We start from the raw sequence: 72,089 nt of genomic DNA, 5'->3' as shown, positions 1-72,089 counted from the left end.
ATTGCCTGGATAATTGTTAGTCTGAATTCCTTTTCTGACATATTGTCTATGTCGATAGCCATTAGCTCTGTTGCAGAAGGCCCATCCTCTGTATTTTTCTTCTGTTGGGTATTCCTCCTCCTAGTCATTTTGGTAAGAGATGACTAAACAGATGCAGCTGGACTTATCGATTGTGGTGCAGTCAATGTGCACCCTGGAACGCTTCTGTGCAATCAGGATTCCCCACCCAAATGAGAGAAAAAAGAAAAGAAAAAGAAATAGAGAAGAAAAAAGAAAAAAAAAAGGGGAAAGAAAAAAGGAAAAAAAAAAAGAGAGAGAGATAGGAAAAAAAGGGAAGATAAAAGAGAAGGCTCAGTCCAAATGGGCCACAAGGTAAGATTTGTGGAGTATACAAACAAAAACAGACAGACAAAAAGAGTGATAAAAGTATATGACAAGAGAAAAAAATATGTATATATAAGCAAAAAAAAGGGAAGAACCTCATCAGAAAGAACCCCAAGTATAAGGTTTATATATTACCAGGACAAACACAAATTCACGGAAACACTGACAGAAGGAAAAATTGGGAGAATGGTTATAGATTCTCAGTGTGGGTGAGGAAGGTTATTTTGATTCTTCCTGAAGGTATCTTGATGTTTTTGTTAAGGGACTCAACTTTCCTAAGTTACAGGGGGATTAGAAACTGGTTTGCCTATAGGGGTAGCATTGATTGGGGAAAGGGGATTACCTTGAAGTTTAACTCTATATGTATAGTAGAAAATAAAAATTAAGAAAGAATAAACTAGACTAAACTAAGTTAAAATTAAAAAAGAATTTAAAAAATAGAAAAACAAAAGAAAAACACGGGTGTATGTATCAAAAAGTTCAGGTTAGAAGGTTATTAAAGAATTTGATGTACTGGACATCTCAGTGTGATGGTAAATAGGTTAAAAAATTATCTGTATGTATTAAAAAAACCAGAATATTGGTAAAGAGTTAAAAATAAAAGTTGTATTTATGAAGTAGTGGTGATTGTTCTCTTGTAGTCTTTTTTTTTTTTTTCTTCCTTCCTGGTTGGTTTTCTGGGGGAGGGGCCTGCCACGTGGGTTTTCAGACAATGATGTTCCCTGAGTTAGGTCCTCCCGCTCCCCTCAAGGGGGTGAGCTCTTTTTTTTTTTTTTTTTTCAGGAAACTGTTTTTTTCAGCCTTTTGTTCTCTGGGGGTTTTTATGTTCTTTCATCTGCTTTCTCTCGCCTTGACAGCTTTTGAAGGTTTTTGGAGGTTTAGAGGAGAGCAAACAGCACCCCAACCTCCCTCTCAGAGAGAAGCCTCAGACTGTTTTGCAAAAGCTGCTGGCAGAGTCGGTTCTGAGTCACTATCCCTGGGGATGCAGGAACTCCTCGTTGTACCCAAAACCAGGGCAGCGGTGGCTGTCTAGGCAGCTCCAGACCGCCAGAGAGGTTCCAAGCAGAGATCGCACACTGAGATTTTCCCGCTGTCCCGGGCTGGGAATGTCTGGTTTTTCCGGCTGCCAGAGCTCCAGGCTAGCGCCTATGAGCACCTGCCACTGGCGTCTTCTGCTCCTTTAGAGATCCAGACGTGTTTAATTCTGATCTCAGGCTGATTTCATGGGTGGTCGGAGTTCTTTGGTAGGTAATCAGCTCACTTTAGGGTACAGGTTGAAATGGTGCCTCCTCCTACTTCCCCGCCATCTTGACTCCTGAAACTGGTGTTTTGAAGTGTATGCAAATTATGGAGCTACTGTCAGTTTCAGGTTTTATATCTACATGTTGGAAGAAATGTCAGAAGAAACATTAAGGTATCACAGTATACATTTGTATCTAACATTAAATCAGATTTACACAAAACTATTTTGTGTGAAGAGTTGTCATTTTTTTAGAAATGGTTTATCATGTCTAGACATATTAAAATTTATAGTTCAAATAATTTATCAGAAAGGCATCGTAATGTCATCGCAGACTATAAAATATTCCGAACAACTCAGGGTTTTTTTTCTTTTCCATCAGGAAAAACCTTTTCAAAATTAAAAATTATCAAATATTATTTGAGAACTTGTATTTGCCAAAAGACAGTGTTATTTGCAATTATATATGGAAACTGAGTTTGCTAAAAGTACAAATTTAGATGCCATAATAAATGAAATTGCAGAAAAGCAATCCAGAAATATCTTATACTCAGTCAAAATATCAAATTCATAAAGTCTTACCATCTATTATACATATTTATTGTATTATTTAAAATTAATATACACAAATATTATTCTTTTAAGTTCATCTGTCTGGAAGTTTATCACAAGCTTATGGTAATATTTGCAAGTTTATTGCCAGTATTATTTTGCAGTTCGAACACGGAAGTATTTTTTCTGCAGATATTTATTTGTCTCTATTTGCTCTAGCCCTGCGGGTCCAAGAACTTCGGCTCTACTGGCCAACAGAGCCAGGTGGTCAAGGGGTTCCGGGGCACCAGACAAGTGCACAAGCTCTTTCCAGGGAGACACCAGGGACCTGGAGCTGGGCAGAGAGAGAATGCAGAGTGCAAACACGGGCTTCCCTGATTTCCAGGGAGGAGTGCAGTCAGCCCACAGATGTGCTCTGAATTGGAAGCCTAACTGTCAGGCAGCAGCTTTAAAGATCTGAAAATAGGCTTCTTTGAGGATAAGACGGGGAGGTGGAAGGTTCCCTCTGCTCCCTGTTTCTTTGTTTACTATTGTCTTGGGGCATCTCTGTGCAAGCCCCACTGGCTTCCAGATGGAGGTGTTTTGCGTCCGGTTCCTCAGGTGGAAGTTTTGCAAGTTGGGGCACTAGAAGTTCGGTCCAAACCCTTTGCTCTTCAGGGAGAAGCCGAGAGTTACAAGATCCCTTCCAATGGTATATGGTTCTGTTGAAAGTGGACTTTATGGCAAGAATGTGTCCCAGCTTTGTGCACGTGTTTCTATGTGGGTGTCACCTCTTTTTTTTTTTATTTTAAAGATTTATTTATTGATTTATTTATTTGACAGAGAGAAATCACAAGTAGGCAGAGAGGCAGGCAGAGAGAGAGAGAGGGAAGCAGGCTCCCTGCTGAGCAGAGAGCCCGACACAGGACTCGATCCCAGGACCCTGAGATCATGACCTGAGCCGAAGGCAGCGGCTTAACCCACTGAGCCACCCAGGCGCCCTGGGTGTCACCTCTTAAACCCAATGTGTAGGAGTCCCTTGGCTAGTCTGGTTGTCCCACAGTGGGTGTTGTCCCATGTGTAACTGTAGATTCCACGTGCCCATGGGAGGAGATGAATTCAGAACCCTCCTGGAACACCGACCCTGAACCAGAACTTCTTTTTCTTTAGATTCCTATGAAAGATATTTGGATCATAGATTTTAAATATTTCCTCTTTTTTTTTTTTTAATTTAAGCATTGTCGACACACAGGGCTATCCTATTTCAGCTGTATAACATAGTGATTCAACAAGTTTATACATTAATTTATGGCCACATCTGTCACCTTACAGTACTATTACAATATCATTGACTCGATTCCTTATGCTGTAAAAATATTGAATAAATAAATAAATAAATATTTATTCTTTCTGAACTTTCATTATTCTGGAGAGCTGGTTGTCCAACATTGACTAGCACAATAATGGTGCAATGTAGGCTATGACTGTTTTTTCATGGTTCCCTTTTTTCTATTTCTACCACAACTTTATTTCTATCAAAAAGCTTTTTAATCCTGATCAAGTCCCAATAGTTCATTTTTTTGCCTTTGTTTCTCTGACGTTTGGAGACACATCTAACAAGAAGTTGCTGTGGCCAAAGTCACAGAGGTTGCTGGCTGTGTTCTTCTCTAGGATTTTGATGGATTCCTGTCTAACATTGAGGTTTTTCATCCATTTTTGAGTCGATTTTTGTGTTCAGGCTTAGAAACTGGTCTTGTTTCATTCTTCTGCATGTGGCTGTCCAATTTTCCCAATACCATTTGTTAAAGAGATTTTCATTTTTTCCACTGGGTTCTTTCTTGCTTTTTCAAAGATTAGTTGACCATAGAGTCGAGGCTCCATTTCTGGTTTCTCTATTCTCTTCCATGGATCTATGTGTCTGTTTTTGTGCCAGTACCATACTGTATTGATGATGACAGCTTTGTAATAGAGCCTGAATTCTGGAATTGTGATGCTGCCAGCTTTGGTTTTCTTTTTCAACATTGCTTTGGCTATTGGGGATCTTTTCTGGTTCCATATAAATTTTAGGATTATTTGTTCCAGAGGAAGATACAAATCAGCAGGGTGTGAGTGAGGAGGTCCTGGTTTATAAGTCCCTGTGGTCCTTCTATTTGAATAAGGTAGGCGGGCATAGGAGAGGGAAGGTTCTCAGTGCTTTTGTGAGGCATGTGTACATCTGGTCCAGGGCATTATTAATGGGTTCCTGTCCAGACAGGCTTAATTCAATCCCATTAGCAAATAAAGCCTTACAGAGCAGTGCAAAAGTAACTTTGTTATAAGGATGACCTAAGTGGAGGGTGGGCTCCTGGGTGGCTCAGTCAGTTGAGTGTCCGCTTTCAGCTCAGTTCATGATCCCAGGGTCGTAGGATCGAGCTCCATGTCCAGCTGTCTGCTTAGCGGGGACCCTGCTTCTCCCTCTGCCTGCCCCTCTGCCTACTTGTGCTCTCTCTCTGACAGATAAATAAATAAAAATCTTAAACAAACAAATCTTAAACAAACAAACAAAAACAAAACAAGAGTAATGCTCTGGAGGAATGGCTTCACACCTGCACCTTTCCCTTCACGACACAGACTGCCACCAAAACAGAGCCCATTGAGAACTGACTCTTTCCCCAGACCCTGTTCCTCCTCTTCCCTCTGAAAGCCAAGCGTCTTCAATAGTCAGTGAAGCCCAAGCACCATGGAGGCCAGCAGCTGCCTGGGGAGGATTCTGTTTACACCCAGAGCACCATGGGAGGTGTCTCCTTGCTCTGCTGGCAGTAATAACAGGCAGCATCGCCATCCTCCGTGGGATCAATCATGAGACTGAATTCAATCCCAGACCCACCACCACTGAACTGGGCTGGGACCACAGACATTCGACTGGATGCTTTATAAATCAGGATTCTTGGACTCTGTCCTGAGTTTTGTTGTTACCATATAATAAAGTGGGTAATGCCTAAAATGTCACCAACTTTCTGACTGGTCTTGCAAAAGATGGTGACCCTGTGCCCTGGAGAGGCAAAGAGGCTGCTGACTGGGTCAGCACAGTGTCCCCAGTGCGGCCTGGAATAAGAAACACAACAAATTTGCAGAAGTACTGAGAGCATCCCAGTAGAGACCCACAGCACAGATGACCTTGTAGTCAAAGTCATGGACAACACCCTGAGGAACCAGAAAACGAAACGTAACTGGGAAAATGGAACCCCACACCAAATGTTTGAATTCCAGCCACCAAGAACCCAGAAACACCGAAATCACGGTGGCCTCAGTGAGTTTGCCCATCATTTCTCCGTGTGCTCCCCTCTCACCTGGAACCCAGAGCATCAGGATCCACAGCAGGGGAGCCCTGGACCCGATCTCTGAGAGCTGGACCAGAGGCTGCTCCTCAAAGGCCCTGACCAGCTGCCTTTAAGACTGTTGAGAGCAGGGGCGCCTGGGTGGCTCAGTGGGTTAAAGCCTCTGCCTTCGGCTCAGGTCATGATCCCAGGGTCCTGGAATCAAGCCCCGCATTGGGTTCTCTGCTCCGCGGGGAGCCTGCTTCCTCCTCTCTCTCTGCCTGCCTCTCTGCCTAGTTGTGATTTCTCTCTGTCAAATAAATAAAATATTTAAAAAAAAAATGTTGAGAGCAGCCTAAGGTTTTGTCTAACACAACATGCAAATCAGCCCAAAAGAGCTTGAGGTTGTAGCCAAAGGAGACACCTGCTCTCAGAACACCCTGTGGGACTTGGAGTGGCCAGAAATTTCCAAGTGTATCTCAAGCATGTGCCAAGGGATTTGGGGACCAGTTTCTTAACTCTTTGCCTTCTAGTCTGAGATGTCGCGTGGGGGAGTGCCCTGGGCTCTCTTACTATGAGTTTATAGGTTATTACAGGAAAACTCTTAATCCCTAGAATTACCACAATAGTGTATTTCAAGTTGTGATTATTGTCTGGAACAGAAAACCATGGGGTTATAAAAGCGTGAACCAGGGTGGCCTGGTTCCGATGGGGGGAGGAAGTCAGCCCCACTGAGTAAAAGAACTTCAAATGAAGTCCGACATGTCGTCAGGACCTCAAAAGGGTGAGGGGGCTGAGCATGAAACCTTGGTGAAGGCTGGGAACAGACGCTAATCAAGGAACTTGCCTCGGTGTGGATAAGCCCAGGACTCTCCATCAGCTCAGTCCTAGAAACCAATGTCCTGTCTTCCTGAAGCCCTCCCAGGCAGATCAGTCACTCCTGCTCAGAGTGGAGAATCCCCTGTGCCCAACTTCACATTCACCCTACCTCTAGCATTGATGTGTGGTGTGCAGGTACCGTGACAAAGCCCAGAAGACAAACCCGTGTGAATCCCAGCTCGCAGGGCAAGAGCACATCCTCTATCACCTCAACACTTTCTCATGAACTGATTCTTCGTCTTCTACAAAATGCCCTACCAAGTGATTCCCAGTGACTTTTCCCAGACAGGAGCAGCCTGAGCCACATGTGACTTACCATCGCCTAACCGATCATTCTAGTTGTTTGTCATCTGTCAGGGGGAGGGCCAGGAATGGGCAGGTGGCTCAGGGGAGTGGCCGGCAGACACCATCACCAGGTGCCACCAGGGCCTTGGACTCTTCCAGCTCTGCCTTCGTCCTCCATGGACATTTGCATCAACCTCCCACCCCTATTGCACCGCCACAGGCCTGATGCTGCTCCCTGGTTCTTTTCCACGGAGAGGGTGTGAGCAGCTTTGGGAGGGCGAGAGGCAGCCTGATGGTGCCAGACCCTCAGGCTCCTGCTCTTAGGGTCCAGCTGAGAGAATGTCCCAGGTTGAGAGTTCCTTCAGGGGCAACCCTCGTGCTCCCTGAGAAGAGTGGTATTGGGAGGGGACAGGAAATGAATGCCACCAACTGCACAAGCTTGCTTAGGGCCTGAACTCATGTTGGGAGGCCCACTCTGGCTCTAACAGAAACAAAGTATCTCTGCATCAGCCCAATGTGCCTCTGATGGTAGTTTCCGGTGGGCACATGACACTCTCCCATGCTCTGGCGTCCCTGGCCATTCCCCAGGAGAGAGTCTCCACCAGCTGCAGAGCTAGTGAGAGCCCCCTCCACACGGGCAGGAAGCACTGCTTACCTGCACCTGCATGCGCCCAAGGCCCTCATATACTTCCTTCCACCTGAGTTAATGGGGTGCCCGTCCGTTCAGAGGCAGCGGTTCTAGGACAGACTTGACTCATACCATCCGCAGCCTGCAAGCTAATGACAATATGGATGACTTCGGTCTTACAACATCAGGATGTACTGTCATAATGACGGGACCCCATATCAGACTTCAGCCCTCTCTGGGTCTCCTGCTAGTCATGACAGCCCCAGTCTGGCCCCCTCCACTCTGGTCCCTACCACGCTTCCCATTGCCTCCAACAGCCGTCCCCACACAGAACCTCCTCTCTACTGGAAGTTTATAGTCTCTGTCTGCTGACATTCCTATATCCTGACTTTGCTATTTAAACTTTAATCCAGAAAAAACATCTCACAAAGGAGAAAACACTAGATCTCGGTCTATCCTTGTTCTAGAACCAATGCACATTATTCTTTTCCCAATATATTTTTAACATTAAAAAAAAGTCTTCTGTGCAAAAACAGGAGCAAAGAGCAGGCTTTTTTTCTCACTAGAAAACATTTTAAATTTGGAAAGAAGAGCAAAGCAGATTATACGAGGGTGGCAAACAAAAAATATGGAAGACGGGACAGATAAAGGACTCACCACCAGAACAACTTCCCGGGCACTCCTCACTGAATTGCTGACATGCACAGTAGCCCACATCTCTTCTAAAAGTGCCCTGAACTTTTGTGTATCCTCAGCAGCCTGCTCACCGAGCTTCTGTCGCCCCTTCAGCCACTTCTAGACTTCTAGGCCTGCCTAGAAAGTGGAAGATCAATGTTTGTTTGAAATCAGGATAGGTAGACTACGCCACTCTAGGATCACTCCTTATGGCAAACTAACACCAGCCCCAAAGTCTCTCCTGGCTTCCGGAATATTTTAGTTCCCGCCTTCTAGAGCCTCTCACAGTCTGTCACAATTCCTGATGGTTTCAGTGTACTCAGTATATGACCTTCCATTACCTGCTCTCTCAGTTGTTTGGCTGACCCTCCTCCAATTGTCTCTTCCCCACCCAATCTTGATCAGTCACTCTCGTGGCCATGCCTTAGGTGTGCCATCAGCAAATAATGACAAGTTCTTCATCATTACAATGCTGAGCATCTCAGGGGTACCTGGGTGGCTCAGTCGTTTGAGCCTCTGCCTCAGGTCAGGCCATGGTCCTGGTCCCAAATGCCCAAGGGATGACTTTAAAGGAAAAGGTGACAAGTGGTGAAAAAAGGTGCTGAGGCACAGTGTCCCGTGTTCCTAAAGTGACAGGGTTAAAATGAGTAAGGGAGGGGCGCCTGGGTGGCTCAGTGTTTTAAGCCTCTGCCTTTGGCTCAGGTCATGATCTCAGGATCCTGGGATCGAGCTGTGCATCGGTCTCTCTGCTCAGCAGGGAGCCTGCTTCCTCCTCTCTCTCTGCCTGCCTCTCTGCCTGCTTGTGATCTTTGTCTGTCAAATAAATAAATAAAATCTTTTAAAAAAAATGAGTAAGGGAATCAGAGCACCTGCATGGCTCAGTCTTTTGAGCTTCCAACTCTTGGTTTCTGCTCAGGTTATGATCTCAGGCGTGTGAGACAGAGCCGGTGTCAGGTCCCCACTCAACAGGGTGTCTGCGTGAGAGTCTCCCCATCTCCCTTGGCCCCTCCCCACCAGGAATAAATAGATAGATAAAATCTTGCGGAAAAAAAAAAGAACGAGAGAATCACCTTTGTGAGAGTGAGTACGCCTGGGAGAAATGGAGAAGAGAGAGAAGGGAGGTAGGAAAGGAGCTGGAGCAGAAATGAATGTGCAGGACACTGCCAGGAAGGCTGGGAAACAGGACCATGGAAGGAAAAAGCAAGAGGGACACTACCTTCCACGTGGGAGATTCTGAATAGGAGCGCTCAAACCTTTCACCCTGGAAAGGTTCAGAGTGGGAGGGTGATGGAGGGTGAAGAAAAGAGAATAAGGAAATAAAAGAGAAATGTCCCAGAGTCCAAGAGGAGCAGGAACGGAGAACTGATCTGCAGGTTGTAACGTTCACGGCCCTTTGTCAGAGGCTAAAGACAGACCTTCCTGGCTCACTCCTGCTGTGAGACCCTGGGAAACACTTAGCTTCGTGGGGCACAATAAATCCCAACAGTATCCCTAAGACATCTTCACAGCATTTGTCTTCATTAACCTCCCACAAAAAGGGATGCAGGAGGGATGCCTGGGTGGCTCAGTCAGTAAAATGGCTGCCTTCAGCTCAGGTCATAATCCCAGCATCCTGGGATGGAGTCCAGCATAGGGCTCCCTGCTCAGAAGGGAGCCTGCTTCACCCTTTGCCTCCTACTCCCACTGCTTGTTCTCTCCCTGTCTCTGGCAAATGAGTTGTGTTTTTTTGTTGCTGTTTTTTGGGTTTTTTTTTTTTTTGGTGTTTTTTTTTGTTTTGTTTGGTTTTTTTATTCCCATTTTATTTATTTTTTCAGCGTAACAGTATTCATTGCTTTTGCACAACACCCAGTGCTCCATGCAAAACGTGCCCTCCCCATTACCCACCACCTGTTCCCCCAACCTCCCACCCCTGACCCTTCAAAATCCTCAGGTTGTTTTCCAGAGTTCATAGTCTCTTATGGTTCGCCTCCCCTTCCAAATTTTTTTTTAATAAATATATAGTGTATTTTTATCCCCAGGAGTACAGGTCTGTGAATCGCCAGGTTTACACACTTCACAGCACTCACAATAGCACATACCCTCCCCAATTTCCATAGCCCCCTCCCCCTCTCCCAATCCCACCTCCCCCCAGCAACCCCCAGTTTGTTTTGTGAGATTAAGAGTCATTTATGGTTTGTCTCCCTCCCAATCCCACCTTGTTTCATTTATTCTTCTCCTATCCCCCTAACCCCCCATGTTGCTTCTCCATGTCCTCATATCAGGGAGATCATATGATAGTTGTCTTTCTCCGATTGACTTATTTCACTAAGCATGATACGCTCTAGTTCCATCCACGTCGTCGCAAATGGCAAGATTTCATTTCTTTTGATGGCTGCATAGTATTCCATTGTGTATATATACCACCTCTTCTTTATCCATTCATCTGTTGATGGACATCTAGGTTCTTTCCATAGTCTGGCTATTGTAGACATTGCTGCTATAAACATTCGGGTACACGTGCCCCTTCGGATCACTATGTTTGTATCTTTAGGGTAAATACCCAGTAGTGCAATTGCTGGGTCATAGGGTAGTTCTATTTTCAACATTTTGAGGAACCTCCATGCTGTTTTCCAGAGTGGTTGCACCAGCTTGCATTCCCACCAACAGTGGAGGAGGGTTCCCCTTTCTCCGCATCCTCGCCAGCATCTGTCATTTCCTGACTTGTTAATTTTAGCCATTCTGACTGGTGTGAGGTGATATCTCATTGTGGTTTTGATTTGTATTTCCCTGATGCCGAGTGACGTGGAGCACTTTTTCATGTGTCTGTTGGCCATCTGGATGTCTTCTTTGCAGAAATGTCTGTTCATGTCCTCTGCCCATTTCTTGATTGGATTGTTTGTTCTTTGGGTGTTGAGTTTGCTAAGTTCCTTATAGATTTTGGATACTAGCCCTTTATCTGATATGTCGTTTGCAAATATCTTCTCCCATTCTGTCAGTTGTCTTTTGGTTTTGTTAACTGTTTCCTTTGCTGTGCAAAAGCTTTTGATCTTGATGAAATCCCAATAGTTCATTTTTGTCCTTGCTTCCCTTGCCTTTGCCGTTGTTCCTAGGAAGATGTTGCTGCAGCTGAGGTCGAAGAGGATGCTGCCTGCATTCTCCTCAAGGATTTTGATGGATTCCTTTCTCACATTAAGGTCCTTTTTTTTTGTTTTTTTTAAAGGTGGTGGGGAAAGATGCAGGGAAAGTCCTCTCCCTTCATTTTCTGCTGGGCCTTACAAGCCCTCCAAGGAGTAAGTCAGGAGATGTGACTTCTCAGGCAGATAGGGGAACGCACATGTTCAGGGCTAACCGAAGGGGAAGCAGCTGGTGCAGCAAGCCTCCCTGACCCATGACCCCGGGGAGCAGGTTTGTGTTCGAGACTGAAGCACTGTGGGTGGAGAGCTATCATACTGCTGGCAGTAATAGTCCCCCACATCTTCAGCCTGGAGGTTGCTGATGGTGAGGGTGTAGTCTGTCCCAGACCCACTGCCGCTGAACCGGTCTGGGATGCCCGTGGCCCTCCTGGATGCATGATAGATGAGGAGCCTGGGAGACTGCCCAGGTTTCTGCTGGTACCAGTTTACATAGCTGCTAACACTCTGACTGGCTCTGCAGTTCATGGTGACCCGTTGACCTGGAGACACAGCCAGGGAGCCTGGAGACTGAGTCATCGTGATGTCCCCATGGGCACCTGCAATCAGAAAAATGGTGATACAGACACACTGTATCCAGTCACACTGAAATATGTCATTGCAACCGTGCTTCCTAATGGTACCACATGGCAGTACATCATTGGGTCTATTTTGGAAATAACCGGTGTTTCTCATTATGTATCTTAAAAAGTTCTTTAAAATGACACTACTCCAGTAGCATTATGACACTTTTCAGCTTCTCACCTGAGACCCACAGCAACAAGGATAGGAGGACCTGCCTCTGTGACACCATCTTGCTGCCCCTGTCTGCCCCACTCAGCTCAGCTCACGCAGCACAGGCCCCTTTTATACAGCCTGAGCCACTGGTCTGGGCCTGGAGGGGTCTATGCAAAGCAGTCAGGGGGAACAGAAGCAAATCTCATAAGCAGTGGTTTGTGAAAATACCCAGTGGAAATGTAAGGAGCCAAAAATAACTGCAAAATAGAGTTGTATGACAGGAACACACAAAAGTCGACTTAGAAGCTCTGAGAACAACTTAGAAGTTCTAAGATGACAAACTGATACAAGATGGAATGAAGAGCTTCCATTTCAATTTTAAAATGTTTTTAAATGGGTTCAGTTTCCAGAAATGATGAGCTTGGCTCTTCATATCAATAACCCTGGCAAAATAACAAAATATGCTAGGAAATAAATAATGGGAGGCAGGGAGGGGCAAAAGAATTGGAAGGCATAAGAAGAAAGTGGAGAACTTTGGGCCCAGCTTTTATAAAACCTCTGACTGGACAATAACGTGCTCTGAAGCCATTTATCTCCTGCAGATGGGTAAGGACGTGGCAAACATTTGAGCTTTGGTCCCGGAGCTGTGCAAGGGCCAGAGAGATGGAAGGGATGGAAAACAGGCCCAGAATTTCCTCACTTGGGGAGACATGTGGGACCCTCACTGGACCTAGGGGAAGTCTGAATCCTGAATTTCAGTTATTTTATCTTTTCAGTTCAATATTTCTGTTTTGTGTTGAATTAACCAATGAATGAAATCTAGGTGCCTTCAAGAAAATTCAGTTCCCTGCAGGGGTTTGAGAAGTCAGCACAGGGTTGCTTGGGCACTATATAAACTTCCTGCACCTGTTCCTCATCCTGTTGTTCCTTCTTAAGCAGAGTGATGGGGCAGAGGTGGGATTCCCTTAAGAGCTGAGCATGCAGTCCCCATGAGGAGGGCAGAGGTTGTGGAGGTTTCAGGTACACTGTAAGTCCAGCTACAACACTTCCACCATCTTTCTCCTCTGAGTGGGGCACATGCCTGAGTCTTCCTCTGGCATTTGGCACCCTGGCTGGTCCTTGGGTCCCCGTGGCCCCTGCACCACTTTCTGACATGAGCCATTTCCTAAATCCAGATAGAGCCTATGTCAAGTAGACCCTACCTGGGGATCCACGCCTCACCCTCACAAAGGGTCAATTCTCCCATCACTTTGCCCCTCAGTTTGCCCCTGATGATGGTTAATTTTATGTGTCAACTTATGTAGGTTAGGGACCTAGTGGAGTGGTCAATATCAGTTTAGATGGGGGCGCCTGGGTGGCTCAGTGGATTAAGCTGCTGCCTTCGGCTCAGGTCATGATCTCAGGGTCCTGGGATCGAGCCCCGCATCGGGCTCTCTGCTCCGCAGGGAGCCTGCTTCCTCCTCTCTCTCTGCCTGCCTCTCTGCCTACTTGTGATCTCTCTCTCTCTGTCAAATAAATGAATAAAATCTTAAAAAAATATATCAGTTTAGATGTTGCTGCTAAGGTATTTTTTAGTGTGATGAACATCTACATCAGTAGTCGTTATCACAACACAGAGGCCCCACCTGTGCTCCACAAAAGATTCACCACATCCCTGTTTAAACTTCAAAAGGGAAAGAAAACTTTATTATTATTACAGAAACACTAATAGAAACAGAAGATGAAAGGAATCTATGCATACAGGAAGGGTATAGTAGGCAAGAAATGAGAATAAGGTCACTTTACCTCATATCGGGTATTTGCAACACCCCACCTCACCAGCTGGGGAAGCCCCGTGGAGACAACCAGGCTGGAGTCCTGACTGAGAGGCCTGGGTGGAGCATCCTCCCCTCAGGGAACATTTCCAATGGACCATCCCCACAAGGGCCATATATATAGGGCAAATAATAGGATTTGAAATTAAACGTTTGTTCACCTACATGCAGTTTGGAACAAGCTGCACGTCCACCTTGTCATGTTCGTGTATTTTCAAGGAGCCCGAGCTATGTGCGTCTGCCTCCCCTCCTGGATCCCATTTTGGGGGGCCAGCCCTGCCTGGAGCAGGAGGGGATGGGAGACAAGGCCGTAGCTCTTGGCGTCCAGAACAGAAGGGCCATATTCCTGATGAGTATAGATGCAAAAACCCTCCACCAAATATTAGCAAACCAAATTCAACAATACATTAAAAGGATCATACACCATGATCAAGTAGGATTTATTCCAGAGGTGTAAAGATGGTTCAATATCCATAAATCAATCAGCATGATACATCACATTAACAAAATTAAAGGGTAAAAATCATAAGATTGTCTCAACAGATACAGAAAAAGTATTTGATAAAATTCAGTATTTATTTATCAAAAAAAAATCAAGATATACCAAGGGTTATAGAGGATATGGAGAAAGAGGATATGGAGAGGATAAGGAGAAATGCCCTCAGATGTTGTTGTTGGGGTTGTAAATTGGTGCAGCCACTATGGAAAACAGTATGGAGTTTCCTCAGAAAGTTAACAACAGAACTACCCTGTGATCCAGCTATTCCACTTCTGGGTATTTGAAAATATATATGCACCACTGGGTCCATTGCAGCATTATTTAAAACAGCCATGATATGGAAACAACCTAAGTGTCCATTGATGGACAAATGGATAAAGAAGATGTGTTATACATGTGTACACACACAATAAAATACTACTCAGTCATAATAATAATTTTTATTATTAATTAATATTAATTAATTATTAATTAATTAATAATAAAACACTACTGTGTCTTGCCATTTGGAATAACATGGATGAAACTTGCAAGTAATATGCTAAGTGAAATAAGGAAGACAGAGAAAGATATTATGTATAAAATCACTTCTATGTGGAATCTAAAAAAGCCAAATACATGGAAACAGAGAGTAGATTGGTGGTTACCAGGGGCTGGGTGATGAGATAAATAGGGGAGATGTTGATCACAGGGTACAAACTTCTGCATATAAAATAAATTCTGATGGTCTCATGTACAGCATGGTTACTGTAGTTAACAGTATTATATTGTACTTGAAGGTTACTAAGAGACTAGACCATCAATGTTCTCACCACAAAAAAGTAAATAAGTACAACAAAAGGGATAATTATGTGCAGTGAAGGTTGCATTAACCGTCCTTATGTTGGTAACCATTTCACAATATAAACATAGATCAAATTATTACATTGTGTAAAACGTAACCTTACACAATGTTATATGTCAATTATATACAGAAAAAAAAAATGTTGACGTCATTTCCTTCTGGCCCCCATGGTTTCTGAATAGAAATCCTCTGTCATTCGAGGTGTTTTCCTCTCTGGGTAAGTGTGATTTTTCTCTTTCAGCCTATGATATTTTTTTCTTTTTCTTTAGTGCTCAGAAATTTTAATACACTGTGTCTTGATGTGTATTTCTTCAGATTTATGCCGTTGGGGGTCTGCTAAATGGGAAAATTTTACAGAAATTACTTGTTCAAAATATTTTTATCTCCATCCTCTCTCCCCCGTCTTTCTACGATTCCAGTGGCACACATGTGAGATCTTTAATTTGGTCCCATGTATCCCAGATACTGTGGGGGTTTATTGTTGTTGTTTTTGGTTTTGGGATTTTCTTTTGTTTTGTTTTGTTTTTAGCTTAGTTTCTCTTTTTGGTTTAGATTGGGTAATTTCTTGCTTCTGATCTTTCCTTCTTTAACCTTCCACTCTCCTCCTTCCAGACCTTTCCTAGACAGCCATTCTGTAGGGCATCCGTGTCTTTACTTCAGGCCACTTTCCCAGCCACATTAAGTCAATGACCATTTGTGCCCTTTGAGCCTCTACTAACCAAACATCTTATTTCATTATGGTATGGTATGGGAGCTGTCTAGCTTAACTTATATCAACATCTGATGCGAACCTGAGCAGAACCTGGAGTACTTTCTATGCCATAACCTGGTTGGGAGGCCCTGTGACTTTAATCAGATGTGGTAAGAAACAAAGACAGGAAAGATATTCTAATGCAGTCAGAAGTATTTATTATATGCATAGTCCCCTGGAAACAGAACACACAGCATGGCACACAAAGACACAGGCAATACCGAGGTGAGAAAATCGGACAGAGAGAAGTACAGCTGCCCTATGTTTTTTACTGTGTATTTCATGAGAAGTAATAGAGAAGCAAAGTCAACAAGCTACTTAGACATAAGATTGGAGAGTTTGAAAATTTCAGCAGGCTGCACACTATAGCTGTGCCCCTTGTCCTCTGGTACCCAGGGGAATTTGGGTAGAGGGAAATGTCACAGATCGTTGGTCTCATTGAAAGGAAGAGAGTAAGGATTTGGACTCAAGACTGCCTGGCTTGGATATCAAACATATGACCTTTGGCAAGTCTTTAACTGTCTCTAGGAATTAGCTAATTTGGGGAGAGGCAGTCCCTTTCTGACTGGAGCAGTGAGAATGCAGAAATAAGAAAATGCATTAAATATAAAGTCTCATGAGGCTGAAAATAGGAGCTTGTGCAGGGGTGTTTGGGCAAAACTGGTGAGTATTGTGGAGATCTGAAACTCTTGTCCCATAAAATAAGTGTGCCTGCTGGATCTGCCTGGGTCCATTACTATAGAAAATACTTTCTCCTTCCTGAGTTGACTGCTGCTGGGCTCTACCCAATGTTACAATCTGGTATGTTTGACATTTCTGGTTTAGGACAAACAGCACTGTCACACAGTTAACTGATGTGCCATGGGCAGGTCTACTGGGGCCTGTGCTATGCTTGGAACTACTTGTTGAAAAGTGAAAAGTTGTTTTTGAGAAGGGCCCAAAGATCCTGGAAGTACCTGGATGTCTATGCAATGTGTCTTCCTCTGGGCTTGCCAGAGTGTCCACAATGTCCTTCCTGGACACAGATGCACGTACCACCAAAGATAGGAGAGGTCATAGGCCCACAAGATAGGGCGACTTGCATCGAGACCCAAACCTGATACAGATTCCCTCCTGGCTCTGCACCTAGTCTACACTGGTGACTTCAAAATTAGCTGATAAACGGAATGGTGTAGCTTATCCAAGTGTGGAATGTGTTGTCTCAACACTCATCACTCAACAAGGTACTGTGCTTCAACCTCAGTGGTCGGAGGTATAAGAGGCAAGCACTTGGCCTTTACCTCAGAAAGGATGTGCCCACATTCCTCAGATATCTGGACCCCTGACATAGCCACCAGGGAGGAGGGTCACATGAACTTTTGTAGAGTCTGCATCCCACTGTTGGAGCACATGTATTTTTGCAAGTTAGTGAAGTCCTCACCATTTCTCACACATTGTGTTCAATTAACAGGATGAAATTGATAGAGTATGGCCTGGCGGGATGCTCTGGGGGATGTTTATAAAAGGCACTGTAGCAGAGAGCAGGGAGTTAACATAGCCCTGGGCCAAGACTGAGGATGTGACCAGGGCTTCACTGCCAGTGAAAGCAAAGTCCACCAGAGGACTGCATTACTTCATATGCCATGCCCCCTGCTGGTAGACCTTGTATTTGGCCAAGCATGGGGTAAGCCCTTTCAAAACCTCCACATGCCCAGAAGAGGGAGACTTAACACACCCAGAGAAGAATGGGGCCCAGTGGGGGGATTCTACTGACAAACTTAATTTTTGAGTATGTAAGGAATACGAATGCCCCATAATGTGCATATCTTTTTGCTCTTAGATGTGAAGTGTTTCTGCCTCTCAGAGTCTTATAACAGAGTCTCTGGGTGTGTGGCATGAACACACTGGACCCATCGAAAGCAGCAAGATGGTGACTGCATCACAGCTTCTTGGCCTTCTGCTCCTCTGGGTTCCAAGTGAGAATATTTGGACAAAGGAGGTTAAGGCGGTGTTATGATTTTCCATCTCTGATTTTCTTTTCACATTGGAAAGTCTTTCGTAGATGAATTTGGCTTATTTTAAAAATAAGTAGTATTCTCTGTCCTACCTAACTAGATACTGGTGACTTCCATGTACATATCCTGAGGCTCCGCTAATGTTTCCTGTATGTTTTCAGGCTCCCATGGTGAGATTGTGCTGACCCAGTCTCCTGCCGTCCTGTCTATGGCTCTAAAAGAAGGAGTCAGCATCACCTGCCGGGCCAGTCAGAACATTAACAAGTGGTTAGCCTGGTATCAGCAGGAGAAAGGGAGAGCTCCTAAGCTCCTGATCTATGAAGCATCCAAGTTGGAAACTGGGGTCCTGTCGCGGTTCAGCAGCAATAGGTGGGACAGACTTTAATTTCACCATCAGCAGCCTGGAGCCTGAAGATTCTGGGACCTATTACTGCCAACAATATAGTAGCTACCCACCCACAGTGTTACAGGTCAGAGCATAAAGCACCAGGGAAGCAGATGTGAGGAACTGGGCTGCCCCCACTGCTCCTCTGATGCCTGCACCTGCTCAGACTGTTTCTCAGAGGCAGCCCAACTTTGGACATCACTGGGAGCTTTGGGAGAAGGACAAGGAGCCTCTTCGGCCCCCTGACTGACTCCCTTTCCCCCAATCATTACACCTGAGGAGTGTGGGTGATGGCATCTGCCGGGGTTTGTACAGCAGAAGAGAAGCCACTCGAGGTATTCCAAGCAGCAACTGCTTCCTATCGGGAAGTAATGTCGAATGTACTGGAGATACAGGCTGCCTAACCACATGGTCATTGGGCCTGTCTAGGAGGGCCAGGGATGGACGCGCTGATGCTCTAGCCACTGCTGCCCCTCCCCAGGTGATTCTCTGGTCCCTCACTTATCACTCACCTGCCTGCAGGTGCTGACGGAAGGCATTGAATCCTCCTCTTCTGACCTCCAGATCTAGGATATGGTGCTTTGTGAGCAACTCCATAGGGAACCATAGAGGAAAGGGGTTCTGGGAAATGTGCTTCCAGAAGTGATGGTGGTGACAGGGAGCTGACAGAAGACAGCCTGGGATGGTCACTGTTTTTACATCTCTCAGAAGTTGGCCGTTAGGGGAAGGCCCCAAAATATGTTTGAGTATGCTTTTAGCTACCATCATTGGGTCTGAATTCATAACAAGGAGATTTTGTTAAGCAACTGAGGGCACAGAAGAATGAGGAAATTGGGTCATGTATACAGAAATAACCTGACAATGAAGGACTTTTGTGATAAAAAAACTAAATGTGGATGAAACATTGTTTTTTCTTAATATAAGAATACCTTGTTGCTTAAAATTCTCCATTAATAAGATCATCATCTACAACCCTGAAAGCTTGTGACGAATGTGAAATAGCTGTCTCCACCTGACACCTACTCACATGGCTCTCCATTTTACCAAGACGGCAGGAGCTGTGTGAGCTTTAAGATGCTCAGTTGTACAGCATTTTTACTTCCCCTAAACTAGTCTTTCTTTAATTTTCTATTTTCATTTAAGGTATTTCTATGGAAAGCCACCCATTGAATTAAAGCCACAGGTCGAAAACCCCTCCCATTTAACATTCTAATTCATACAAAATTAAATTACACACTTCTCTGTAGACTGCAAATATTGAAAAATATAATTATTTGGAAAAAACTTGACCACGTATCTTAAAAATTAAATAGAATAATGATTTGTAGAAATTTAAAGAATTACAAAGACCATAGTAAGAATAAATCAAAATTATATGCAATTCTGTCAGAATAACTGGACTTAGAGTTACTTGTTTTCTGGTTTCTGTACCCTCCTACAGCTTGCCATGAGAATGATGTGCCATGGGTAGTCACCACACTCTGTCTTGGTCCCAGATCAACCACAATACATAGGCTGGAGAAACATTCATCTCCCTGCAGAAGAAACACACAGCTGATCCCTGTGTGCATTACCCAAATTATTGTCAACATGAACATCCATGACTATAGAAACAGATGCTTAGTATGACAAGTGACTGAGTCTTTGACTGGTTTGTTAAAATAGTGTGTAAAATCTGAATAATGCAGTTTTTACACATCTTTACATAGAAATTGACAGCTTTTATTAAACCCAATGGCATTAAAGGAAACTTGGAAATCCATTATAAGAAGATACAAAACAAAGAAATGTTTTTAAAAATATTTGATTTAAAAGTGTAAAATTCACCCCACTGTAGAAACATCTAACTGAGATTACTTTGAGTAATGGTGACAAATTGTGTAGATCATTCAGACTTATTAAATGTGATTAAGTCTAACTTTCATTCATATACATTCATTCATATATATGTGAAAGTATGTCCATATGCATATATATGTATGATATACATACATGTAGATACAATTCTCACAAACAACTAACACCTCCATTAGGCTGACACACGCAGAATCGTCAGGTTATGTCCCAGCTTTAATGAAGGATGGTTGGTAAACTGATGCCCCAAGCAGCTCTGACCCCCCACCCTCTTCCATAGGGCTGTGGTTCACCAAAGACCCCAGGAAATGTCTGTCATAGGTATAGGTGACCGCTAGACATTCAAATGGTTACCCAGTTCTTGCTATTCTCACCTACAGAATCTCTTCTTGAACTGCACAGTCATGGCTGTGGATGCCAAGCATAAAAGCCAAGAGAGAGACACAATTTCTCACACAGAGCTAACAAGGAGCCAGAACCCCTGATAACAACTGTTTACACATCATGAGGAAGCCTCTATAGGGAAGGGGTCTTCTGAGCATCATAGGAAAAAGACAATTGAGAGGAAACATTACAAAATGAAACATTATTCTTCTGTTCCATCCTCTTAGGAAGTGCTTCTCTAAGAAATTTCTTTATTGTTATGGAGTATGTGTGTGTATCTATTCATCTAAATGTCTGTGTGTCTTTCTGGGGAGAGAGAGAGAAGTATGACCGATACTCACCAGATTGTAACAAATGGTTACCACAAATGTCATCCTCACTGTCAGAAGCATAAATTCTGTCTTTGTCCCAATATCTTCCCCAGGACTATGAGTTCTCTACTTGTGAGTGAGAGAGTCTTTCTGACCCCTGTAGGTTTTTGACATTCATCTTCGCATAGAGTATAATACAGGAGGTCTTAGGATGAGTTTAATTCATTTTAGATCATTACTGAATTGTTTTAAACCATTAACCTGAAAGCAACAAATCCCAGAGACTCCTGAACCATCTCCACTTCATCCTGGGATCTGGAGATCCTCAATCAATCAGCTGAATTGGGAGTGGGACCTGTTTCCTCCTGGTCATTAGCTGACAGGAATCCAAGCAGGATGGCCATTCACCTCCCAGAATGGACTCTGGACACTCGTGCCTGTATCATCAGGGTCTCTTGAGCTTTCTCAGAAGGCAGGTCTATGAGCACTGTGTCCTGCCACAGATCCTGATTATCGCAGGGAGATCCTGCTTCCCATGCAGGCAGTAGGGAATTTGTCTCTGTTAGACTCCCTCCAAACACAGAAGTTACTGCTCTCCCAGGAGAGGGACCTGAGCCCTGCCTTTGGCTCTTTCCTCTCTGCCACACCCACCATGGGATTTGCATATTGTCCCCTGGGGAGGACCTTGTCTTGGAAGTCTGACATAAAAGTCAGCTCTGAGCTTGTGTCTACTTACTAGGAATCATCAGTTCAGCTTCTCAAAATGAGGTTCCTTTCTCAGCTACTGGGGCTGCTGATGCTCTGAGTGGAAGGAGGATGAGGAAGGAGATTGGGGTGGGGAGGGTGAGCTGTCTGGGTGCTGTTAGTCCCTATGTGTGCTCTGTTCAGGGGTGAGATTGCTCTCAAATAGGGGAATTTAGTTTTGAGATACTGAAAGCTATGAGGAAACTAAAGGGAATGAAGGACAGTGCTTTATTGAGATACTGAAAGAAAAAAATGTGGCCACTCTGTGCCCTGAAATTCTTGGGTTATCCTTGGAATTTGGATATATTTAGAGTATAAATCAAATAACAAAATATGATTTAGCCTATCATAAATGAAATTTAAATTCTTAATAATGGCTCATAATGTTTCTCCATAACCTGTCCTTATCTCTCATTATTTTAGGATCCAGCGGGGAGGTCGTGCTGACACAGACCCCACTCTTGCTCTCCGTCACCCCCGGAGAGCCGGCCTCCATCTCCTGTAGGGCCAGTCAGAGCCTCGTACACAGTGATGGAAACACCTATTTGAGGTGGTTCTGGCAGAAGCTAGACCAGTCCCCACAGGGCCTGATGTACTTGTTTCCAACCGTTTCACTGGGGTCCCAGACAGGTTCAGTGGCAGCGAGTCAGGGACAGATTTCACCCTGAGAATCAGCAGGGTGGAGGCTGATGATGTGGGAGTTTATTACTGCGGGCAGTTTACACACGATCCTCCCACAGTGGTTCGGCCCCAACACAAACCTCTCTGTTTGGCGGTCTCCACTGGGCACGTATGTTGCCTGATCAGGGAGCAAGCACAGCAGAAGCTCTGAGCTGGCCTCAGAGGCAGGTGCTGGGGAACACAGGGCAGTAATGTGCAGCGGAGTGCTCTGGACCGAGTCCTGGGCCCTGGGAGGCAACATCCTCAGTGGGGTATAACCAGCTCTGGAACGGACATGAGCAGTCTATGGGTTGAACGGTGAGCTGCCAGGGAGAGCTGCCCTGAACTTCACCATGCCCCTCCTGGCCTGTGTGCATGTGTCAGGGACTGGTACTCAGGCTGGGCATCAGAAACCTGAGCCGTTTATGTGAAAGCACAGCTACATACATTTGGAGCTAAACACGTTTGCCATATTGTCAGTAAGAGACTATTCAGTGTTGTTCGGAATTTATTATTTTTTATTTTCCCACTTTATGAACCTCCACTTTCCCAGTTAGACTAATGGCTCTGTTACGATGTTATCTAGATAGAATTCTATACACACTATCCCTACAGGAAATATGCATGAGAAAAATTAGTAAAATTGTTTGGTGGTCAAGCACCCAAATAGAGTATTGGAGTAAATTCATAGCAAATGTAAGCTCCTCCTTCTGTTGAGAAGTAGGTGGCATATACATACATATATTGAAATACTACTCAACCAAGGAAATGGTATTTTGTTATTTGCAACAACATGGATAGACCTAGATAGTATAATGTTAAGCAAAACAGGTCAGACAGAGAAAGACAAATACCATAGGTCTTCATTTATATGTAGAATCTACAAACAAAACAAACAAATAAAAACCCCACAAACAGGGGAGGAGTCAAGATGGCGGAGAAGTAGCAGCCTGAGACTACATCAGGTAGCAGGAGATCAGCTCGATAGCTTATCTAAACATTGCAAACACCTACAAATCCAACGGGAGAGCGAAGAGAAGAAGAACAGCAACTCTAGAAACAGAAAATCAACCACTTTCTGAAAGGTAGGACTGGCGGAGAAGTGAATCTAAAACGACGGGAAGATAGACCGCGGGGGGAGGGGCCGGCTCCCGGCAAGCGGCGGAGGAACGGAGCACAAAATCAGGACTTTTAAAAGTCTGTTCCACTGAGGGACATTTCTCCAGGGGCTAAACCGGGGTGAAGCCCACGCGGGGCCAGCGTGGCCCCAGGCCCCGCAGGGTCACAGAAGGATCGGGGGTGTCGGAGTGTCGGAGAGCTTACAGGTATTAGAACGGAGAAGCCGGCTGCAGAGACAGAGCCGAGGACTGAACTCTCAGCTCGGGGTTACCTTGAACTGGTCGCTGGCTGGGTGAGCTCCGAGCGCGGCTAGAGGCTGGGGATACGGGAGTGATTGGGTGCTGTCCTCTGGGGGCGCACTGAGGAGTGGGGCCCCAGGCTCTCGGCTCCTCCGGGCCGGAGACTGGGAGGCCGCCATTTTCATTCCCGTCCTCCGGAACTCTACGGAAAGCGTTCAGGGAACAGAAGCTCCCAAAAGCGAACCCGAGCCGATTACTTAGTCCGGCCGCCGGTAAGGGCGGTGCAATCCCGCCTCGGGCAAAGACACTTGAGAGTCACTACAACAGGCCCCTCCCCCAGAAGATCAACAAAATATCCAACCAGAACGAATTTCATCTATCAAGGAGAAAGCAGATTCAATTCCTAAGACAGCAGAGCAATTCCAGAGGAGGAGAAAGCAAAGCACGGAACTCATGGCTTTCTCCCCATGATTCTTTAGTCTTGCGGCTACTTCAATTTTTTTTTCTTTTTTCAATTTTTTTTTCTTTTTTCAATTTTTTTTTCTTTTTTCTTTTTTCTTCTTCTGCTAAATTTTTTAAAACTTTTACCCTTTTCTTTTTTAACATTTTTTGACTAGTTCATCTAAATATATATATTTTTTCTTTCTTTTTTGTATTTTTTTATTTGTTTTATTTTTTAAATTTTTTCTTTCTTTTTTTTCTTTTTCTTTTTTTTTCAGAAGCTGTTTTATCCCCTTTCTCCCCCCCCACAATTTGGGGTCTCTTCTCATTTGGTTACAGCGCATTTTTCCGGGGTCTTTGCCACCCTTTTAGTAGTTTATTTGCTCCTTCATATCCTCTTATCTGGACAAAATGACAAGGCGGAAAAAATCACCACAAACAAAAGAACAAGAGACAGTACCGAAGGCTAGGGACCTAATCAACACAGACATGGGTAATATGTCAGATCAAGAGTTCAGAATGACGATTCTGAACATTCTAGCCAGGCTCGAAAAAGGCATGGAAGATATTAGAGAAACCCTCTCTGGAGATATTAAAGCCCTTTCTGGAGAAATTAAAGAACTAAAATCTAACCAAGTTGAAATCAAAAAAGCTATTAATGAGGTGCAATCAAAAATGGAGGCTCTCACTGCTAGGATCAATGAGGCAGAAGAAAGAATTAGTGATATAGAAGACCAAATGACAGAGAATAAGGAAGCCGAGCAAAAGAGGGACAAACAGCTACTGGACCATGAGGGGAGAATTCGAGAGATAAGTGACACCATAAGACGAAACAACATTAGAATAATTGGGATTCCAGAAGAAGAAGAAACAGAGAGGGGAGCAGAAGGTCTATTGGAGAGAATCATTGGAGAGAATTTCCCTAATATGGCAAAGGGAACAAGCATCAAAATCCAGGAGATGCAGAGAACCCCCCTCAAAGTCAACAAGAATAGGTCCACACCCCGTCACCTAATAGTAAAATTGACAAGTCTTAGTGACAAAGAGAAAATCCTGAAAGCAGCCCGAGAAAAGAAGTCTGTAACATACAATGGTAAAAATATTAGATTGGCGGCAGACTTATCCACAGAGACCTGGCAGGCCAGAAAGAGCTGGCATGATATATTCAGAGCACTCAACGAGAAAAACATGCAGCCAAGAATACTCTATCCAGCTAGGCTATCATTGAAAATAGAAGGAGAGATCAAAAGCTTCCAGGACAAACAAAAACTGAAAGAATTTGCAAACACCAAACCAGCTCTCCAGGAAATATTGAAAGGGGTCCTCTAAGCAAAGAGAGAGCCTAAAAGTAGTAGATCAGAAAGGTACAGAGACAATATACAGTAACAGTCACCTTATAGACTAATAATGGCACTAAATTCATATCTCTCAATAGTTACCCTGAATGTTAATGGGCTAAATGCCCCAATCAAAAGACACAGGGTATCAGAATGGATAAAAAAACAAAACCCATCAGTATGTTGCCTACAAGAAACTCATTTTAGACGCGAAGACACCTCCAGATTGAAAGTGAGGGGGTGGAAAACAATTTACCATGCTAATGGGCATCAGAAGAAAGCTGGAGTGGCAATCCTTATATCAGATCAATTAGATTTTAAGCCAAAGACTATAATAAGAGATGAGGAAGGACACTATATCCTACTCAAAGGGTCTGTCCAACAAGAAGATCTAACCATTTTAAATATCTATGCCCCTAACGTGGGAGCAGCCAACTATATCAACCAATTAATAACAAAATCAAAGAAACACATCAATAATAATACAATAATAGTAGGGGATTTTAACACTCCCCTCACTGAAATGGACAGATCATCCAAGCAAAAGATCAACAAGGAAATAAAGGCCTTAAATGACACACTGGACCAGATGGACATCACAGATCTATTCAGAACATTTCATCCCAAAGCAACAGAATACACATTCTTCTCTAGTGCACATGGAACCTTCTCCAGAATAGATCACATCCTGGGTCACAAATCAGGTCTCAACCGGTATCAAAAGATTAGGATTATTCCCTGCATATTTTCAGACCACAATGCTCTGAAGCTAGAACTCAATCACAAGACGAAAGCTGGAAAGAACCCAAATACATGGAGACTAAACAGCATCCTTCTAAAGAATGAATGGGTTAACCAGGAAATTAAAGAAGAATTGAAAAAATTCATGGAAACAAATGATAATGAAAACACAACAGTTCAAAATCTGTGGGACACAGCAAAGGCAGTCCTGAGAGGAAAATATATAGCGGTACAAGCCTTTCTCAAGAAACAAGAAAGGTCTCAAGTACACAACCTAACCCTACGCGTAAAGGAGCTGGAGAAAGAACAAGAAAGAAACCCTAAACCCAGCAGGAGAAGAGAAATCATAAAGATCAGAGCAGAAATCAATGAAATAGAAACCAAAAAAAAACAATAGAAAAAATCAATGAAACTAGGAGCTGGTTCTTTGAAAGAATCAATAGGATTGATAAACCCCTGGCCAGACTCATCCAAAAGAAAAGAGAAAGGACCCAAATCAATAAAATCATGAATGAAAGAGGAGAGATCACAACTAACACCAAAGAAATACAGACAATTATAAGAACATACTATGAGCAACTCTACGCCAACAAATTGGACAATCTGGAAGAAATGGATGCATTCCTAGAGACATATAAACTACCACAACTGAACCAGGAAGAAATAGAAAACCTGAACAGGCCCATAACCAGTAAGGAGATTGAAACAGTCATCAAAAATCTCCAAACAAACAAAAGCCCAGGGCCAGACGGCTTCCCAGGGGAATTCTACCAAACATTTAAAGAAGAACTCATTCCTATTCTCCTGAAACTGTTCCAAAAAATAGAAATGGAAGGAAAACTTCCAAACTCATTCTATGAGGCCAGCATCACCTTGATCCCAAAACCAGACAAGGATCCCACCAAAAAAGAGAACTACAGACCAATATCCTTGATGAACACAGACGCAAAAATTCTCGCCAAAATACTAGCCAATAGGATTCAACAGTACATTAAAAGGATTATTCACCACGATCAAGTGGGATTTATTCCAGGGCTGCAGGGTTGGTTCAACATCCGCAAATCAATCAATGTGATACAACACATTAATAAAAGAAAGAACAAGAACCATATGATACTCTCAATAGATGCTGAAAAAGCATTTGACAAAGTACAGCATCCCTTCCTGATCAAAACTCTTCAAAGTGTAGGGATAGAGGGCACATACCTCAATATTATCAAAGCCATCTATGAAAAACCCACCGCAAATATCATTCTCAATGGAGAAAAACTGAAAGCTTTTTCGCTAAGGTCAGGAACATGGCAGGGATGTCCATTATCACCACTGCTATTCAACATAGTACTAGAAGTCCTAGCCTCAGCAATCAGACAACAAAAAGAAATTAAAGGCATCCAAATCGGCAAAGAAGAAGTAAAACTATCACTCTTTGCAGATGATATGAAACTATATGTGGAAAACCCAAAAGACTCCACTCCAAAACTGCTAGAACTTGTCCAGGAATTCAGTAAAGTGTCAGGATATAAAATCAATGCACAGAAATCAGTTGCATTTCTGTACACCAACAACAAGACTGAAGAAAGAGAAATTAAGGAGTCAATCCCATTTACAATTGTACCCAAAACTATAAGATACCTAGGAATAAACCTAACCAAAGAGACTAAGAATCTATACACAGAAAATTATAAAGTACTCATGAAAGAAATTGAGGAAGACACAAAAAAATGGAAAAATGTTCCATGCTCCTGGATTGGAAGAATAAATATTGTGAAAATGTCTATGCTACCTAAAGCAATCTACACATTTAATGCAATCCCTATCAAAATACCATCCATTTTTTTCAAAGAAATGGAACAAATAATCCTCAAATTTATATGGAACCATAAAAGACCTCGAATAGCCAAAGGAATATTGAAAAAGAAAGCCAAAGTGGGTGGCATCACAATTCCGGACTTCAAGCTCTATTACAAAGCTGTCATCATCAAGACAGCATGGTACTGGCACAAAAACAGACACATAGATCAGTGGAACAGAATAGAGAGCCCAGAAATCGACCCTCAACTCTATGGTCAACTAATCTTCGACAAAGCAGGAAAGAATGTCCAATGGAAAAAAGACAGCCTCTTCAATAAATGGTGCTGGGAAAATTGGACAGTCACATGCAGAAAAATGAAATTGGACCACTTCCTTACACCACACACGAAAATAGACTCCAAATGGATGAAGGACCTCAATGTGAGAAAGGAATCCATCAAAATCCTTGAGGAGAATGCAGGCAGCAACCTCTTCGACCTCAGCCGTAGCAACATCTTCCTAGGAACAACGGCAAAGGCAAGGGAAGCAAGGGCAAAAATGAACTATTGGGATTTCATCAAGATCAAAAGCTTTTGCACAGCAAAGGAAACAGTTCACAAAACCAAAAGACAGCTGACAGAATGGGAGAAGATATTTGCAAACGACATATCAGATAAAGGGCTAGTATCCAAAATCTATAAGGAACTTAGCAAACTCAACACCCAAAGAACAAACAATCCAATCAAGAAATGGGCAGAGGACATGAACAGACATTTCTGCAAAGAAGACATCCAGATGGCCAACAGACACATGAAAAAGTGCTCCACGTCACTCGGCCTCAGGGAAATACAAATCAAAACCACAATGAGATATCACCTCACACCAGTCAGAATGGCTAAAATTAACAAGTCAGGAAATGACAGATGCTGGAGAGGATGTGGAGAAAGGGGAACCCTCCTCCACTGTGGTGGGAATGCAAGCTGGTGCAACCACTCTGGAAAACAGCATGGAGGTTCCTCAAAATGTTGAAAATAGAACTACCCTATGACCCAGCAATTGCACTACTGGGTATTTACCCTAAAGATACAAACATAGTGATCCGAAGGGGCACGTGTACCCGAATGTTTATAGCAGCAATGTCTACAATAGCCAGACTATGGAAAGAACCTAGATGTCCATCAACAGATGAATGGATCAAGAAGATGTGGTATATATACACAATGGAATACTATGCAGCCATCAAAAGAAATGAAATCATGCCATTTGCGACGACGTGGATGGAACTAGAGCGTATCATGCTTAGTGAAATAAGTCAATCGGAGAAAGACAACTATCATATGATCTCCCTGATATGAGGACATGGAGAAGCAACATGGGGGGGTAGGGGGATAGGAGAAGAGTAAATGAAACAAGATGGGATTGGGAGGGAGACAAACCATAAATGACTCTTAATCTCACAAAACAAACTGGGGTTTGCTGGGGGGAGGTGGGATTGGGAGAGGGGGAGCGGGCTATGGACATTGGGGAGGGGAGGCGAACCATAAGAGACTATGGACTCTGAAAAACAACCTGAGGGTTTTGAAGGGTCAGGGGTGGGAGGTTGGGGGAACAGGTGGTGGGTAATGGGGAGGGCACGTTTTGCATGGAGCACTGGGTGTTGTGCAAAAAGAATGAATACTGTTACGCTGAAAAAATAAATAAAATGGAAAAAAAAAATCTGGCAGATTTGGGTCCCCTATGACTCTCCCACCCAATGGACACACCATGTCTCCCTTCTGCATTGAGGGAGGGGGGATGCAGAAGAAGTTTACCTACTACATGATGTTCCAGAATATTAATTGGTCACCAATCAATTTTATACATGAAGCTGTGAGTATTCTTTGATAATCTTCTGAATAATTTATGAATCCTCAGAAGTAATGGGTCTGGCCTGGATTACAAAAGAAGGCATAGACTCAAACTATGACTAGAACTAGCACAGTGGCTCTTTTAGAACGAGCGAATGTATTTTAGTACAGATTTTAAATCAAAATTTCTATATGTGTAATACAAACGTTTTACTTCAAAGATCTTAGAGTTAGGAAACTCACTATTATCTTTATTGATTTGGTAAACACAAAAAGGGGGGAAAATCAGTCCCCAAGGAAAAATCCCTCTAAGGTCTCTGGGTGGATAGTGCACCAGATTCCCAGGCCACACACCAACCTTACCACCTGATGTCCTCTATCCACAGTCAACAGCTGTACAGGAAATAGTCATATGCATTCCACTTTTGTAATTTCTATGCAGTTATTTATTTATTTATTTATTTTTCTATGGAGTTATTTAGAATATTAGCCCATGCACAACTCCTATGCTATGTCACCAGGAGAGAAATTGTCTTCAGCTTTGATACTAGGAACACATTGAGCCACACAGAGAACTGGAACTTTGTCTTGTAGATAGAAGCATGTAAGTTGGACCATTTCCTTCTTTTTTATTGGCTTCCAAGAAGCTCAGCGTCAGCTTTTAGGCACAATCATGCATCTTTCAATGGCATTTACCGACATATAGTTTACATACAGTAGAGCTAGACACCTTTTTTAGTGCAGCTATGTAACCACAACCATGTCAAGACAGAGAACAGACCAATCGCCCTTAAAAGTTCCTTTGAGTCCCTCTGTCATCAACCCGTCCTCTCCCCAGCCCCAGTCAACCACTGATCTGTTTTCTGGTCGTCTAGTTTACCACTTCCAGAATGTCACGGAAGCAGAACCATATGGGGCGCAGGCTTTCGAGTCTGGTTTCTTTCACTTAGTAGAAAGCACTGAGAGTCCCCCAGCTTGTCATGTGTCATCAGTAGGATATTCTCTTTACTGCTGCGTAAGATTCCGCTACGGCTGCACCACAGTTTGCCTACCCAGCTCTATCCAGCTACCAATTTAGAGACATTGAGTTGTTTCCTTGTTTACTCCTATGAATGAAGTTGCTGTAGATATTTGGGTCCAGGTTTCCGTGTGAACCTAGGATTGCATTTTGCTTAGAGAGCCAGTAACGGACTGCAGTCATAAGGTGGGTATAGACTTAAGCTTAGACTTAAGGTCTTTCCTTTGAGAACTGGCCTTCCCCTGAGTCAATGTGCTTGAGAGTAGGAACTGATTTAGGTCCAGGGACTAAGTCAGAAGCTGTGACTTTAGGCTTCAGCAACCCTGAGGTAGAGTTTGCCAGTTAGAGAGACAACATACTCTGAGGGTCAACACATTGACTTAATTTCAAATAACATGTGTTCAATTATCTACTGCCACATTCTCTCTTTCTGACATCATTCTGTCCCTGTGCATTTTGGAAAATGGACAGCTTCTGCCTATGCAGGATATTCTGACCATCTGGTCTGTGCTACTCTCTGACATCACTGGTCACAGGCATTGTTCCCTGGAAAGCAGACTCACATCGCCTATAGCATGTCGACACTGGCTGGGGAATGTTCCTGACATCACCATCTGGAAAGAGAATGCAGGAATGGGCAGAAGGAAAGTGGAGCTGGGATGCAGTAGAACAAAAGCCTAAGTCCCCCATGAGGGGGGGTGCAGCCCTGTGGTACCTCTCGATAGTGGATCTGACTGGGGCACATGGGTGAGATCCTTACACGGGATATCATCACTTCTTCTCCTGATGTACCTTCATGCACACGTGATGCACCTGCAGAGGCCCAGGCCTTTTCACAGTGGTTCCTCCTTTCTCCTCAGATTCCCTCACTTTCACCTTTATTTTTGTTCTTTAGGGAATGTATGGAGAGTCCATTACATTATTTTTGTCATCACTCTGGGACTTTGGTTTTTTATTAGAGGAGTTTTTAAGTTTGTGACAGGAAAGAAAAATGAATTTAGCTTTGTTTCAGGAAAGTCCATAAATCTGGTTCTATATCCACCTCGTGTGTATATTTCGGGAGGAGACTGGCGTCCTTCATATTGTGGAGAAGGTGTCCCCACTGTCCCAGACCCCTGGGCACAAGGAACCACCTGGGAGTGGAGAAGCTCCAGTGCACCGAAGCCAGGTGGCGGTCCCTGACAGCTGTGTGGAGGACACTAAGCACTTTCAAGATGGAGTTTCCTCAGGGGACAGCCTCCTGGCTCTGGGTCTGCTCTCAGTGGCTTCATGTCCACACTTCATCCTCCAGAGCAGCTGCCCCTGGCTCTGCAGGATGGTATGGAGACCCCCACTTGAGAAGGACTATTCATTAGGAGTGTCATTGTCTAATGGGAGTGAAGAAGGGACCTCTGTCTCTGACCAGCTGTAGACAAGGGGTCCATGATTCCCTTCTCAGGTGTGAATACTTTGCTAGAGCAGTTCACATCACTTTGAGATACACCTTCTTATGTTTCCCAGGTTATTAAAAAGTATGATAAAGACTCAGATGAAGAGCTAGATGGAGAGATACACAGTGGGGGCTGGGAGGATCCTGAGTACAGCAGCTTCTGTCCCCATTGCGTTGGGATGTGTACCCTTCCAGTATGGATGTGTTCACTAACCTGGGAGCTCTCTGAACCCTGCTCTATTGAGATCGTATGGAGGCTGTGCCAGAGAAAGAAGTAGGCTTTGTTTATATTCAAATAATGACCTTCACACTTCTTCACTCAGACTTTATGCTCTAACTTCTTTGCAATAAGGAATAACAGCAGGAGATTGAAATCTTATATTTTGGCACCTCTTTAAATAGATTTCTGGTTTGCAGTATTCTCGTGTCTCTAGGATTTTCCCAGCCTTGCTTCTAGGACGGCTCCAGCTTCATTCGCAGCTGTTAGAATGGTGCGGGGAGGGACCATCCTGTCTGTGTCCCAGTCAGGTTGGCCAATGTTGTCACTGTGCAGGAAATGACTACATGTGTCTTTAGCATATCCAATCCTACGACTGACATGGAACAAGGAGGAAGAACTTGTCTGTGTGCTGACTGTGCAGTTTCTGCTCTAAGTGAATCTGCTTTGGTCCTCACCTTGCTGAAAGGCTCTTCATGCGTCCCAGCCAGAGCGGACTGATGAGGTGGGCCAGGTCGGATCTCGGAGCAAGTTGGGCTCTCTGTCTCTACTGCTGTGCTTTCTGCTGCTCTGTGCCCCGCCTGAGAAGAGGAAGGTGGAAGGGAAATGATTCTCTGAGTGTCCTTGCCATGGAAGCTGGGATTGGGAGTCACAGAGGGTCTCATGATGTTAGACATGTGCCTGAGAGAATCTTTCTCCAAGAAAATGATCCTTTATTCCAAATAATTCTTCTGAAAATCCAAATACATACACACACTTGCGTGGATTAAATTAAGTCCTGTATTTGTGTAGACTTTTGCATGGCTAATGCAATCACAGATTGTCCAAATGGGAAATCGAATTTTAGTAATGGAGACGGACACAGAGCAAACATTTTTCAAGGATAATTTATTGTCTTGGCAATTAGAAATAAAGTGTAAGCTGAACGTATGTATGACAGGACATGCATTGTTACCTACATGGAGCCACTCACCATACAGATGCAAAGATAATAAAACTTTACTAAGAGAAATACAGGAGACCTGAATAAATGGAGAAATATGACATTTTCATGCATCCGAAGACTAAATATGTCTATCTCAACACATTGATCCTTAGTTTCAATATAGTTCCAATAAAAAACCAGTTACTTTTTTTGCACATTATAAAATGTATGGGGAATTCTGAGCTAAATGGAACCAAGACAATTCGGAAAAGGAACAATGTTGAGAGAATACTCTATTGACTATTAAGACTTATTTAAATACACATGGGACTCCTGGATGGCTCAGTAGGTTAAGCATCTGCCTTTTTGCTAAGGTCATGATCTCAGGGTTCTAGAAAGGAGACCTGCATCTGGCTCCCTGCTCAGTAGGGAGTCTGCTTCTCCCTCTCCCTCTGCCCCTCCCCCCACAGCTCGTATTTGCAATCTCTCAAATAAATAAATGAAATCTTTTTTTGAAAAGACTTATTTATAGTCACAGTAATAAGGGCACTCTAATATTACCACAGAGATATAAGAGAGACCAGGGGAATGAAACGTAGTCCTCGAACAGACATACATCTATGGGACACTTAATTTGTGACACGTGGCTCCTAAGACAATTAACAAAGGAACGTTCTTTCTAATATAGTGGGATGGTTCAAGTGGACATTCTTACTGAAGGAAAAATGAAATCTGATCCCCTGCTCTGTGTCATGTCCAAGAACCCAATCCAGCCAAATTATAGAACTAAAGTCCAGTGATAAAGCTTACAAAAATAATAAGTTGTAATATATTCAACAATTTGAGGTATGAAATGGCTTTTCAGATAAGACATGAAGAGTACTCCACATGAAATTTTCATAATTTGGGCAGTAATTTCAAAATTATCACAGGTTTCATAACTACCACTCAGATAAAGCACAGAGGGCATAAAGATGTTTGCAAACACCATAAATGAAGCATCCATTCCATTCTAGATCAGTAACTGGTTGTTTCCAGTTTGGGGTTGTTATAAGCAACGCTGTCATGACATTCCTTGAGCATGTCCACTCTCAACTCTGTTGGGTATATCAGAGTAAAAAAGTACTGAGTCCCAGGGTGTGCATATATTAATCATTTGTAGATAATCACAATCCGACACAATTGTGCCAATACACGTTTTCAGCAGCAGCATTTGAAATGTCCACTAGCTCTTCCGCCTCACCACAACTTAATCTTGGCAGTTTGCTCAACATTAGCCCATCTGGTTGTGACGTAGAAACAACACAGTGAGATTTTCATGGGCAGTTCCTTTATTACTGATCAAATTTACCCCCTTTATTTATAATTACTTCCTATCTTTGCACCAATAATTGCTTATTGTGACTCTTTTTTGCCCCTTAGTTGTACTAGATCTTTTTCTAGGCTTATTAGAAACTATTTGATGATTTTATGTGTTGCAGATATCTGGGGCTTCCCTGGATTGATCTGTGTCCTAACTGAGGCAGATCTCCCCCAGAGCACTGACCCAGGCATTAACATGGGCTCTAGACAGCAGGGTGGGCTGCAAAGGTCCATCTGGGCTTCCAGCTCCCGAGGTCATTCCCTTCCTCTTCTCTGCCCTTGAGCAACCCATCCCCAGGTGGTCATGGCAGAGGATGCCTAGGACTCAGCCTGAGGGAAGGATTTCTCTCCTGTGTCCTCCTGCCTTACCTATCACTTAAACTCCTCCAGATGGTGTTTGGCACAAGCCCATTGAGAAGAAAATGGAAACCGTTCAACTCTTGCTTTCCCAACCTTTTTGTACATTTCAAGGATGCAGTTTTCTCACTGCTACTCCAACTTCCACATAAATGGTCATCACATCAGGAGTTAGAGCTTACTGACAGCCAGACATTATCCATCCAAAGGTCCTGATATTATCAGAGAAGTCGCTGAAGTCACCCCATTAGGGCTGGGGACAAAGCCGCATTGCTTATGGAAGTGTGATATTGGTCCCGTTCACTTAACTTCCCTTTGTCTTAGTTTCATGTCTTTGAAACTGTGACAATGGTTCTGTTTGCAGTTGAAACAAAAGTAAGGTATTTGGCCCTTCATCAAACACATAACGTATATTATTTTTTATTTTATTATTATCACTGCTGTGTTCAGTGCTCCCATAATCATGATCATCATAGGTATACTGAGGAACCTCATGGACAGACACGTGGAAGACAAAAATTAGAACTAATCCAAGTATTTCTCATCCACAACCACATTAAAGTCTAGGGCTGTTTTTCAGCAAACAACTCACGATTCCTAAACAGAATTATTTTGTCTTGATCTATACTAATTGCTCAGGAGTTCCATCAAGCCTAACGGACCTGTTCATTGTGTTTCTTTTTATCACCCAGAATCAAAACCTCACCCAGAAAAGGCTAAAACATCATGGGTTGTTCTTTTTTCTTTCATAATCCTTACACTGTCTTCATCATTTCTCTAGTTCTTTAATACTTGACCCATGACTCACAGGAAGGAAAAATTACCCCCATCACGTTGGAGGACCTGCTGTAGCATACTTTCAGGTTTGTGGGCCTCGGGCCGCTATAAAATGTCACACTGAGAAATATCCCCCAGGCATTTTATTTTATCAAATGAAGGATTTTATCTGTTCATGGGCTGAGGAATTAGTGTCATGATCGTATGTTCTAACAATAAAACCTAGACTAATGGATTAAAACAGAGTATAATATAATTAAATAGAAAACAAAAGGATGTTGTATGGATGGATTGATGGTAAGAATAGCTTCATGGATATTTTCTCTGTTAGACACATGCTGTGTAATGTGTGCAAAGATGATCCAAAAATAAAAGGGACACGGTCTTAAGAAATGCCTGAAATACACTGAAGCTTGCCCACTTTTCCTATTATGTCACAAGACTTCTGTACTATTATTAGGAATGAAAAAAATAATTGTCATGTATTTATGTAATAGTGAACTCTTCAGCAGGAAAAGAATGAATTATGGCCACACCAACAACAGAGATGAAGTTTAAAGAACACTTTGATCCAAAGAAGCAAGACATCAAAAAAGTACGTACTGTAGGGATGCCTGGGTGGCTCAGTGGGTTAAGCCTCTGCCTTCAGCTCAGGTCATGATCTCAGGGTCCTGGGATCAAGTCCCGCGTCGGGCTCTCTGCTCCGCAGGGAGCCTGCTTCCTCCTCTCTCTCTGCCTGCCTCTCTGCCTACTTGTGATTTCTGTCTGTCAAATAAATAAATAAAATCTTTAAAAAAAAAAGTACGTACTGTATAATTCCACTTATATGAAATTCAAAAACAGAGAATATCGGCTCAATGTGGATAGAAAACAGAAGAGGGGTGGCCTCTCGTGGTATGTGTGTGGGGGGGTGGGCATGGAATTGACAGGGAAGCAGACTGAGGGAGCTTTTGGATGCTAGAGACAGTCTCTGTCTTGACCTGTTTTTAGTTGTACTATTTTTTTTTAAATGAATGTAGTTAAATAATGAGTAGAAATTATGGAGACAAAAGAACAGCTTCTTTTTCCATCTTCTTCCTTTACAACCACTGGCATGTTGAGTAACGTAAACTCTGAGAACCCCTGACTTCTCATCTCTAGAGGATTATTGTGAGATGAATTGCGCTAGATGAATGAGTCCTTCCTACAGTATTCGATACCTAGTAAGTCCTCAAGATTTCACTCAATGGCAGTTGACAGTGTAGTTGTTGGTGTTTATTAGTTTTACTAGTAGTAGTAGCATTACAGTAGTAGTGCCCGAGTTATTTGTACTAAAGTTAGTAGTACCAGTACTTGCAATCTAATATTAGTTGTAGCAGTATTAGTAGTATTAGTAGTGTTTGCTTGGTTGTGGGTTCCCTTTTTTTTGCCTACTTCAGAGTATTTATCAGAGATAGGATTCAAGGTCCATCCCATGGATGAATTCTGCTGCATGCCTGCAAGAGAAATTTCATTTTAGAATTCTTGAGGTTTGGGATTTGTGTCATCAAGAAAGGAAGCTTTCAAAGGACAAAGTCCCTTGATCCTTGAGCCCTGTTAGCCCTTCCCCAAAGCAGCTCCTGCCTGGGTGAACAGACCCAGAGAGGAATGCAGCTGCTGGGACCACCGGGAGAACAACCCACTTCTCCCCCTGCCTGCCGTCCCCACCCAGCCTGGGGGTTGGGGCTATAGCACCATGAGAGGAAGGATATAATTCCGCTGGCAGTAATAACTGGCGGCATCCTCAACCTCTACTGCGCCGATTTTGAGGATGAATTCTCTTTATGACTGAATCACAGAGAACCGGTCTGGGACACCAGACTTGAGGTTATCAGTATCATAGATGAGAAGCTTAGAGCCTGGCCTGGTTTCTGCTGATACCAGCTCAAGTAATCGTTGACGCTCTCACTCTCGTTGGCCCTGCAGGTGATGGACACACCCTCTCTCAGGGATATGGAGACAAAGGCCAGAGACTTGGTCAGCCCCGCATGCCCATGCAGCTGGGTAGGAAGCAAAACACAGAATCAGCATTTTTTATTGAGTCTCACTCCATGTTCCTCCCAGATAATTCTTGCAGCCCTGGTTCCCTAATCTGAGAGTCCTGGGTTTTGAGGTGAGGGGCGACCCCGGGTCAGGGATCCACAGGGAGGATCCCTGGGGAGATCCCATAGTCAGGAGGAGAGGACTCCCACCATCTCGGGGATGTCCCCTGCACTCTCCTCCTCACCTGGGGGGCAGGCCAGCAGAAGGCAGAGGAGTTGGGTCAGGAATCCCATGTTCCATCTGAGGCCCAGCCTGAGGCTCTTTTTTGCCCTGAATATCTGAGCAGCCTCTTCATGAAGATGCTGAAGAGCAGAAATGGGTTCTGGGGGAAACATGCAAATCACTGAGGGGTTGGGCAGGTCCATGGCAGGTGCAGAACCAGTGCCTCTTGGGGGATCACACAGATAATAAATATGGAAAATAGGTAATAGATTTTTGCTCATTCTGTGGTGTTGTATTTCTACAACTGTGTTCTTAAATGTTGCCTTTACTTTTATTTGCCCATTAAGATTCGATAAAAGTTTTAAAATCAACTTGTTCCTCATAGGTTAAGAAAATTTAAAAAATGAATGACAAATTATGTCTCCATCAAAGACAGTATTTTGTCTTTCTCTTTGCTTTCTATGATACTGAAAACTTATGGAATTGTACAGGGCTTTAGGAACCAAGGAGCTAAACCAGGGCCCGTTCCTTATAGATGTCATACAATGGTAGATTCATATCCCTGACCAGGGCCCTGGAGAGGTTTCTTTACTGACATGCTGACATTAAAAATCAGCAGTGATGTGGAACCTGGGTGGTCGGTCAGTTCAGCGTCAGACTCTTGATTTCAGCTCAGGTCACGATCTCAGGGACGTGACATCAAGCTCTGCATGGGGCTCTGCGTGGAGTGCGGAGACTGCTTAAGATTCTCTCTCCCCCTCTCCCTCTGCCCTTCTCCCTGGCCCCCCACCAAGAATTTTTAATTTTATCATTATTCTGAATTAATAATTCTCTTAGTTCCCTTGACAACCTTAAACAAAAAATAGCCAGTTATCTTACTAGCAAAATAAGCTTATTTGAGAAAAGCAGAAGAACTGCAACTGGGGACAAAGCAAACTATGGCAAACTGCCACTGAGTCTGAAGAGGGAAAAGGAAGTTCTGCATTAGGAGGATTTGGGGGAGGATTGTTTTAAACAAATGCTCACTTTAGAAGGACAGTTTGAGGTTGTGGTGGTTTCTCATTGGCTGCAAGTGGTGGTTGTTGTTTGTAGGGAGAGATCATCCTTCTTTTTTCTTAAATTCAGAAAGTGAATTCCTAAGTGAACAATGTCCTCCCTTGTTAAGAAAATTCTTACATTTCTTCTTCCCGTTGGTAATGCAGACTCTAACCATGGAATGGTATGTGCAGTAACTTCTCAGTTTAGATGAGGTTTCCTTTACTCTTTTTTATCTAACAAAGTCAATATTGTTTGTCAAGGAGAATAACCACAGGGCGGGTGCGTCTATGACTACCGTTGGTAGCATCTTACTGTTGACAAACACGTAATAGCTGTGTTCTTCTCAATGGCATCAGGGCATTACCGTTCTCATTGCCCTGTCCTTGTTGCCATGCCACTTCTTCACAGAGTCATGTGGAAACCTGAATATAGAATATCGTCTTTGTCATGATTAGGAGATACCGTATTTCTTTCTCCCTTTTTTTGTTTGAAGCTATTCTTCAATGGAGGTCATGATCAGGGTTTCTATTGGAGGGCTCTGAGCAATAGGGATAAAATCAAGAGATATTTGTTAAGAAGCAGAGGCTGGGGACTCAGGAGTGCTCTGTAGAGTAGCTTGGTTTGTGCACTGCACAAATGTGCCCAGCTAAAGGGAATTAGTAGAGCTAAAAGGTAGCTCTACCTATTTGTTTGCTGAATCATGTGACTAGAATTTGGTGGCTAAGACTGTGCATCCATGTTATTCACTAGTACATGGACAGCTCTTCTCTTGGTGAGCCTGTGGAATTGGACAGATGTCATCCTCAGAGCACTGACTCATTCTCTTGTGATAGCATATTCACTACAGCTTGGCACCATTCTCCCTTCAGCCTTGTACAACTCAAGGCAAGATTTGAGAGGGGACAGGGGACCGAAGGAAGTCCCTGAGCCTTCAAACTCGAGCTTTAAAACAGAAAGAAGCACTTCATGGTGCTATCACAGCAGCAGCAAACTCGACATTTAGAAGCAGGGCATATGAATTCTAGCTGGAGAATCACATACAGCATATCAGATACGAAGCCAGTCCCAGTATTGTGCCTGTTCTGAATCTCTGATTGGTAGAAGTCATAATTCCTACTTGACTCATAGTTGAGACTCTGAATTGTGTCAGCCAGGCTAGAAAAGTAATTTTATAGATCAGATGTCAGCAAACGATGGTTCATGGTCTCCATCAGGCCCACTGCCCACTTTTGAGGGACTTGTATGCTAAAAAATTGCTTTTTTCATTCAAATGGTTGACAAAAATCAAAAACAGATTAATTTTATGTGATGCAAGAAAAATAGGTGAAATTCAAATTCAGGACCTTATAGGTATATACAATTATACTCTTTCACATTAGTATTGACTAAGACTACTTTTGTAATGCAAAGGAGTGTTCACTCTCAGACACCAGGTTCTAAAGTGTGGCTAGTACCTTAAGGGGAAGACGGGGATGTGGGCATTGCCATCTAGCTGCTAGTCACATTTGCCAGTTCGTCAAAAATGAAAGCAAGAAGTGAGATCTTATTTTCCCATACATTTTCAGGGAATATATAATCTGTTGGCACTTGGGGCAAATAAGAACGAACTTGCCATTTTTCAAAATTCTGTGCAATTAAAGAGCTTCCACGTAACATTTAATGGAAATGAATTAATCCTCAATGTAATAATAAAATAAAAGAGTCTTCTTTGGCTCATGTCATGAACCCAGGGTCCTGGGATCAAGCCCCACGTCAGGCTCCCTGCTCAGAGGGGAGCTGCTTCTCCCTCTATCCCCTGCTCATGCTCTCTTTTGCTCTCTTTGTCTCTAATAAATAAATAAAATCTTAGAAAATCATAAGCTAAAATATACCTCTCAACAAGGCTTCCCTAAATTCTATATATGGGGCGCCCATGTGCTTCAGTCAGTTAAGCTTCTGCCTTCAGCTCAGGTTATGATCCCAGGCTCCTGGGATTGAGACCTGCATCAGGCTCCCTGCTAGGTGGAGAGCCTGCTTCTCCCTCTCCCTCTGCCTGCTGCTCTGCCTGAGTAAGCTCTCTATCTCTCTGTCAAATAGATAAAGAAAATCTTTTAAAAAATTCTATATATGATTTCCAAGTGATACATGTACCCAATTACTCTTATGTGAACTGGTATCAGTATTTGGCAGTACCTATCTGTGTGCAAAAGATATTTACAAAGATGAAATGTATATCATCTCATTGCAGATCAGCTTAATGGATGACGGTTTGCAATACTTTGATACTAGAGATCGTGTACCTTGAATGCCATTTATATGAAAGTTATTCCTACCAAAAAAGAATGCAATTCTTCTCCTTTGTAGGCTTACATTACAAAAACTCTTACTCAATTACTATTGCTACATTTTGAAATTAATAAAAAGTTGTGAAAATTTGTTTTCTCTCTTATGTACGTGCCTGAAATATATTCTCAGTTGTTCTTTGCACACAAATCCTAAAATATTTACTATTGACTCTGAATTTAATCTGATAAACTTTGTCTTTTAACTGGAGAGTTAATCTATTTACCATGATTGTGACAATTATATACAATATATAGATTATTATATTATACCCAATGTTTTATTACATAATACATAATTACATATAATATATGCATCATATCACACCATATTATTTTATTATAAGGTCTTGGGAAAGATTACCTAAGGTTTACAACCTGAAGCACAGTATATAAATCAAGATCTGAGAATTAATTTTTTTTTAAGATTTTATTTATTTATTTGACAGGCAGAGATCACAGGTAGGCAGAGAGGCAGGCAGAGAGAGGGAGGGGGAAGCAGGCTCCCCACTGAGCAGAGAGCAATTTGGGGCTCCATCCCAGGAACCTGGGATCACAACCTGAGCTGAAGGCAGAGGTCTTAACCCATTGAGCCACCCAGGCACCCCAGAATTAATTTTTTTATTAATCTATCCTCAGGGCTGAGTATGAACTAGGAACAAAAGAGAGGAAAGGAACATTGTCAGTATGACATTAATAGTTTAATCCACTCCCTGTATCCTCTCATACTTTCCAGGCTGGACCACACCTACCCTAGTCAAAAATCTAAATGAAGGGGAAAACAATAGGAAACAGAAGTTTATAGCAAACATAACACATCTTATATGCAGTTACTTATGAAATTTCTTTCTTACTTATCACTTCATATTTGAGGAGAATCTTCAGGAAGGTAAGTCACGGGGTGTTTTATTTTTTATTTATTTATTTTTTTAAAGTGGTTTCAGTAAATCTTTTTTTTTTCCCATTTTATTTATTTTTTCAGCGTAACAGTATTCATTCTTTTTGCACAACACCCAGTGCTCCATGCAAAACGTGCCCTCCCCATTACCCACCACCTGTTCCCCCAACCTCCCACCCCTGACCCTTCAAAACCCTCAGGTTGTTTTTCAGAGTCCATAGTCTCTTATGGTTCGCCTCCCCTTCCAATTTTTTTTTTTTTTAATAAACATATAATGTATTTTTATCCCCAGGGGTACAGGTCTGTGAATCGCCAGGTTTACACACTTCACAGCACTCACGATAGCACTTACCCTCCCCAATGTCCATAGCCACGGGGTGTTTTATTATTGGGGAAGGACTGTGACACTGTCCGTATTATTAAGGCCGGATGTTCCCCATAATTGTCATGTATGAAGTTTGCTTGACTCTTTGCCCTCATTGTCACGTGTTTCTGTGACTTCCTGCTGGAGGGCCTGCTGAATAGGGAGATTGTCTGTTTCGAAGGAGAATAGATATTTCCAGTAAGTTCTTTGCTGAAACACTTGATAAATTTTTCTTTTTTAAAATTTTTATTTGTTTCTTTTTCTGTACTGATTAGAACATTTTGATGAAAATACTCTCATCTTTTAAATAAAGAGAGTGAGGTCTTCAAATTTACTCAACTGAATTTTTTTTTTTTTAACAACAAAAAGCTGTCAACGTAAAAATGCCTTCTATTTCCTGCATAGAAGATGACATTCTACAGAGCGAGTGATCTTCTATGTGTGGCTTCTCTTGGTAAACATAGCAGGGACAATAGCCCGCTCTGCACAGCTGTCTCCTTGCCATCATGTGCTGGATTCTAAAAGGGCTTACGGTGAAAAACTATTGTGGAAGGTGCCTCTTATCCATCTTTGCTGGTGGACCTGGAAGTGTTACCGTCCTCCCTTTTGTACATGAAACAGTGCAGCGACGTGAGAAGTCGATGGCTCCCTTGGGCTCATTTTCTTGCACTTCCAACCACATGGACAGGGAGAATATGATAACTGTTCAACAGGGATTGATGATTGTTCTTGGTTGCAAATGTCAAGGCCACTAAGCAGAGAGGGATTTATTATCAATAGTGAATTGCTCACAAACTATTGGGAAGGAAGTGGCTCCAGGCAAAGTCCCTAGAAATAATGCAAGAATCAAAATACAGATACAAGTTGGATAGAGCCCCGTCTCACTATGGGCCTCAGAGGAACTGGGGCACTGCCACCAGGGTTCGGGAGATCTGGCATTTTGACCTGCAACCCTTTCCCTGCTGTTTATGACCTCTGGTTAGTCTCACCCAGCTCCATGGTTGCTTGGCTATTTCTGGCCCAGGCCCTCGTGGGGCTTTCCATCATAAACATGCATCTCCCCGCACTTGAACTCCCAATCCTTAAAACATCAAGACATGTGGTACCATCTCATAGAATTCAAATGTTTCCTTCATACATAACAGCACATTGACCTCTACCCAAAAGATGGGGGAACCCAACTCCCTTCAGTTTATCTCCTCTCCTAGGGATTCATGATCTTCCTGGAAGAGTCACAAACCCATCTGAATATCATTCCAACTATTGTCTCAATTATAAAGATGACAATCCCCCCAGAAGGTTCTTTAAAAATTTTGTTAAAAAATGAAATTCAATCGGGTAAACGTGAAGATCCAAATGGCATTGTTAAACAATCCATGAATCTGCCAGCATCTCCTCCAACAGGTAGAGGGGAGCTCCACTGAGCTGCAGAAAAAGAAAGGTTTTGAAAGGCAGAGAGAGAGCAGAAAAAAGAAAATTATTAGCAAAGAATTTATTGTTTTAGGGAACGTTGCCCTCCTAAAAGGAATGAAAGGGGTGATCAGTGCATTGGCTACTAGTTCTGACCTGGAAGTTCCAGTTGTGCTGGTTAAAGGTGCATTCCTGGGGGGAAGTTGCATTTAGGTGAGGTGTTAATTCTTTGTTTGCTAACACAGAGCCTTAACATAGTGACACCATTTTGGTCACAAAACAATTTTATTTTGCTTAACAACTTTTTAAAAAAGAAAGAGTGGAGAAAGGGAAATTATTTAACAATCATAAATGTACACCTGATTTATGCAGTTATTGAGGAAAAGCATCCTGAGTATTTCTGTCCTCAGGGCTCCTTCAGGTCTTTTTGTGTGGAAGGTTCTGGAAAGGCTAAACCACATTGCCTTGGCACTCTTCACTGCAGGTGCCATTAAGACTCTATCTGATGCACTGCTGTAGAGTGTTTCTCGGCACAGAGAGCGGGGAGGAGAAACATACAGCCAGAGGGGCTCGCTTCTCTGGAGTGGGGTCCAGGCAGCACTGTCTGAAGCACATAGCTCTCTGAGTTGCCAGATGGCCTTTGCCAGAGCAATAGCTTTTCTGATCATAGAAAATACTAGGGTATTTGAGGGACTGAAACAGGGAGTTGCCTGAGCCTGCTCATCTGGTCTTTCTACACATTTTTAATTTACCCAATTCATGGTAATAAATACCTTTTTGTTTGAATCAGCCATAATGCCCTCCTTTATCAAATGGCTCAATCACTGAATATGTGCTAGTAATCCCGCCACATTCAGTTAGATGAATCCGTATCCTTGAGCCTACACATGGACTTCCATCTCTGATGTCATGACCTTTGTTCATTAGGCTTCCTGGGAAAGCTAGGAGAGGTGACTGTCCTAGCCTGTTTGGGTTGTTATACCAGAAAGAACTTTAGTCTGGGCAGCTTATAAACAACAGAAATATATTTCTCACAGTTCTGTAGACTGTGGAGTCCAAGATCAGGTTGCTGGCCAATTCAGTATGTGGTGAAGATTCACATTCTGCTTCCCAGATGGTGCCTTCCTGCTGTGTCTGGACATGGTTGAAGGGACCAGGGAGTTTGGTGGGGTCTCTTTTTAAAGCACTAGTCCCATCTTTATGACCTAATCATCTACCAAAAGCGCAACCGCATAATAAGATCACCTTGGGGTTTAAGCTTTAAACATATGAATCTGTGGGGAACAGATGATCAGACCATACCAGGAACCAACATCTACCTATAGGATCATGTAATTATTGACAGCCTTCTCTTTGATAATGACCTCTTTGATCAGCATTCACTGGGAAGCTATTATTTTCAATCTTGGCCTACATTTTTCTTTCCAAAATGACTTTGACTCCAATCTTTTGATCTTTTTTTTTTTTTCCAGGTCTGATAATTTGTCAAAACCAATAGTCTATGTCAGTGAATTAACTATTTCTCCTTTCAACATATATAACCCTTGAATTTTATGTACTGTTGTGATTCCCTTTTCTCAAAATCTTCCATGAGAAGAGCAGCAAAGTGGCATCATACCAGTAAAATTCTCTAAGAAAACTCAGGCACAAATTTGTCCCCAATTCCAGAAATAATTCATTAAAAAAAGGAAATATCTGGGTTCATCTGGAACTGAAAGCTCTTGTTTTTGTATCTCCAGGTAACTGACTAGCCAACATATCACTCCCGGTAATCAATGTTTCTAAGTCTCCATGTCTCTTTCCTTACCTGGGAAAGTGGGAAATGAGGTAGTTCATATTTATCCCAATGGTCCATGCAGTGGGGTTCTCTGTTGAAAGTTCTTAGGACATAGGTTGACTTGTTTCACCCTTGGTTTCTTTTGGCTATAGAACAACGTGTTAAATTTTTCCAATTTCATCCAAGTTTCTTCAGGGTTAATTATGTATAAAATATGGGGGAATGATTACCTAAGGAATAGTCTAAAATATTTAACACATTGACTATGTGTTTTGAAATTGTAATTTTATCCTCTAATTTACCAACAAGGCCAGAGAAATCATTCATCTGATATTTTAGAGACATGCCAACTGTTGATAAAACAAATGTTAATATTTGTAGGATGAAATTGAGATTTTAGGACATATTGTTAAATGATTAATCTTGATAACTCCCCTCCCCAAGATTCTGGTATGCTTCCTCTCAGAAGGCTGAGTATTGTCCCTTATGTCCCACTGGAGGACAAGTGGTACTACCCATGAATTCATTTTTCAGTCTGTTTTATGTTTGTTGATTGATAGTTTCATTTAGTTGTTATTTTCTCTATAAACTACAAGAGCTGTGACCTATGTCATGAGAGTATTAATAGATTTCACCATAAAATGAAAAAAAAAGTTTGGATGATGTCTCATTCCTGGAATTCATCACATGAATGTGGACATAGAGATAATGGGGCTTTCATGGGGTGTAATGGGTTTGTAAGAAAAATAACTCCATTCAAACACTTGGGACCTCCACTGCATGAGAAAATATATATTCAGATAAGCATACAAATTGGTGTATGATTTAGAAACAAAGGTTGTAAAGAAAATACCTCAAGCCAGTTAGTATTATATCTGTTCCTGGACACACGTTACTTATGGGGAATTGTTAGAGTTATATTAATCAATTTAATTCATAAGATAATTGTATAAATACATCAAAAATATACCACATGTATGTATATTATACATATATATGCATATGGACATACATTCACACATATATGAATGAACGTTAGATTTAATCACATTTAATAAGTCTGAATTATCTATAGAATGTGTCAGCATTACTCTAAGTAATTGTTAGATTTTTCTACAATGGGGTGTATTTTACACTTTCTTTCAACTATTTTTAAAAACATTTCTGTTTTGTATCTTCTTATAATGGATTACCAAGTATTCCTTTTTATGCCATCGTGTTTAATAAAACCTGTCAATTTCTATGGAGAGATGTGTGAAAACTGTATTAGTAAGATTTTACACACTATTTTAACAAACCAGTCAAATACTCAATGGCTTGTCATATTAATCATTTGTTCCTATAGTCATGGATGTTCATGTTGACAATAATTAGGATAATGCACACAGGGCTTAGATGTGTGGTTCTTCTCCAGGGAGATGAATGGTTCTCCAGCCAACGGATTGTGGTTGATCTGGGGCCAAGACAGAGTGTGGGGACTACCCATGGCACATCATTCTCATGGCAAGCTGTAGGAGGGTACGGAAGTCACAAAAAAGTAAACTTAAGTCCAGTTACTCTGACAGAATTGCATATAATTTGATTTATTCTTACTGCGGTTTTTGTAATTCTTTAAACTTCTACAAATCATTATTCTATTTAATTTTTTAGGTTATGTGGTCATGTTGTTTCCAAATAATTATATTTTTCAATCTTTCCAGTCTAAAAAGAAGTTTGTAATTTAATTTTGTATGAATTAGAAAGTAAAATTGGAGGTGTTTTCAACATGTGGCTTTAATTCAACAGGTGGCTTTCAACAGAAATGTCTTAAATGAAAATAGAAAATTAAAGAAAGACTAGTTTAGGGGAAGTAAAAATGCTCTACAACAGAGCATCTTAAACCTTACACAGCTCTCCTGCCGTTTTGTTAAAATGGAGAGCCATGTGAGTAGGTGTGAGGTGGAGATAGTTACTTCTTTTTCTTTTTTTTTAATTTTTAAAGATTTTATTTATTTATTCATTTATTTATTTATCAGAGAGAGGGAGAGAGAGAGCACAAGCAGGCAGGGTCGGAGAGAGAAGCAGGCTCCCCGCCAAGCAAGGAGCCTGTTATGGGACTTGGTTCCCAGGACCCTGGGATCATGACCTGAGCCAAAGGCAGCAGCTTAACCGACTAAACCACCCAGGTGTCCCGAGACAGTTATTTCTCATTTGTCACAAGCTTTCAGGGTTGTTGATGATGTTCTGGTGTATAGAGAATTTTAAGCAACAAGGTATTTTTATACTAAGAAAAAACAATACTTCATCCACATTTAGTTTTTTTTTTAATCACTAAAGTCCTTCATTGTCAAGTTATTTCTATAAACATGACACAATTTCCTCATTCTTCTGTTCCCTCAGTTGTTAACGAAGTCTCCTTGTTATGACCTAATTATGGTAGCCAGAAGCACATTCAAACATATTCTGGGGCCTTCCCCAAACTGGCCAACTTCTGAGAGATGTAAAAACAGTGACCATCCCAGGCTGTCTTCTGTCAGATCCCCATCACCAGCATCACTTCTGGAAGCACATTTCCCAGAACCCCCTTTCCTCTATGGTTCCTTAGGGAGTTGCTCATGAGGCACCTTACCCTAGACCTGGAGGTCAGAAGAGGAGGATTCAATGCCTTCCGTCAGCACCTGCAGGCAGGTGAGTGATAAGTGGGGGACCAGAGAATCACCTGGGGAGGAGCAGCAGTGGCTAGAGTATCAGCGCGTCCATCCCTGGCCCTCCTAGACAGGCCCAATGACCATGTGGTTAGGCAGCCTGTATCTCCAATGGTATAAATTCTCTTACGTACAGGGACTCACTGAGGAATCTATGTTTCTAGTATTTATTTCCCTTATTATATCCACAGGCCTTTGAACAAGTGACATTTCGACATTACTTCCCTAGAGGAAGCAGTTGCTGCTTGGAATACCTCGAGTGGCTTCTCTTTTCTGTACAAACCCCGGCAGATGCCATCACCCACACTCCTCAGGTGTAATGATTGGGGGAAAGGGAGTCAGTCAGGGGGCCGAGGAGCCTCTTTTCAGGTTTCTCCATCTCTGCCTCTTTCTCAAAATGACTTCTTCTGTCCTAGATATATTTATTTGTACTTTTCTCCTTGTCCGATTATCATGTCCTTTTTCTATGAGACCCATCATGTATCTGGCCAAAGTCTTCTCTTGTCTTCTTTTTCTGTTTTCTTGAACATTACAGGTAGAGTGAAATCCAGAAACCTGAGTGTGCACAGTGACAAGGATGAAAGGGACAGTTTTCACATCCGATTTCACCCCTACCTTGGCCTCCCTTGGGCTTCTGTATCCTCCCCAGGAGGGGCTGGGGAAACTGACAAATACTGCCCTGTAACAAGTCAGTGTCCTCAGATTCCCCTTAGTTTCTAAGTTTGTAACAGTGTGTCACCACATAGGAATTTTACTGTCCTATTCCGTTTTTATTGCCCCACGAAAAGTTAGCACAAACTTAGTGGCTATGACACATCGATCATCACATAGTTTCTAGGAGTCGGGCTTCTAGTCAGGGTTTAGCTGGGTTCTCTTCTTGGGGTCTTCCAGGATGAAACAAGGTGCTGGCCAGACTCCCTTCTCAGCCAGAGGCTTGAAGAATCTGTTTCCAAGGTCATTTCAGGTTGTGGGAAGAATTCTTTTCTTTGTGACTACCTGACTAAAGGTCCTGACTTTTGGTGCTGCAGGCTGGAGGTCACATCAATGGCCTAGAGGCCACTCAAAGTTCCTGACATGTGAGATCCTTACTAAATATAGCAGCAAGGGGAAATCCATCCACAAGGTAGAGCTTAGTTCCTCCCTTAAGGGCTTCATCCTGATTTAGTGAGGTCCACCCAGCATAATCTCCATTTTAATTAACTGAGATTCAACTGAATCTGCCAATTCCCTTCCCCTCTGCAAATTGCATGGGCTGGAAGCAAGTCACAGGCTCTGCCCACACTGAATGGGAGGGCATGAACCCTGGGCTGTAGGTGTCATGGGCCCCACCCAAGTTCTGTCTGCTACAACTGTCCCACTTAGATAAGGCTTTTTTGTTTGCTTATTCTCATTCTCTTTCTCCCAAGAGTCTCTGGTGCCTAGGACATCAAATACAAAATCTCCCCAGGTAATGGATCATGAACACCATGATCCCACCCCTCAGGGCCATGTTTCCCTTCTAGCTTCTCATATTTCTCCTGTTGCTTCCCAACTGAAGAAATAGCCAATGTTTCCCTCAGCTTTGTGTTTAATTTGTAATAAACTGATAAATAATATTAAACATGTAATCTGAAAAATGCCTGAATTAGGAAAGAAAAAACCATCTCATAGGAATAGCCTAAGCTCCTACCCTAAGAAGCTAGAAAATGAAGAGCAAACAAAATCCAAGCAAGTAGAATGAAGGAAATATAAAAATTAGAGTGGAAATCAATGGAATATATATTCTAGCCCCTCAAAACTTAGGATCCTTTTAAAACCAACATGGGGTAGAGAGCTGAATGTATTGTCGTGCTAATGAGCCAAGGGCTCATTCAGTTTCAGAGGGAAAGGTAAATGTTTTAGCTCAGCCTTCTAGTTGGGTGGAAGCCGTTCTCTTCTCTAGAGGGAGCCAGGGTCTGTCATTCGCTGAACATCCTTGCATATATCTAGGATCCAGATCACACACTGGGGTTCTAGTTTCCCTATGCTTTGGGGGTTCAGAGGTCTTTACAGAGACCTTAATATATGGACAAGGTCTCAGTTCAGCAGCGGCCAGGGAAAGAGAGGGCACCCTTGTGAGGGTTGGGATTTGCTGATGGAAATTATGTACAGCAGATTCTTACCACAGAGGAAATTCACCTCCCACACTGCCCCTTTCTTTGGTAATGGGGTTGAATTAAACTGTCTGGACAGGAACGTGTAAGTGATGCCCTGGTCCAGAGATCAACATGCCTCACAAAAGCCCTGAGAACCTTCCCTCTCCTCTGCCCGCCTAGCTTCTACAGAAGGAGGGACCACAGGGACTTCTAAGCCAGGACTCCTCACCCACCCACTGCTGATTTGCTTCTTCCTCTGCAACCTCAAAACCCTGAGAATTGGATGTGAGTGGCAACTCTTTAATGTCTCACCATCAGAGGCCCTGGAGGCCTAAGGCACAGCCCATTGCTGTTGCCAGCAGGAGGCAGCCACCCACTCACAGTGTTGGAGACTGCAACAAAAGCTCCAGCTGCAGGCCTGCTATGCGACCTTGGATACCCTGAAGGTCATGGTCTCTGCTTCTGAGTCTGGGAGACCACACTGTGGTCCTCTGTGGTGCCTGGGCTTGGCTGACTGTAGAAGACATTTGGCCTTCAGAGGGAAGAGGAGGAACAGGGTCTGGGGAATGAGTCGGTTCTCAGTGGACTCCGTTTTGGCGGCAGCCTGGGTCGTGAAGGGAAAGGTGCAGGTGTGATGCCTTTCCTCCAGAGCATTACTCTTCTTTTGTTTTTGTTTGTTTGTTTAAGATTTTTATTTATTTATCTGTCAGAGAGAGCAGAAGTAGGCAGAGAGGCAGGCAGAGGGAGAAGCAAGCTTCCTGCTGAGCAGAGAGCCAGACATGGGGCTCAATTCTAGTACCCTGGGATCATGACCTGAGCTGAAAGCAGACACTTAACTGACTGAACCACCCAGAGCCCACCCCCCACTTAGATCATTCTTAAAACAAATTAACTTTCTTCACTGCCTCATAAGGCTTTCTTTGCTAACAGGATTGAATTAAACCTGTCTGGACAGGAACCATAAATAATGCCTTGTACAAAATGTACACACACCTCACAAAAGAACTGAGAACCTTCCCTCTCCTATGCCTGCCTAACTTAAACAAATGGAAGGACTCAGAGGCTTATAAGCCAGGACCTTCTCACTCACATCCTGCTGATGTGTATCTTCCTCTGGAACAAATAATCCAAAAATTTATATGGAACCAGAAAAGACCGCCAATAGCCAAAGCAATATTGAAAAAGAAAACCAAAGCTGGCGGCATCGCAATTCCAGACTTCTAGCTCTATTTCAAAGCTGTCATCATCAAGATAGTATGGTACTGGCACAAAAACAGACACATAGATCCATGGAACAGAATAGAGAAACCAGAAATGGATCCTCGACTCTATGGTCATTTAATCTTCGACAAAGCAGGAAAGAATACCCAATGGAAAAAATGAAAATCTCTTCAATGAATGATGTTGGGAAAATTGGCCAGCCACATGCAGAAGAATGAAACTGGACCAGTTTCTTAGACAGTACACAAAAATAGACTCAAAATGGATGAAAGACCTCAGTGTGAGACAGGAATCCATGAAAATCCTAGAGGAGAGCACAGGCAGCAACCTCTGTGACCTGGGCCACAGCAACTTCTTGCTAGATGTGTCTCCAAAGGCAAGGGAAACAAAGGCAAAAAATGAACTATTGGGACTTCATTGGGATTAAAAATCTTTTTGGTAGAAATAAAGTAGTGGTAGAAATAGAAAACAAGGAACCATGAGAAAACAGTGATAGGCTATGTTGCACCGTTATTGTGTTGTCAGTGTCGGACAACCAGCTCTCCAGAAAATGAAAGTTCAGAACGAAGAAATATTTATTAATTAATTTATTAATTTATTAATTTATTTGATATTTTTACAGCATAAGGAATCGAGTCAATGGTATCGTAATAGTACTGTATGGTGACAGATGTGGCCAGAGAATAATGTATAAACTTGTTGAATCACTGTGTTGTACAGCTGAAATAGGATAGCCCTATGTGTCAATGATGCTAAAACAAAAAAAGAGGAAATATTTAAAATCTATGGTCAAGTATCTTCCATATGAGTCCAAAGAAAAAGAAATTCTTGTTCGGGGTCGGTGTTCCAGGAGGCTTCTGAATTCACCTCTTCCCATGGACACATGGAACCTATAGCTACACATGGGACGACTCCCACTGTGAGACATCCAGAAACTAGCTGAGGGACTTCTACACATTGGGTTAAAGAGGTCATACCCACGTTGAAACACGTGCACAAAGCTGGGACACATTCTTGCCATAAAGTCCACCTCCAACAGAACCGTATACCACTGGAAGGGAACTTGTGACTTCTGGCTTCTCCCTCAAGAGCAAAGGGTTTGGACCCAACTTCAAGTTCCCCAACTTACAAAACTTCCACCTGAGGAACTGGCCCCAAAACACCTCGATCTGGAAGCCAGTGGGGCAGTGCATGGAGACTCCCCAAGAGAACAGTAAACAAAGAAACAGGGAGAAGACGGAACCACCCCCCTCCCAGTCTTACCCTCAAAGAAGTCTATTTTCAGATCTTAAAGGCTGCTGCCTGACGGACTTCCAATTCAGAACACATCTATGGGCTGACTGCCTTCCTCCCTGGAAATTGGGAAAGCCTGTGTTTGTGCTCTGCACTCTCTCTGTCCAGCTCCAGGTCCCTGGTGTCTCTGGAAAGAGCTTGTGCACTTGTCTGGTTCCCCGGCACCCCTTGACCACCTGGCTCTGTTGGCCAGCAGGGCTGAAGTTCTCAGGCCCACAGGGCTAGAGCAAATAGAGACAAATAAGTATTTGCAGAAATAATACCTGTGTGTTAAAACTGGCAAAGTAATACTAGCAATAAACTTGCAAATATTACAATAAGCTCACGATAAACTTCCAAACAGATGAACTTACAAGAATAATATTTGTGTATTATAATTTTAGATTATACAATAAATATGTGTAATAGATGGTAAGACTTTATTAGTTTGATATATTGACTGAGTATAAGATTTTTCTGGATTGCTTTTCTGCAATTTCATTTATTATGGCATCAAAATTTGTATTTTTAGCAAACCCAATTTCCTTATGTATTTGAAAATAACAGTGTCTTTTGGCAAATACAAGACCTCAAATATTTTTCCAAAATTTCTAATTTTGAAAAGTTTTTTCTGATGGAAAAGAAGATAAAACCCTGAGTTCAGAATATTTTATTTATAGTGTCGATGTGACGACAGTATGACGCCTTCTGATTAATTATTTTCAACTATAAATTTTGATATGTCTAGACATGATGAACCATTTCTTAAAAAACAACTTAACTCTTCACACAAATTAGTTTTCTGTAAATCTGATTTAATGTTAGATACAAATGTATACAATATCTTAATGTTTCTTCTGACATTTCTTGCAACATGTAGATATAAAACATGAAACTGACAGTAGCTCCATAATTTGCATACACTTCAAAACACCTGTTTATTACATTCTATCTCTGTTCCTTAAATTACAATTAATCTTAAAATTGTCTTATTAGGTTGTTTAGTATGAAACTTCATATAAAATAATGCTCTTCATCAAATGTGACAATATTTAAATTTAACATTTACTTCCAGGACTGTGGCTACTTAGTTTACATTGCCGTAGCAGTTTTCAAAACCGAGATCCTAAATTCCCTGAAGAATTCTCATAATTCTTTATATATATATATATATATATATATATATATATTTATTTATTTATTTTCAGCATAACAGAATTCATTGTTTTTGCACCACACCCAGTCCTCCATGCAATACGTGCCCTCCTTAATACCCACCACCTGGCTACCCCAACCTCCCACACCCCGTCCCTTCAAAACTCTCATAATTCTTTTTTTGACATTACAGCATGCTATGCTATGCTCATTGCAAGTGTAGCTACTGTCTCTCTCCGCACAACACTGTTGCAATATCATAGACTATATTCCCTTCATTGTACCTTCATCCCTGTGACTTACTCATTCCATAACTGGAAGCCTGTTCCTTCCAATCTCCTTCACACATTCTTCCCCTCCTGCCTGTTCCATTCCCCTCAGGCAACCACCAGTTTAGTCTCTGTATTCAGGGGTCTTTCTGCCTTTGTTTGTTTGTTTTGTTTTCTGTTTTAGATTCTACATATAAATGAAATCATATGATGTTTGCCTTTCTCTGGACTTACTTCACCTCACATAATATCTTACTGGTCCATCCATGTTGTCCCAAATGGCTAGATTTCATTCTTTTTATGGCTGAGTAAAATTTCATTGTATATATGGACATCATCATTATAGGATTAGGAGCTTATATCTGCTATGGGTTTCCAAGTCTGTTTGGGAGCTTGAAGAAAAAAGTTTACTAATCATTCTCAGCCATATTTCCTGTGGGGTTCGTGTGTATAGAATGTTACCTAGAGAACATAGTACAAGAACAGTTAGTGTAACTGGGAAAGAAGAAATTCCGAGTGGGAAAATAAGCAATAATAAATTATGAAGGATATCAAATATTATCCTACTGAAAATATCAAAAACTTTGTTAGCTCAAAAATGTATGTAATTGTGTTGCCACAAAATATGCCTCAGGTTTCTGACGTTCAGGCTGAGTAATTGTCCCTGACCCATGCACACAAGCCAGGATGGTAAGGGTGAGTTTCAGGGTGGCTCTCCCCGGCAGTTCACCACTAAGCCCTCAGGTTGATCACCTCCCTCTGGAGCTGGTTGTGCCCTGCTGAGGCTGTTGGTGCCCAGGGGTCAGGACTCGGTCCAGAGCACTCAGCTGCACGTTACAGCCCTGACTTCCCCAGCACCTGCCTCTGACACCAGCTCAGAGCCTTTGCTGTGCCCGCTCCCTGCTAAGGCAACACACATGCCCAGTGGGGACCGCCAAACAGAGAGGTTTGTGTTCGGGCCTGAACCACTGTGGGAGGAGCATGTGTACCTTGATAACAGTAATAAACTCCCACATCATCAGCCTCCACCCTGCTGATTCTCAGGGTGAAATCTGTCCCTGACCCGCTGCCACTGAACCTGTCTGGGACTCCAGTGAAACGATTGGAAACCTTGTAGATGAGGAGCTGTGGGGACTGGCCTGGCTTCTGCAGGTACCAACTCAAATAGGTGTTTCCATTACTGTGTACGAGGCTCTGACTGGCCTTGCAGGAGATGGAGGCCGGCTCTCCGGGGGTCACAGGCAGCAAGAGTGGGGTCTGTGTCAGCACGACCTCCCCACTGGATCCTAAAATAATGAAAGATAAGTACAGGTTGTGGAGAAACATTTAAACCATTATTATGATTTTAAATTTCATTTATATTAGGCTAAATCATATTTTGTGATTGGATTCCTACTCTAAATATACCCGATCTCCATGGATAACCCAAGAATTTCAGGGCACAGAGTGGCCACAATTTTTTTTTTCCCAGCATCTCACTAAAGAACTGTTCTTTGTTCCTAGCAGTTTCTTCATGGTTTTCACAGATCTCAAAATTAAATACCTCTTGCTGGAAGGCAATCTCACCCCCGGACAGAGCACCCATAGGGAGTAACAGCACCCAGAGAGCTCAAGCTCCCCACCCCAATCTCTCATCTGCTCCCCCCTCTGCTCTTACCTGGGACCCAGAGCATCAGCAGCCCTAGGAGCTGAGAAGGGAACCTCATTTTGAGAAGCTGAACTGAAGAGTCCTAGTAAGTAAACACAAGCTCAGAGCTAACCTTTATCTCAGACTTCAAAGGCAAGGTCCTCCCCAGGGGACAATATGCAAATCCCGTGGTGGGTGTGGCAGAGTGGAAAGAGCCAAAAGCAGGGTGCAGGCCCCTCTCCTGGGAGAGCAGTAACTTAAAGTGGCTTCTGTGTTTGGAGGGAAACTAACAGAGACAAATTCCTTTCTGCCTTGGTGGGAGCAGGATCTCCCTGCAATAATCAGGATCTGTGGCAGGACACAGTGCTCATAGCCCTACTTTCTCAGAAAGCTCCAGAGACCCTGACGATAAAGACATGCATGTCCAGAGCCCATTTCTGGCAGGTGAATGGCCATCCTGCCTGGATTCCTGTCAACTAACGACCAGGGGGAAACAGGTCCCACTCCCACTCCAGCTGATTTTCCAGCGATCTCCAGATCTCAGGATGAACTGAATATAGATCAGGAGTCTCTGGGAACTGCTGTTTCCAGGTTAATGGTTTTAGACAATTTAGTAATGATTTAATAAAGAATTCATCTCACCCTGGGGCTTTGTGAATTATACTCTATTAGATGATGAATGTGAGAAGAACTTGAGAGGATCAAAAGAATCTCTCACAGGAGGAGAACTCATAGTCCGGCAGAAAGGAGTAAGAGAGAAGACAGAATTATGTGCCAGGGCAGTGAGTATGAAGTTTGTGGTAACCATTTCTTACAATCTGGGGCCATGCTCTTGCTGCTTTGGTTATGTGAGCCCATCATTCTGGGATCAGGGCATGTGGGTGGGGAGTGTGATACTGTTATACGTACTCCAGAACTTGATCTATAAATTTTCTCAAGCCAAACCACTCAAACTCATAGTGCTTTGGCCAAGTTGTTGGACAACTGACCTGTATCCTGACTGAGCCCAAATGAGGTTCTTTCTGAGGAAAGATGAGCTTATCCTTGCCTGAGAACTGAGATGAAGCCATCCCACAGAGGGAGCTTCCCCAACATGAGGTTTGTTGAGTAGCTTCTTGGGACCTGTGACTGAAATGATTCCCCTTTTCTAAAGAACTGCAAATTATCACTCTCTAGAGGATGGTCTCACAGAGAATAATTTTGGTGCCAGGCGGCTCACGTATACATATGAATGTGTTGATCTTCTGACTTTAAAAGTTATTTCTCAACCATGTGAAGCAGGTCATTTCTGAGCTTCAATGATCTCGATCCTTCAGAGTCCTGATCTCCATATGTGTAATTTGAATTCCTTCCCAATATCATCATTTCTTTTCTTTGTTTTTCCTTGGAATAAATGTATATGTAATACATTTTGTAGAGCTGTCTGAGATTCTGCTGAGTCCTATGCAGAAATGGGAGCAATGTCTTATGTTGACTGTGACGGTTATTCTTGTATCAGTTGTAAGCCTTGGGAAGGACTCCCAATCACCACAGTCTAATCTTGGAAAACTGAGACAGAAGTTCCCTCTGACCACAGGCCACCTCATAATCCCTCCATTGTAATGAACTCTTTCCTTTGTGTAGCAGTTTTCACCCCAACCCCAAAGTGTCTCCTGTGAGGGATGGAAATTCTGTCCTGAGGATTTCTCATGAACTCTTGCAATTTTCTCATCAGTTAAAATATCCTTCCACTGCTTAAATGTGAGATAGCTTGATTATTTATTTATGTATTTGCTTTTTCTCTGTGGAAGTTTGATGCATGTGAGAGATGGAGAGGAAAGAAGACTAAAGGGGACAGAAAAATGTATGATCCTTATTGAAATTGTCTGTTCTGTACATAAGAGAGGTATGAGTTGGGTGCACATTTGCACAACGATAACGTATCGTGTCCATGTTCTCTTTATTCATGGGTAAGTTCATGTTATTGGGTTTTTTATTTGTTTATTTTGTTTGTAGATTCTACATAAAAATGAAGACATATAGTATTTGTCTTTCTCTTTCTGAATTATTTTGCTTAGCATTATACTTTCTAGGTCCATCCATGGTGTTGCAAATAACAAGATATAATTTCCTTGGTTGAGTAGTATTTCAATATGTATATATGTATATGCCACCTATTCTTTATAGAATTCCGAGCTTATATTTTCTAGGAATTTAAAATAACAGTCTATTTGGGTGCTTGACCACCAAACAATTTTACTAATTTTTCTCACGTGTATTTCTTATGGGGAAAGCATGTATAGAATGATATCCAGACCACATTGTGACAGAGCCGTTAGTTTCACTGGGAAAGCAGATGTCATAAAGTGGGAAAATAAAAAATAATAAATTCTGAACGATACCAAATAGCCTCTTAATGAAAATATAGGATACATGTTTAGTCGAAAATGTATGTAATTGTGTTTTCCAATAAATAGCTCAGGTTTCTGAAGCTCGGCATCTATCAGCCATACATAGGGCAGGAGGGTCAGGGTGAGGTTCAGGGCGGTTGTTTCTGGCAGCTCACTGTTCAGCCCGTAGGTGATCATGTCCCTTCTGGAGCTTGTTGTGCCCCGCTGAGGCTGTTGCTGCCCAGGCCCGGGCTTGGTCCAGAGCACTCAGCTGCATGTTACTGCCCTGAGTTCCCCACCACATTCCTCTGACACCAGCTCAGAGCCTCTGCAGTGCCGGCCCCTGCTCAGGCAACACACGTGCCCAGTGGGGACCGCCAAACCGAGAGGATTGTGTTTGGTCCTGAACCACTGTGGGAGGAACATGTGTACCTTGATAACAGTAATAAACTCCCACATCGTCAGCCTCCACCCTGCTGATTCTCAGGGTGAAATCTGTCCCTGACCCGCTGCCACTGAACCTGTCTGGGACTCCAGTGAAACGATTGGAAACCTTGTAGATGAGGAGCTGTGGGGACTGGCCTGGCTTCTGCAGGTACCAATGCAAATAGGTGTTTCCATCACTGTGTACGAGGCTCTGACTGGCCCTGCAGGAGATGGAGGCCGGCTCTCCGGGGGTGACGGACAGGGAGAGTGGGGTCTGTCAGCATGACCTCCCCACTGGATCCTACAACAATGAGAGATAAGTACAGGTTAATCTGACACATTATAAGCCATTTTTATGATTTTAAATTTCATTTACATTAGGATAAATCAATTTTGTGATTTGATTCCTACTCTAAATATATCCAATTTCCATGGATAAACCAAGAACTGCAGGGCACAGAGTAGCCACATTTTTTTTTTTTTCTGGATCTCACTAAAACACTGTTCTTGTTCCCTTTAATTTCCTCATAATTTTCACGGGTATCAAAATTAAATTCTCCTCGTGGAGGGCAATCTCACTCCTGGACAGATCACACATAAGAAGGAAGAGCACCCAGATAGCTCACTGTCCTCACACCAATCTCTTATCTGCTTCCCCCTCTATGCTATTACCTGGGACCCAGAGCATCAGCAGCCCCAGGAGCTGAGAAGGGAAACTCGTTTTGAAAAGCTGAACTGATGAGTCCTAGTAAGTAAACACAAGCTCAGAGCTAACCTTTATCTCAGACTTCTAAGGCAAGGTCCTCCCCATGGGACAATATGCAAATCCCATGGTAGGTGTGGCAGAGTGGAAAGAGCCAAAAGCAGGGTGCAAGTCCCTCTCCTGGGAGTGCAGTAACTTAAAATGGCTTCTGTGTTTGGAGGGAAACTATCAGAGACAAATTCCCTCCTGCCTTCATGGGAAGCAGGATCTCCCTGCAATAATCAGGATCTGTGGCAGGACACAGTGCTCATAGCCCTGCCTTCTGAGAAAGCTCAAGAGACCCTGATGATACAGACACACATGTCCAGAGCCCATTTCTGGTAGGTGAATGGCCATCCTGCCTGGATTCCTGTCAGCTAATGTCCAGGAGGAAACAGGTCCCACTCTCACTCCAGCTGATTGGCCGGCGATATCCAGATCCCAGGATGAACTAGAGTCTCTGGGATCCACTGTTTATAGGTTAATGGTTTTAGACAATTTAATAATGATTTGATATGAATTAAACTTACCCTGGGACCTTATGAGTTATCTACTCTTTGAGAAGATGAAGCTGAGAAGAACTTGACAGGTAGAAAGGAATCTCTCACTTACAAGAGTAGAGCTCATAGTCCTATAGAAGAGAACAAGAGAGAAGACAGAATTTGATACCTCAGGCAGTCAGTATGAAGTTTGTGGTAACAGTTTGTTACAACATGCTGTGTATCCTGCCATACTTCTCTCTCTCTTCCCAGAGAGACAGATCGATGGATAGATAGATAGACAAGACAGACAGATAATAGACATATACACACCATATGGTGCATATTAGATAAGGTAAACACACACACAAACCCCATATCAAAAAAAAGAGATTTCTTAAGTCAACATGTTTTTATAGGATGGACAGAATAAATAATGTTTCCCATATCCCAGAAAACAATGTTTCTCCTTCCCATACAGAGGCTTCCTCATCACATGAAAGCAGTTTCTGTCAGGGGTCCGGTTCCTTATTAGTTCTGTGTGAGAAGTTGTTGTCTCTCACTTGGATTTTGGTATCAGCATCTGCAGCTCTGAGTCTGTAGTTCACAATGAGATTCTGTAGGTGAGAATAGCAAGGACTGGGATAAAACCTCTAATAATTTGAGGTCACCTGTACCTATGACGGACATTTTCTGAGGTCTCCAGTGAACCACAGTCACTGTGGAACACAGTGCGGGGTCAGAGCTGCTTGGGGCATCAGTTTACCAACCATCCTTCATTAAAGCTGGGACATCACCTGACGATTCTGCCCGTGTCAGCCTGATGTAGGTGTTAGTCAATCGTTGTTGAGAATTCTGTCGACCTCAAAGTACCTGATAACTCAAGTCACTGTCGGGCAATCAAAACCCTGGAGAAACTGAAGGAATAGAAATTGTAGTTCTTTTGGATCTCAGGTAAATCAAATCCAATGTCATACTGAATTGAACAGTTACTGAATACATGCAAGTCCAGGCAAAGTTACACAATAAATCTCGGTCTGACTATCTTCTCGGAAATCCTCCTAGAGTGCGGTTTTGTACCATAGTTGGAAGAATTATTATGTAACAATGGTAGTGTTAGTAAACCCTGAACTCTATGGAGGGACTTGGGTGCTGATGACAGGGTGTGATAGAACTAGGACTAATAGCCCATGTCCCTTATGTTACTAGTTGTCATTGTATTTACGCTTTCATGTGTTTTCTCCCTTGATCTTTTCTTAGATTGCTAGCCATACAGTCCTGAATCTTACTCTTGGAAATGGCGGCCCTCCTAATGAATCCTGTTGGTGAATGATTAAGAAAGTTAAACCACTGAAAATGAATAAAATCAAGGAAATAACAAAAAGAAAAATTCAAGATAATATTTTAAATCTTAAGATGAGTTTGGAAATTATTTATTTCACATGCTAAATTAAGAATCATAATATCTAACACTGTGTGTCAAATATACTAAAGAAAATCAGAATCACATTACCCATTTTCATGTGTGATACCTCAATGTGTGGAAATTTGGCTGAAAATTATTCATCCATCATGTTTATTTACCGTGTATCAGTTTTGAAACTATGTTTTATATAACATATTCCTAAGAATGCTTGAACTTCACAAATATTACTATTTCCTACAAAACTTAACATGAAAACTTTCAAAGTCTCCTTTTGTGTTTGGTTGTTTATGTCATAATTTCTTGCCCTAAAATACCTAAAAAATGCAAAATCTTCTTAAAGTTCTTTCTTGATAAAAAAAAGGCTTTGAAATTTTCCTCTGCTACCTGTAGACTGAAGAAAGACTGTTCCTAATTCCTCAGAGGAGTCGTTGTCTCCTGTGTATGTAGGAACTTTGTTGTACCCTGGACAATAAAAGTGACTTCATCACCGTTGGTCACTGCACACCACACAGAAATCATCGGCATCTGTAAGGGATGTAAGAGGAACCTCCATGAGGTCCAACTGGGGACCAGGACTCTAGGAGCCTCGAATCTTGACTACCTTAACCTCAATGAGCAAGGTCTTATGAAGGTGGGTTTGTTGCATTTTTTGTCTGTTTGCCAGGGGATATCCCTTTGGAATCCATAAAACTGGAAGCCAGTGTGTCATTTGTGTCCCTTGGGTCAATTCTCTTGCTGCTTTGTTTATGTGAGTCCATTATTCTGGGGTCAGGATGTGTGGGTGGGGAGTGTGATGCTGTTATCCATTCTATAGAACTTGATCTATACATTTTCTCAAGCCAAAGAGCACAAACTTATAATGCTTTGGTGAAGTTGAGAGACAATAGACCCGTGTCCTGAGTGAGCCCAAATGGAAGTTCTCTCTGCCATCCAGCAGAGGGAGGGTCTCCCACAGGAGGTCTCTTGGGTAGACTCTTGGGACCTGTGACTGAAATGGGTCACCTTTTCTAAATAACTGCAAATATTCACCCAGTAGAGGATGAACTCACAGAGAATAGTTTTGGCTCCAGGCAGCTCCCATATACATGTGAATGTGTTGATCTTCTGACTTTGTAAGTTATTCGAAAGCCCTGATCTCTGTATACATAATCTGAATTCCTTCCCAATATTGTCATTTCTTTTCTTTGCACTTTTTGGAATAACTAAATAGGGAAATAAATTTTCTAGAGCTGAGATTCATGTGAGTCCTTTGTAGAAATGGGAGCAATGTCTTATGTCGAATGTGAAGGTTATTCCTGTATGGATGCTAATCCTTGGGGAGGGCCTCCGGTCACCTCACTCTAATCAGGGAAAGTGAGACAGAAGTTCTCTTTGACCACAGGCCACCTCATAATCCCTCATTTTAATAAGCTCTTAACTCTGTGTAGCAGTTTGCATCCGCAACCCCAAAGTGTCTCCTGTGAGGGATGGAACTTACTTATGTCCTGAGTGTTGGGGTCCATTATCAAATGAATGAGACTGAGACAAAGTGAAAGTTATGCAAAGCCTTATTCTGTGCCAAGCCTTAGAAGTCAGACTGACTGGCCAGGGCTGCCTCCGAAGAGAGCGACCCCCTCCCGATTTCACAGGCTGGTTTTATAAGGCATAACCACAGACCCAAGGTACGTGACTTCTATTGTTAAGGCATTTACTCCCAGAATTGATACCCGGAGCCATACCAGGAACTATGGGGGCATTTATTCCCGGAATGAAGTCCGTGCATGTAAACAACAATATGGCTACCGAGGCAATATGGAGTTGCTCTGGCTAAGCAGGCCCTAATAGTTAAACAGGTTTTAACATTAAATTGGCCCTAACATTCCCCCCTTTTCTTTGGAGATTAGTCAATTATTTGACTCTTCAGCCAGTTCTTGAGGGTGAAAACAGGCTGACCTGAGGTGTTGTTAACCTTGAGTGTTGTTTCATCCGCTATTTTTCTGATTTTCTATTGGGCTGTTTTAGACCGATGAGGTGTCCCTTGGCTGCTGCTGAGTAGGAACAGGGTTAAAAGTGATCAGGTTATGAAACCCTTTTGAGTCTTAGTTTTAGTCCACAGTTAGTGGGGTCCTCCGGCAGTGGCTCCCATTTCTGGGGGTGTCCTTGTTTTCAGCTCATTTGACATGACATGCATGAATCCAAACCCTAATGCCTTCTGCTTTTACTGTCATGGGGGTGGTCAGGATGACAGTGAATGGTCCCTTTCAGCGAGGCTTCAAGTTTTTCATTCGGTGACCAAACCAAGCCTCTGGTTTGGTAAGGATGTGGTTTTATTTCCGTCTCCATCTCAGTGTAGACAGCTCAGATCCCTGCGTGGGCTCTTTTTAAGACAGACTGTAGCACCTGCAGTGACTGGAGTACAGACTGATCAGTCATTTCTGTTAGGGCAACCTCTTGTAGCTGTGAGCAGGGTGGAGGGTGTCTCCCGAACGTTATTTTAAATGGGGTAACCTTGTTTCAGTAGGGTGTACACCATGCCCTAAGGAGAGCAAAGGGAAGGAGATCCACCCATCCACTGCCAGTTTCCAGAATTAACTTTGTTAAGGTCTCTTTAAGAGTCTGGTTCATTCTCTCTACTTGTCCAGAGCTCTGGGGCCAGTAGGCACGGTGTAGTTTTCAATTAGTGCCCATGGCCTTGGCCAATGCCTGTGAGACTGAACTCACAAATGCAAGGTCGTTGTCTGACCCAATTGCGAGAGGCAACCCAAACCTAGGAATTATTTCCTCTAGTAGCTTTTTGGCTACCATTCCTGCCTTTCCATGTTTGGTGGGAAAAGTTTCTACCCAGTCTGAAAAGGTATCCACAAAAACTAACATATACTTGTGTCTGTATTTTCCTGGTTTCATCTCTGTAAAATCCATTTCCCAATAAATTCCTGGTTCCCTACATCTTTCTCTTTTCCCTCTTCCCATTCTAGTTTTTCCTGCATTGACCGCCTGACATTGAGCACATCTACCAACCACATCTTGAGCCATACACCCTAATTTAGAAACCTGGAACTGCTTGCCCATAAGCTCCTTCAGCTTGCGTGTCTCCAAATGAGTGCCCTGATGTATTTGGCTTACTAATTTTTTTTCCCCCTACTCTTCGAGGAAGAATTAACTTTCCTGTCCTAGTCTTAGCCCAATTCCCTTCATAGTCTAATTTAGTCCATTTTTGTAAATATTTTAAACCTTCCTCTAAATAATCTGTTATTTTCTGGTAGGGCTGGAGCCGGGAGTGTAACCAGTTCTTGAGTTGTTTCCCTGGCTGCTTGCCTTGCTGTTCCATCTGCTAATTGGTTTCCTTTTGAAACCAGATTAGTCCCCTTTTGGTGCTGGGGGCAATGCATAATGGCCACCTCTTTCAGGTCCCAAATAGCCTGGAGGAGAGCCAATATTTCTTTTCTGTTTTTAATTTCTTTTCCTTCTGCTGTTAATAGGTCTCCTTCTTTATAAATAGCCCCATGTATATGGAGAGTAGCAAAGGCATACCTGCTGTACCTGCTGTCCCTATAGATGTTGGCGGTCTTACCCTTGGCCATCTGCAGTGCCTTGGTGAGTGCAATCAGCTCCACTTTTTGCGCAGAGGTTTCTCATGGTAGGGCTGCCTTCCAGAGCGCCTGTTCAGGAGAAACCATCACAGCCCCCGCATACCTCTTTCCATCGGCCCGTGTAGCTACTCCCATCTGTGAACAGAGTCATCTCCGCATCTGAGAGGGGAGTGTCTCTGAAGTCAGGCCTTATTCCTGTGATCTGGGTTAGGACCTCCCTGCAGTCATGTGGGTGGTCAGCTAGCTTTTCTGGCAGCAGCATGGCTGGATTTAGTACCGCCGGGGGTCTGAAAATCACTTTTGGTTTGTTGAGGAGGAGGGGTTGATACCCTGTCACTCGGGCGTTTATCATCCACCGGTCTGGTGGGGTCTGGAGGAGGCCTTCGATAGCATGAGTAATGGTCAAGATGAGACTTTGACCCAAAGTTAATTTACTTGCATCCTTGACCAGGAGGGCCGTGGCAGCAATTATGCAGAGGCAAGGGGGGAACCCAGCCGCTACTGGATCAAGTTTTCTTTCTTTTTTTTTTTTTTTTTTGCTAAGATAGGCTACTGGCCTTTGAGAAGGCCCCAGAGTCTGAGTCAAAATCCCTTTGGCCATCCCTGCCTTTCTATCTACATACAAGTGGAAGGGCTTGGTAACATCTGGTAACATCTGGGATGGTCAGTGCTGGGGCACTCAGTAAGGCTGTTTGTAATTTTCAAAATGCTCCTTCTGCCTCAGCTGTCCACTCTGCTGTAGTGAGTCCTCCCTTAATCAGTTCGTAGAGGGGTCGGACAATCTCCATGAACTGCGGTATCCACAGTCTGCAGTAGCCCACTGTCCCAAGAAACTCCCTCACTTGTCTGGGCATGGTGGGGGGGGGGGGTATCGGGTGATCACCTGTTTCCTGGACTCAGACAGTGACTGCACTCCCTCGTGGAGATCAAAGCCTAAATAAGTGGCATGGCTCTGACAAAGCTGTGCTTTCTTTGCTGACACCCGATACCCTTTTTCCTGCAGAGTCTGTAAGAGAGTTTTCATCCTACCACCACCCCCCACCCCAGCAAGCATGACTCATAGTCCTCAGCAGCTATTAGCAAGTCATCAACATACTGTAACTGAGTGACTCCCAGGTTGGTGATTCTGTACTCACGCAAATCCTCATGAAGGGTCTCATCGAAGATGGTGGGTGAATTTTTGAATCCTTGGGGAAGTCTTGTCCTGGTGAGCTGGTCCTGGAACTCTTCCTGTGGGTCAGACCACTCAAAAGCAAAGAGGGGTTGAGGTATGCAGAAAAATGCATCCTTGAGATCTAAGACAGTTTACACAGTTCTTTTGGGGCCTAGGAGGGAGAGTAGGGTATAGGGGTTGGGCACCATCAGGTGGATATCTTCAACCCATTTGTTAACTTCCCGCAGGTCCTGAATGGGTTGGTATTCCCCAGTATCAGCCTTTTTGACGAGCAGTAAAGGTGTGTTCCATGGAGACTTGCAAGGAACTAGGATCCCGTCTCCTCAGAGGCGGTTAATGTGTTTTCTGTCCCTCTCCTTTGTTTCCCAGGGGAGGGAGTACTGCCGGACTCGAATGGCCATAGCTGTTGCTTTTAACTGTACCACTACTGGAGGCTGTCCCTTAGCCAGGCCAGAAGGCCTCCTTTCTGCCCAGACTTTGGGAAATTCGACCTGTAGGATTTGGAGAAGGCTTCCCTCCCTTATCTCCTCTGGTTTTGAGACTGGCTCCTAAAGGAGATGTTCATCTACTGCTGCCACAAGCACCTGCACAGTGGGTTGTCCCAAAGTCACAGTCATGTCCCCTTCTGAGAACTGAATGCCATCAGGTTATACGGGCCATTAGGGAGGACCAAGAATCAATGTTTGACTATTCCCAAGGCCAAATTTAAAGTCCTTCCTGTTGTCCATTTCTGTCTTTCTGTGTCATTTGCCCCTTGTACCCAGAGTTCCTCTCCAGGTAGTTTTCCATAGGCTTTAGTAATGATGAAAATTGGGCTCCCATGTCCACCAAAAAAATCAATTGATTTTCCCTCCACCTCAATTTTAACCTGAGATTCGGGGAGGGGCTCCAAACCATGGCCCCTTCAGTCTTTGGTGGCCAACATTGCCATTTTCTTCTTAGGACACTCTCCGGCCCAGTGTCCTTTTTCCTTGCAGTAAGCACACTGAACTGAATCTAAGCCTGCTTTCTCTCTTTAGGCTTTTCTTTCCATTGACCATCTCCTACCTGCCTTTTTCTTTTTCATTGACTTTTTTTTTTTTTTTGTCTCCTTCCCGCCTCATGTAATGCCCAAAACTTTATTTTTTTAGTCTGTTTTTCATCTTCTTGTGTATCCCTGTTGTTAAACACCTTTTCTCCTATTCCCACTAACTGAGTCAGATTCTTCCCTTCAAATCCTTCAATTTTGTGAAGTTTCTTCCTTATATCTGGGGCTGACTGGCTGGGACAGGCAAGATTTACTGCCCTCTGATTTTAACATTTACTTGAATGGATCACCAATATAGATTTGCCATGACACAGGACTTTAGTCTTCCCTCCTTAAATACTATGCCTCATTTGAACAGAAACATTTTACAGGAAAAGATTATTAGTCTTTTTTCCTTCTTGTGAATAAATCCATCAAAACTGATCTAATATGGTCAAATTTTTAACATATTTCATTGTTTCCTTTCAAACCTATAAACCAAGGCAAATAAATCACTTTCCTCAAGCCTTCTACGACTTACTATATACCCTCAAGTTTAGTTTTTATTATCTCCTTTCATGTTCTGGTGCAACCAGATATTTTTACTTTAAGACAAAACTATTTACTCTCTTAGGCCCTCTTTTTTGTGTGTACAGTTTTTTTTTTTAATTACTATCAGTCAACTGCCTTTCTTCTGTTTTTTTGGACAACATTAAAACTTTTAATAAAAACCTTATGGCATTTTTCTTTTGGTAGTCCGTCCTGACCATACCTAAAAAAATTTTTTTTGAAAATTTCCCTTTACAAACATTTTACAACTTTGTTTTGTATCTAGGTTTTGTCCCAAGCCATTTTCTTTTAAACAACCATCTCATTTAGGACGAAATTACCTTTTTCTTTAACAAAGTGTATTCCCATTCCTTATCTTTCTTATGTATCTCCTACTTTTTTACATATAGGGTTATTTCCCTTACTTCCATCAGTCTTAGAGTTAGCAGAATTTTCTATTCTTAGAAACATTTCGGTTTCTAGTGATGGTTAAGTATTAACCAATTGTGAATAGTTAGAACAGAATTCTTAGAAGGCAAATTTATGAATCAGTTAAGCACAAAACATGTTTACCAACAGATTCCAAAAGCACAAATCTAGTTCCAGCAACCAATGCTTTAGCATTTTATCCCATTTGGTTAAGACCTAGATGTCCATAATTTAATTCCATTTGTCGTCCAACCAAAACTTTAAAGTTTCCGGTTACCAAAGACTGTTAAAGTTACTTTAACAATTACCCATTAAAACTTTGAGGCAGACAATTAACCATCTGTTCAGTTATTTCTTTGTTAACAGATTTTAACAAATAGCATGAGCTTATTTGACCTTCAGTAAACTTTGATTGAAGTTTTATGTTTACTGCTGTTAACTTTAAAGACATGTCTATCTTAATTAAACCAACAAACTTAACTTAGTTCAAATACTGATTTGAACTAACGTTTCACCTGGACCCACTCCACTTTTAATGTTTACCTGAGACACGGGTGGGAAGATCTGGAGTGGGGTGTTTTAGGTCCAGGGGCTGTTTTTCTTGCTCCTTGACAGTGAAGAGGGAAGGAGCCATGGTGCAGGAAGCACTGAGGATGGCCTAGAGTCCAGTTATGCAGGCCACACCCAAGCTGGTGCAGAAACAGAAGGGGGAGTGCTGCCAGAAGGCAGAGAAAGGATTCCCAGTTTTAGAGAGTTTTCCTGAGTAAACCTTGTCACCCAACTGGGTGGTTTTAACTTGAAAATCCTTGAAATGCTGGAGAACAAGACTTAGGGGTGTCATAGGTCCCTTACTCTCTGCTTGCTCCATTTCTTCAAACACAACAAACAACACAACCAGATATCAAGTCTAAGGGTGTGCAAGATATAATCCCAACTTAAAAACATAACCTGCTGCTGGTGAGGATTTTTTTTTTCAGTCCCATGACCGCCTAGGGGGACTTAAACCCCCTGACCACCTAGGGTGATGCAAACCCCCTGGCAGGTCCCCTGACCGCCTAGGGGGACTCAAACCCCTTGGCATGTCCCCTGATCACCTGGGGGACTCAAAACCCCTGGCAATCTCCCAGTGGAGGGATGGGGCATCCCCACATCCACTCTAGCCCTGGGGAGCAATGCTGCAGCCAGCTTCTCCCCAGTGGGCTTACCCTGGAGCTCCACAACCAGACAGACCAGATCCTGCAGGATAAAATCTCGAGATCTTACCTCCAGAGGCTTTTCCCAGAAATTCTGATGCTGACCCAGTTCTCGTCCTTCAATCGCAGACGAGCCCCCAGAATGTTGGGGTCCGTTATCAAATGAACGAGACTGAGACAAAGTGAAAGTTATGCAAAGCCTTATTCTATGCCAAGCATTAGAAGTTTGACTGACCGGCCAGGGGAACAAGACTGAGACAAAGTGAAAGTTATGTAGAGCTTTTTTCTATGCCAAGCATTAGAAGTCAGACTGACTAGCCAGGGCCGCCTCCGAAGAGAGCGACCCCCTCCTGATCTCAAAGGCTGGTTTTATAGGGCATAACCGCAGACCCAAGGTACATGACTTCTATTGTTAAGGCATTTACTCCCAGAATTGATACCCGGAGCCATACCAGGAACTATGGGGGCGTTTATTCCCGGAATGAAGTCCGTGGATGTAAACAACAATATGACTACCGAGGCAATATGGAGTTGCTCTGGCTAAGCAGGTCCTAATAATTAAACAGGTTTTAACATTAAATTGACCCTAACACTGAGGAGTTCTCATGAACTCCTACAGCTTGTCAGTTAACAAATATTCTTCCACTACTTTAATTTGAGATGGACGGTTTCCTTGTTTGTGTGTTTGCTTTTTCTCTGTGGACAGCTTGTTCCCTTGTCTCCTCCACCAGAGCACTGCTGTCCCCCATGTGTCCTTCTAACAGAGAGCTCTTTCATTAGGGAAGAGAGGACATATTCTGAGCTCAAGCCTTAAGCCCTGAGTTCCTTAGGGAAAATAAAAAGCAAGATTTTCCTAATACATCTATGGAAAAACCTTAAGGTCTTTCCTTTGAGAACTGGCCTTCCCCTGAGTCAATGTGCTTGAGAGTAGGAACTGCCTTAGGTCTAGGAACTGAGTCAGTAGCTGTGACTTTGGGCTTCAGCTGCCCTGAGCTAGAGTTTGCCAGTTAGAGAGACAACACACTGTTAGGGTCAGCAGAATGACTTAATTTCTCATAACATGTGCTCAATTATCTACTGTCACATTCTCTCTTTTCTGAAATCGTTCTGTCCCTGTGCATTTTGGAAAATGGACAGTTTCTGCCTATGCAGGTTATTCTGACCTTGCAGTCTGTGCTGCACTCTGATATCACTGGTCACAGGCATTGTTCCCCAGAAAGCAAACTGAAATCAAATATAGCATGTGCAACACTGGCTGGGGAATGTTCTTTACATAACCATCTGGAAAGAAAATGCAGGATTGGGCAGATGGGGAGTGGAGCTGGAATGCAGTAGAACAAAAGGCTTAGGCAGCCCCCGGGGTGCAGACCTGTGGTCCCTCTCCAGAGTGGACCTGACTGGGACACATATGTCAGATACTTAGCGGGGATATCATCGCTTCCCCTCCTGCTACCTTCATGTACGTGTGAAGCACCTGCCAGAGGCACGGGCCTTTTCATAGTGGTTCCTCCTTTCTCCTCAGATTCCCTCACTTTCACTTTTATTTTCGCTCTTTATGGAATGTATGGAGAGTCCATCACATTAGTTTTGTCTTCACTCTGGGAATTTGTTTTTTTATTGGAGGAATTTTTTAAGTTTGTGCCAGGAAAGAAAAATTACCTTAGATTTGCTTCAGGGAAGACCTCAAATCTAGGTCTATATCCATCCTGTGTGTATGTTTCGGGAAGAGACTGATGTCCCTGCATATTGTGGAGAAGGTGTTCCCACTGTCACAGACACTGGGCACAAGGAACCACCCAGGGGTGGAGAAGCTCCAGTGCACAGAAGCCAGGCGGCTGTCCCTGACCAGCTGTGTGGAGGACACCAAGCACTTTCAAGTGGGACTTTCTTCAGGGGCGCAGCCTCCTGGCTCTGGGTCTGCTCTCAGTGGCTTCGTGTCCACACTTCATCCTCCAGAGCAGCTGCCCCTGGCTCTGCAGGGTGGCATGGAGACTCCCACTTGAGAAGGACTAGCCCATCGGGAGTGTCATCGTCTAATGGGAGTGAAGAAGGGACCTCTGTCTCTGACCGGCTGCAGACATGGGGTTCCATGAGTCCCTCCTCAGGCATGATTAGTTTGCTAGAGCAGCTCACATCACTTCGAGATACACCTACTTATATTTCCCAGGTTATTAAATATGATAAAGATTCAGGTGAAGAGCTACATGGAGAGATACATAGTGGGAACTGGTAGGACCCTGAGTGTAGCAGCTTCTGTCCCCATGGCGTTGGGATGTGTCACCCTCCATATGTCGATGTGTTCACCAGCCTGGGAGCTCTCTGAACCCTGCTCTATCCAGATTTTACGGAGGCTGTGCCAAAGAAAGAAGTAGGCTTTGTTTATATTCAATAATGACTTTCACACTTCTTCACTAGGCTTTACACTCTAATTGCTTTGCAATAAGGAATAACAGCAGGAGATTCAAATCTTATTTTTGGCACCTCTTTAAATAGATTTCTGGTTTGCAGTATTCTCTTGCCTCTAGGATTTTCCCAGCTTTGCTTCTAGGATGGCCCCAGCTTCATTTGCAACCACTAGAATGGTGCGGGGAAGGACCATCCTGTTTGTGTCCCGGTCAGCTTGACTGAGGTTTCCCTGTACAGGAAATTACTACATATGTCTTCAGCATATCCAATCTTATGGCTGACATGGAAGAAGGAGGAATAACA

The 72,089-nt window shown here is 42.9% G+C and overlaps 2 pseudogenes; one reads left to right on the top strand and one right to left on the bottom strand.

The window, feature by feature from the left end:
- Positions 1-17,619: 17,619 nt before the first annotated feature.
- On the top strand, positions 17,620-18,189 carry LOC123925661 (annotated as a pseudogene).
- Positions 18,190-58,691: 40,502 nt separating this feature from the next.
- LOC123925802 lies at positions 58,692-59,522 on the bottom strand (annotated as a pseudogene).
- Between the last annotated feature and the right edge of the window lie 12,567 nt (positions 59,523-72,089).

This window comes from Meles meles, chromosome 15 (genome assembly GCF_922984935.1).
Source record: "Meles meles chromosome 15, mMelMel3.1 paternal haplotype, whole genome shotgun sequence".
Classification (NCBI taxonomy): domain Eukaryota; kingdom Metazoa; phylum Chordata; class Mammalia; order Carnivora; family Mustelidae; genus Meles; species Meles meles.
The sequence above is the reverse complement of the archived record's forward strand: the minus strand, read 5'-3'. Positions and strand labels throughout refer to the sequence as shown.